The sequence below is a fragment of the Arachis hypogaea genome, chromosome 13 (assembly GCF_003086295.3).
Source record: "Arachis hypogaea cultivar Tifrunner chromosome 13, arahy.Tifrunner.gnm2.J5K5, whole genome shotgun sequence".
Lineage (NCBI taxonomy): Eukaryota > Viridiplantae > Streptophyta > Magnoliopsida > Fabales > Fabaceae > Arachis > Arachis hypogaea.
Window position 1 is genome coordinate 1964010 of NC_092048.1, and position 72089 is coordinate 2036098.

At 33.3% G+C, this 72089-nt stretch overlaps 5 protein-coding genes across 8 annotated transcripts in view; 2 read left to right on the forward strand and 3 right to left on the reverse strand.

The window, feature by feature from the left end:
• The first annotated feature begins 849 nt into the window (after positions 1 to 849).
• LOC112736346 (zinc finger CCCH domain-containing protein 43) lies at positions 850 to 4380 on the forward strand. Its single transcript, XM_025785750.3, has 6 exons — positions 850 to 1806; positions 2278 to 2346; positions 2533 to 2652; positions 2746 to 3027; positions 3265 to 3534; positions 3981 to 4380. The coding sequence occupies exons 1-6, from the start codon at positions 1153 to 1155 to the stop codon at positions 4185 to 4187; spliced, it is 1602 nt and encodes a 533-aa protein (XP_025641535.1). The 5' UTR covers positions 850 to 1152; the 3' UTR covers positions 4188 to 4380.
• Positions 4381 to 4634: 254 nt separating this feature from the next.
• Positions 4635 to 38114, reverse strand: LOC112736345 (callose synthase 10). Its single transcript, XM_025785749.3, has 51 exons — positions 37468 to 38114; positions 35971 to 36068; positions 35670 to 35833; positions 34493 to 34616; positions 34070 to 34180; positions 33758 to 33883; positions 33045 to 33134; positions 32147 to 32244; positions 31947 to 32064; positions 30698 to 30826; positions 29829 to 29905; positions 29683 to 29761; positions 28751 to 28843; positions 28513 to 28615; positions 28305 to 28428; positions 26656 to 26845; positions 26506 to 26558; positions 26262 to 26322; positions 25715 to 25796; positions 25002 to 25051; positions 23910 to 23996; positions 23328 to 23413; positions 22674 to 22701; positions 22330 to 22427; positions 19574 to 19655; positions 18966 to 19129; positions 17786 to 17906; positions 16266 to 16360; positions 16078 to 16168; positions 15845 to 16005; positions 15639 to 15748; positions 14706 to 14840; positions 14496 to 14564; positions 14231 to 14402; positions 13432 to 13546; positions 12629 to 12748; positions 11676 to 11791; positions 11492 to 11575; positions 9953 to 10065; positions 9332 to 9384; positions 9063 to 9239; positions 8916 to 8963; positions 7971 to 8129; positions 7756 to 7869; positions 7552 to 7640; positions 7306 to 7464; positions 6899 to 7001; positions 6031 to 6150; positions 5778 to 5828; positions 5498 to 5680; positions 4635 to 5131 (listed from the first exon to the last, which is right to left on the reverse strand). Exons 1-51 carry the CDS (start codon positions 37673 to 37675, stop codon positions 4895 to 4897), a joined length of 5718 nt encoding a protein of 1905 aa, XP_025641534.1. The 5' UTR covers positions 37676 to 38114; the 3' UTR covers positions 4635 to 4894.
• A 13491-nt stretch (positions 38115 to 51605) lies between these two features.
• LOC112736347 (uncharacterized) lies at positions 51606 to 56798 on the forward strand. The gene is made up of 9 exons (XM_025785752.3): positions 51606 to 51740; positions 51842 to 51999; positions 53890 to 54673; positions 54786 to 54902; positions 55128 to 55244; positions 55346 to 55432; positions 55609 to 55713; positions 55803 to 55945; positions 56408 to 56798. The coding sequence occupies exons 2-9, from the start codon at positions 51862 to 51864 to the stop codon at positions 56669 to 56671; spliced, it is 1755 nt and encodes a 584-aa protein (XP_025641537.1). The 5' UTR covers positions 51606 to 51740; positions 51842 to 51861; the 3' UTR covers positions 56672 to 56798.
• A 380-nt stretch (positions 56799 to 57178) lies between these two features.
• Positions 57179 to 60220, reverse strand: LOC112736349 (adenine/guanine permease AZG2). Its single transcript, XM_025785753.3, has 2 exons — positions 58618 to 60220; positions 57179 to 57815 (listed from the first exon to the last, which is right to left on the reverse strand). Exons 1-2 carry the CDS (start codon positions 59852 to 59854, stop codon positions 57409 to 57411), a joined length of 1644 nt encoding a protein of 547 aa, XP_025641538.1. The 5' UTR covers positions 59855 to 60220; the 3' UTR covers positions 57179 to 57408.
• A 4734-nt stretch (positions 60221 to 64954) lies between these two features.
• The window catches only part of LOC112736350 (uncharacterized), a 9661-nt gene continuing 2526 nt past the window's right edge, over positions 64955 to 72089 (reverse strand). The window contains exons 9-21 of one of the 4 annotated variants that reach the window (XM_072210986.1): positions 71967 to 72047; positions 71666 to 71782; positions 70634 to 70739; positions 70316 to 70379; positions 70033 to 70075; positions 69715 to 69927; positions 69470 to 69631; positions 68969 to 69103; positions 68452 to 68595; positions 67662 to 67748; positions 66516 to 66584; positions 66299 to 66411; positions 64955 to 65326 (exon numbers count right to left, since the gene is read on the reverse strand). In XM_072210986.1, coding sequence (XP_072067087.1) covers positions 66313 to 66411; positions 66516 to 66584; positions 67662 to 67748; positions 68452 to 68595; positions 68969 to 69103; positions 69470 to 69631; positions 69715 to 69927; positions 70033 to 70075; positions 70316 to 70379; positions 70634 to 70739; positions 71666 to 71782; positions 71967 to 72047 — 1320 coding nt within the window. In that variant the 3' untranslated portion in view covers positions 64955 to 65326; positions 66299 to 66312. Of the gene's footprint in view, positions 65327 to 66069; positions 66412 to 66515; positions 66585 to 67661; positions 67749 to 68451; positions 68596 to 68968; positions 69104 to 69469; positions 69632 to 69714; positions 69940 to 70032; positions 70076 to 70315; positions 70380 to 70633; positions 70740 to 71665; positions 71783 to 71966; positions 72048 to 72089 lie in introns of those variants that run through there. The other 3 variants (XM_025785754.3, XM_029291356.2, XM_029291355.2) reach the window with 3 other exon arrangements.

Consider the following 72089-nt stretch of genomic DNA (forward strand, 5'->3'; position numbering starts at 1 on the left):
TGTCTTTATAACCAGAAAATGTTTTTTTCTTTTAGTTCATATATCATATTTCAACGGTTTTTATATGATCTTATTTTATTCTTGCATCTAATAGAATATTAAATGGACGAAAATATTTTAGCCATGACTTACCACCTATAAAAGAATATGAAAATAAAAAGCATTGATGAACCTCTTCTTATATAACACTTAAATTCTTATTTTATTTTCATTTCATTAAATTAAAGAATACAATTGTCCAAAAAAGCGACCGACAAATCAGAAGAGGAGATCTCTCAATACCACTTAAAGTGAAGGAAATTACTTGAAATAAGAAGAAAATATGCAATTCCACTAAGAATGACGGCAGGGAAAATAGGAAGTGCTAAACTATTATTTTATTCATTCTCTAACAAAATTTTTTTTGGAGAAAAAAAATTAATAATTAAATGTATAATTGAATGATATGCTGACACATAAGATTAAAGAACAAATATTTTAATAGGACCTTTACAAAAAGAATGGATACTTTAATAAACCTAATAAATTATTTTTTATATACTTAAAAAAACGTTTAATAAATATTATTTTATTTATCCCTAACAAATTTTTATTTGGTAGAAAAATATTAATATTTAAATACACAATTAAATGAGATATTGACACAAAATTAAAGAAAATTAATATTCAAATTAACAAATAATAACTCCTTTTTTTGTTGTCCAAATAACAACTCCTTTGGAATTGTAGATTTATAGTATGATTTAAGTCTATTTAATAAGGTTTTTAATTGTAGTAAGAAAAATTTATTACGCCATGGATAATTATCAGCTCATTTTGGTTCTAACTTCTAAGTGTCCAATGGTAGCCGTCTACGGTTAACAGCAACCTTTGATCGTATAACAATACGTACTTCCATTTAAAGGTACATACTTAAATACACCTCACAAAACACAATGCAAAAAGTACACTGCGGAAAGTAACACCCCTTTGCGTTTTTGAGTTCACACTTGTTCTGGTCTTCTTCTGATTTTTCCCAAAATAAAAAAAAATCCAACCTTTATTTTTATTTTACTTTTGGGAGGTTTTCTCTCACCGTCTTGTTCCTGTTTCAATAATCTTTCAAACAATCTCCATTTTTAGGGTTTTTGCTTGAAATGTTGAGGAACAAAAATGGAACCTTCTGAATCAGAATCAGTTGGTTCCTCCACCACAACCACCACCAAAGACCCACAATTGGGTTCTCAGAATGAACCTTCTTCTCCTTTTCCCAATCATCATCACGATCCTCAACAATCAGAGCCAGATCTCAGTGAAAATTTGGGGTTGCAGGATGAAACTCGCGATGAACTTGGTGCAGAGTTCCACAAGAAGTTGGATTTGAAGGATGAGGATGAAAGGGTAGCTGAAAATGAGAAGAAAGATTCGGACTTTGTAGCTGGTAGTGGAGAATATGGTGGTGAGGAATTGGGTGGTGAAGGTGGTTGTGCCCCGGAAACAGGTGAAGCACAAGGGAGTGATGATAATGATGGTTGGGATGATGATGAGGGTTATGGCTGGAATGAGAATGTGAAAGAGAGTGAGGTTGATAAGGTAAGTGGAGATTTTGATGTTGATGTTGATGGTGATGGTAATGGTGATGATGAAGTTGAAGTTGAAGGTGATGAAGAAGTGGAGAAGAAGAAAGATAGAAGCAGCGGTAGAGTTCAGCAGCAATATCCACTGAGGCCTGATGCTGAAGATTGTGCTTTCTATCTTAAAACTGGAAATTGCAAATTTGGATTCAATTGCAAGTTTAATCACCCACTTGGTAGGAGGAAGAGCCAGGTATTAATTATTCTTCTGTTCCTATTATCAATCTAGCACAGTGGTCTGGATTGCATGTTTGAAAACTAGGGTTGAAATTCACTTATGAATATTTATCAATTGCCCAAGATTTTTTTTCCTTGTATTTTAGCCTTATATATTATATCAATGGAATGAGTAGATTGAGATAAAGGGCATTTATGGTTAGCTGAATAATGTAGTATGTTTGACTTGAAGCACTGGTACCCTTATCATGATTTATACCAAATATTAAAACTTTAGAAGTTTCAAAGAGATTGCTTGGTCATATGCTTTTTAGTGTCCATCTTGAAAATGTTACTTTTTACATGTAATATTGCTTAAAATTTTGGTTTTTGATTGGCTCATTATGCTCAAGGACGTGGTAAATTTGTAACATTGTATGACTAATAACATTAAAAACTGCATTTTGTGGTAATAATTTATGTGTTGATTTTTTTTCATTGACTAAAGGCTGTTAAAGAGAAGGTTGGGGGAGAAAGAGAAGAACCGGCTGAAAAATCGGGCCAGATAGAATGCAAGGTTACTTTCAAAACTATGGTGTTGCAGCTTGCAAACTTCAGATTTACGATTGCATTTCTATTGTGTTAACTTCTATTTTAATGACAATGAAACATAGTTTCTTTTTTATATAAAATAAAATCGCATATCATTAAAGCATATGATATTATTTATTATCTTTATAGCTTTATTTGCATGTTATGGCAGTATTATTTAAGGTCGGGAGGATGTAAGTTTGGAAAAGCTTGTAAATTTAACCACACAAGAGGAAAGCCTTCAGCTGCGCCACTTTTGGAGCTTAACTTTCTTGGCCTGCCTATACGATTGGTATAATTTAGTTTCGTCCACTTGTAGTGATATTTATTTTTTTGGGATTTATACTCTCCTTTGTTTCTTTATTCCTAAACACCTCAATGACAGGGAGAGAAACAATGTCCCTATTACATGCGCACAGGCTCCTGTAAGTTTGGAGCAAATTGCAAGTTTAATCATCCTGATCCTACTTCTGGTGGTAGAGTTGGGGATTCTGTTTCAGGATTTGGTAACGGTAATTATGTCCCTCTACAAGGCGCATCACAACCACCATCTGGTCCCTCGTGGTCATCTTCAAAAACATTAAATGATACTACTCCTTTTGTGCCAATGATGCTTTCGCCTAGTCAAGCGGTTTCTCCCCGAAGTCCTGAATGGAACGGATACCAGGTAAACTGCATATATTTGGGATCAAAGCTAACAACCTTCGGCAAGAGCCAATCTACTACATTATTACTATTACACGAGTTTGCCAAATTTCTGCTTTTTAATTTTAATGTTCTCTGTTTTAATATCATTTATGTTACAACATATTTAGTCCGGTTTCACATTTAATAAAGAAAAGGCAGTAATATTATATATAGTATTATGTTTCCAAGAAATTTGACCAGATTATGGTTTGTAAAGGCACCTGTCTATCTATCCGAGAGGGGTATGCACCAACCGCCGGCATATGTCATGAACAACCCAACAATCGAAACACCTATGTACATGCACCAACCAAAGCAGACGCCAATTGAAGAGTTTCCAGAAAGGCCTGGTGAACCCGAATGCAGCTACTTCTTAAAAACTGGGGATTGCAAGTTCAAATCCAATTGTAAATTCCATCATCCAAAGAATCGGGTTGCAAGAATACCTCCGTGCAACCTCAGTGACAAGGGCCTGCCTCTCAGACCTGTAAGCTTACAATAAAACGTGCCCCTTAAATTTATTTTAAAAATTTTGATTTATCAGGACTTTTTATGAAATAAGAAAGGTTATATGAAAATAGTGAATGTTATACAAGAAAAATAGTTAAAATAATCTTTTACATGGTTGAAGAAAAATAAATAAATTTGGTAAAAGGCAAAGATCAAAAGAGTACAAACAGCAAAAGTGATTTTATAGGTCATAGTGGCAAGTATAGTGTGTTGATTTTGAACAAGGAACGTGTTGATTACAGCATACAAACATAACCACTATAATAACAAGCACTTCATGCTAATAAAATGCTAAAGGTAAAATATGCATGTGCACGTGAAATATTTGTTACTTCCGCTGGTAGACGAAAATATGCATGTAAAATATGCTGAATTACTAGTTTACCTTATCATCCATAATTATGCTAATTATGAAAATTTCAGGACCAGAATGTATGCTCCCATTACAGCCGCTACGGGATTTGCAAATTTGGACCAGCTTGTAAGTTTGACCACCCGGTAATAAACCCATCTCCCCCAAGTAGTCCTGGACTTGATCAGCAAACTTCTTATGCAGACACGCCTAATGAGATGACTACGATGGAGGGAAATGGAGATGCCAATGATGAGGCAATTCGGCAGCCTGTTTAGGACTTACTTTGTCAAAGATCTTTTTGCTTTGAATATATGCATATTTTGTAATTTTCCTTGAATATTTATTGAACTCACCGGTTATGCTTGCATCAGCCACAAGCTTTGCTGATGATAGCTATATATATATGTCGAATAGAATCCTTTGTTGACATTAACTAACAGTGTCAGTAAATTATCTTTGTTCTGACAATCTGGTGTGTTGTGAAATGTGGCCCCTTTTTTATATTATCTCGTTGTTGGCTTGTTCAACCAAGATTGTGCCTTACCAAGGTCTTTATCTTCCAACGCATTTTTCCTTCTTTTACAAACGCCTCATTTTTACTTTCTTAGAATTCCTACAAATCTTGTTAAGCACTTAAGCTAGACAATTTTTCAGTTTCTCGTCCCTAAGCAAGAAACTGGAAAGCATAAACATCAGCATGGCAAGTGGCAACAACGTAAAAAGAGTGGTTAAACTATGGGAGATTATATTTAATTTCGTACTTACAGACTAATCAATACAATATGCTAATATTGGTGGGAACTGAACTGCAGACTATGCAAAACTAAATAACTAATAATACAAAGAGAAACCCACCAAGAATGATCATACATTCTCACACTAAATGTGGAACCAAGTCCACACTGCACTGCAAAATAATATACATGTGAACTATAAAATCCTCCGCAGAGGTTCACAAGCAATAAAAGATGAGTAGAGAGAGTTAAGCCTCAACATTAGCTTTGTTTCCAGCAAGGATAAGTGAGATTTCGAGACCACGACTGAAGGCTTGATTGAAGAGAAGGCGAGACTGGAAAGTCGAAATGAATGGGAACCATGATAGAAGCGCAATTGGCACAAAGATGATCATTCCCATTCCAGCATCATACATTCTTGCAAACTCGCGCACAGAATCCCACAATCCTAGACTCCAAACTATCCTCCTCCAAGTAATTGCCAACTGCAAAGAGCAGAATGGAAAATCTTATAAATGTTGCAGCAGAGAGAATAAGCTTTAAAACACAAATATCAACAGGCACTAACAATTGTAAATATACTCCTTCCATCAATAATTATCAGTGAAAAAAAATGGTACATTAAAAACTAAATGGATGGAGAAAACAATAGGCCAACTGATCCCTTGTGCATGCATTAAGTGCAAAGGTAAAATGTATAGTAGTTATTGTTATGTATAATTGGAGATTAAATCATTATGTTTTTGTCCCCACCCTCCTCGATTTAGATGCTGTGTATAATTCGAGATAAAGAATCAGTTACTATCCACGTTGGCATGTGAATATTCATACATAAATAAATCCGAACTTACAGATAGCATTGCCCATCCAGTCGGGATAAATGCTAGGATGCTTGCGAAAAGGTCAGGTATTGTCAGATTTGTAAAGGCAACAACAAGACACACGGCTGCAACAAGGCCAATAGCTGCAACTCCCTGAGAAAAACGCATTACCAGCTGAAAATCTGCAGATTTCTTCGGGCTGTAGGTAAAGATCTGCAAAGCAATGAGGTATCAGAATCCTAGGAAGAGGGGTAGGCCAGAAAGGTTCAAGGGAAAATATAACCAATACAACTAAAAAATTAGTTCAAACCTTAAATATCAAGACAACTACGACCAAGACAACCCATGAGAATCCATATACCTACAAAATAGCAAATTATCAGAACCAAGAAATAAGAGACTTGTATTTGCTTCAGATTCAAAAGATACAGGCTAAAATACTCTATGTAAATTTTATAGGAACACTAAAGTGATTTTCTATTTGATAATTGCCGGGACTAACGATGGTATAGGCTATATGGCTACATGAAAAGTTAAATTCAGAGTAAGGAAAAGGATCTTACTGCAAGTGATGTATCTTTTCCAGTAAGATGTAGCTTATATACAACTCCATATTGAAACACGAAGAACCTCAAACTCAAAATTGTCTCCAAGATCCGACCTCTCATTGTTTGGATATGCATCTACAGCAAGAGCAACTCATTAAAAACCAACAGAAAAGGCATCAGCTCAATGACTACTATTTCATGCAATGTCCACAGTCTTACTCAAATCCTGAGAGCCTACGATTCTGTAACATTTATAATTCAATTGTCTGATTACAATTAGTAAAACTGAATAAACTTCACAAGGTCCTCACATGGCACCCTCCATCAATACTTGCTCTATGCAGCAGAATCGAATGACATGGCTCAGAAGAAACTTCAGAAGATTTAAATCATTCAACCTAACTTTTTAATGCCATGGGCTTTCACGTGCTTGTTCCACTTACATGCTACCTAATCAAATAATATGCCCATCTATTCAGAAGCTTAGTTGGAACAGATGGGAAAATCTTTATGGAGGTAACTTGGATCATATTTGAAATATAGGGACTTCCTTTTGTGTTTGACCCCATGTTTCGTTAGAGAAAACCTCCCTAACATGTGTAACATGGGGTTGAGAGATTCTGTGTAATAAGGCGGATACTAATCTTCCCCCATTACCACAGACCTATCCTTAATAAGGTTGATTGAACGTGGCCATGTCTTTTCTTTCTTTTGTTTTTTATTTTTTGTTTTTATTTTTATTTTTTATTTTTTGAAGAGAAATTCCATTATAAATTAATAGAGCAAGACAGAATCAACCCTATTTCAAACCATAAATCATAAAAACAGTCAAGTGACTATTATTTTGGGATAAAAGAACAATCAAGTAACTATTAATACCAACCTGCTCTTCATCCCACCAAGACTCCCAACTGTTATCTCCCTTCACTCCTACTCCTCCTCTGTAAAGAAGCCAACTTGTCCAATCATCAAAATCTTCCACAGTCCTACATAAGCTACTAAGTTAGAAAGGTACAGAATAGCTCATATAATTCATGTAACGATATCATCATATTTAAAAATTAGCAATCTTGAAACCAAACATCATCCAAATTAGAAGCAAGAAAAGAGTAAATAGCCATTTTAGTCCTCCAAAGATACAAGTGTAGTCAGTTTAGCCCTTCAAAAATAAATATGAAAAACTGGTTGTCCAATATTAACTTCTGTATGTTTAAAGGACAAGAAATGACATGTAATATCAAGTATACAAATCGAAACTGAAAGCAGTAAATTTAACAGCAGGAAACTTACTTTTGCCACTCAAAGCCAGATGGGTTGAAAATATAAGGAGCAAAAAGCCAGGATATGACAAGGAACCAACTGCTTAGAGTTATCAAAATATATGTAACAGCACCTCCCTGTGCATACGCATATGCGATGTAAACTATAAGTAGTAGTGCTATTTCCAGCCTGTTGCATCACAGGGAAAATAAATAAATAAAACATTGCAATGAATTTCCAACAACAACGACAACAATAATAATAAAGAGTACTCACGCTTTGACGAAGTGGCTCCTAGAATATAGTCTGTAATTTTCAGCAAACTTTATGTGACGGACAACAAACCCTCTGCCAGTTGCCCGATACTACAATAAAAGGTCAAATTCAATCACGTCTGAGTTACACTGAATAACTATATATGTTCTGACTTCACATAGAGAGGGAAGAAAAACAAACAAATAAAAAAATACAGCAACTTACTTTCGCACCCCCATGGAGAATTGTACGCCCAAAATAATGAGTTCTAGTTCCTAATGAGAATGTAAAGAACACAGAACATAGCTGAAGTTGCATTGTGATGAAACTAAAAATAGCCTGCAATCATTTCCATGGCATATAACATTTTGGTTAAACACCAACAAATTATTTTAGGTTGATATGCTGTAAAAGAAAGATAAACAATTGTAGGGCCAAACCTTCAGCAATCCTAATTCAAGTATAAACCCCATTATCATTGGCACTGCAGTGAAAACACCAATCTGTACCAAAAATTGTGCATTGAGAGCTGCATCAAGTGCTGTGTTACCCAAAATCCTTGCTTCCCTCGAGATGTGTTCATCAAGACCGGAGAATGCCTACAAATGGTTGTAACATCAGAGAAGAAGACCAAGCTCATAATAGTTCAAAAGAGTGATAACTGTGAGGAATGAGAGTGATAATTTCCTATGAATGCTTATTTTCGATACAACTAGTTACTATCTATGCCAAGTTTCAATTTATTCAATGTTTCTTTCCAACAGAGAGTAAGAGAAATAGTTTTCTTCATAGGAAGATAAGTGCATTAATGAGAAAGAAAAAGAGTACAATGACAGAGCATTATGTATTCAAGGACTTTAACCTTAAATATAGCTGCCATATACAAGGCAGTTCGAATGATCATTGTTGCTACTCAAAAGTTTTTTGTTTTTAAGCTGTGGTGGATGAGTGGCCAAACTAAAATAGACAGGATAAACTAGGCGGCGTATTATACATTTTATTATGCTTTTTGAATGGTGGGAAGCAGTTCTATTGTTAGAGATATAACTATTCATATACCTCTTACTATTGGTTTAAGCTTTTGGGAGTATTTTCATGACATCTATTGACAATTTAACATCCCTTCAGAATTGAAAATCCAGTTCATGACATTGAGATCATCATGGTACTTAGGTAAAAACAAATGAAACCACCACCAGGTCAAGTAGGTGGAGTCCATTATATGCATGAAATGATGCTATAATGTCTTTCTTAAACGTCGTTTATTTATTGAGAAGAAGAACAAAAGTACCAGAACAAAAAAACTAATTACAAATAACTAGGAATGGTTTCATACAAAATTTTAGTAATAAGAAAGAAAAATTTAAGTAATCCCCTTAGTTTACCAGGTATGCTCTTCCATACAAAAATATATATACAGTGAGAACGGTCATCTGCAACAAAAAATTGGGAAAACATCAGTAAGAAAACTTTGACAAACAAACATCAAAGGATTTTTGAGGGGGAAAGTTATATAGGCTTAAGGACTATACCATAGTGCAAACATAAAAACCAACAGTTGTGTAAAAGAAGGAAAGCATTCTGAAAAAATCAAAAAGTTGTCCAAGTCTGTAAACATCCCTGCTAAGCACTTGCTCTCCATTACCACCAGCCACTTTCCCTTCAAAGAGGGCAATCTGGTTCAACCCAACATCCCTTCCTTTTCCAACCTACAGAAAAAGCAATAATCAGCAAATTAGAAAGACATTTTTTTTTGTGCAGTTGAAAGCATATTGCATCGTAGTATAATAGTATATCCAACCTGAATGTATTCATGATGTGTTATATTTCCCAACCGCAGGGTCGAGTTGAAACCTGCAGCATTATTGTGTAGGTTATTTGATTTATGATAGAGAACAAATGTATTTATGCAAGGTTTAACTAATCTATAACCCCCTATTGTATGACACCCTATTATTATTTTTGTGTAAAAAAAGTCAAGTTCTTATAGAAAGATAAAGATACAAAATCGCATGTGTGAGAGGAAGGGGAAGAGAGCCAAAAATTAAATTAAAAATAAAAATTCAAGCACTTAACGATCCCATTAATTTTTCCAGGGTATCCATGGATAATGGTGAAAATTCGAAACACACACCCAAACAGACATCAATCATCATAGGTTAAAGCCAAAGCCATAAAATGATTATCTTATCATTGTTGTTATTATCACTTCTGATTATTGCTACCACTAGGTATGTTTGGGAAATAATAGTTACAGAAATATATACAGGGAAAGAATAGACACAACGATAGATGGCTAAAGAATTTTTCTTGTTTTACTCGTTAATATCACAACACCTGATATCAGAAAGACATGACCCATATAAACCCAGAAAATCTAGGGCTGGGCACAAAAAGAACAAGAATTATGGATGGTTATTACCTGAGTATATGTCTTCGCTAATATTAATAACACGGGATGCTTTACTAATGCCTCCTCGAGTTATGTGAAATATCCTATCAAATACATCAGGATGTCCATAATGCATGCGAACTCTGCATATTTTTCATTTAACCAACAAAATTGAGAAAGTCTGTAAGATATAGGCCATGCTAAAATGATATGAAAGGTCTAAATTAGCATTGATTGACAAACATAAAATTGAAAAAATGCCACCAAGGGTTTGTCTATGAGTTCAAATAGGAGAGTTCTTTGTATTTGATAAAAGACTAATTTCATTAAGATGAGGAAAAGGATAATACAAGATTGATGCAAAAGGGTTCCCCTATAAAAAAAGGTTTGAGGGGTTTCATTAGCCATCCAAGAGCCTCCATAACATCTAGATTCTAAATATATTTGACTAAAATAATTAATTATATAAAAATATAACTAAGAAATATAGAAATAAACAATTGATTATTACTAACAAGTGTGAAAATGTAAAAGTAACTAATAGCCACTCTCATTTCCTTTTCTTGCTATACTCCCAAACAGCAAAGCCAAACCTCCTAAACACTCTCCTTCCTCTCGCTTTCTTTTCCTTCTTAAGTCTTAACTCCCAAATTAACATGGCCAACCAAAACTGTAACTATTTAGGCACATAAAAAATGAAATGGGTTGTCAAGTGGGCCCTAAAAGACAAATTTAAATTTTTGGTTCTTTATCATCATTCACATAACTGGGTCAAAATGGAAATATTTAATGGAAGGATCTAACTTTTTTTTGTTTCATTTCTTTCCATTTTGCAAAATAAGATGAGGAAAAAAGATCAGGATTCTTATGTAGTATTTCAAAAGGAGTAACTTTAGACAAACCCATTTGGAAGTCCAAAGCTGCCTCTAAAGTCAAATAGTTCATATGGACACTTGTGCTTAACAGGATTAACACCAATGACTTGCTGCAGGTTTGAAGGCCACATAGCTGTCTTGCATTGCCCAATAGCTGTTTTCTGATGGAACAATTTGTTTAGCATCTTCCATGAATGTTGGGTGTGCCCTGTAACCCTTGTTGACTAGGTTTGTTGGGTTTGGTAGTAGAAAAGAGGAAAAATTTTTGTGGCAATGTGCAATTTTTGCCACTATTTGGAAAATTTGATTGGACAATAGTGCACGCACCATCAATGACAGATTTTCTGACAAACGTGTTTTATGGGAGAGAATTATATGCCTAGCATCTGGTTAGTGTAATGCTCTGATCTTTACAAGGGACTTTTCCTCTTGGCCATGTTGAGAGGTTGGAAAGTTATGATTTATAGATAAATATTTTGTTTTTTGCTTTTGCTTTTGTATTGGGCTCCCTTATCAGTTATCCCCTAATTTGTATTATCCTTCTCCCCGTCTTAATGAAATTCTTCTTTTATCAATTTTTTTTTTCTAAAGAAGTAAATGCATCAAATTTTGAAGCATATAAGGAGACTAGAGTAAGAATAATAGACAAACATTGAAAGTAACTAAGATAATAAGCAAAACAAAAACAACTTACTTCAGAGGAGTAGCTAAAACACGCTGGCCTAAGGTTACAAAACTAGTTTCTTGATTTGACATGAACCAAGCCAAGGATGAAACACTGCACCAGAGTAAAATGTGATAAATTTGAGTTATTGAGAGCAGAGAAAACACAATCGTGTCAATTTGTTGATCAAATTTCTACTAAAATCAAGACAAACCTTCCAGTAAAAACATGCTCCCGCACACCAAGAATAGTTGGAGGGCGAAGGCCATGATTCGCATGAAATTCCTCAAGGAGGTTCCTCATTTTCATTGCTTCCTCAAGATAATTGTCCTGTCCAACAGAAGAATTCAAGTTAATTTATATAAACTTTCTTCAGCCAAACATTCACTCTCACACATGGTGGACAGGGTCCAAAACACCAAAAACTGGGAATTTAGACACTGAAGAACAACGGATCATATAAAAGTGCAAGATTGGTAGGCACGCAAAAGATACAAAAATCATTGCATGTAAAAGTTAGGGGTGAAGTTTATATAACAGCATGAAACTCGGCTAAATGCATAGGGCTATACATAATCACATGTCTCCCATTTGATGAATAATTCTTACAAGCATACAGCATCAGCACAATACAAGGTCAACAACACATGTCAGGACACAGACAAATGAACATGCATCATCATGTTAGGAATAAGTAAATTTCACATATAAGTAAAAGGCAACAATCTCAAAGCGGCTAAAAAACAACTTTTGTATGAAATAAACTTAAAGTGGAAGATACAGTAAAAGACAATTTCATTAGTCGATGGTTGTTGGCATATAATGAATCAAAATCTGGTTCAAGTTCAGCACTTCCATTCAACAAAAATAACTAGACCCTATATAACCAAATATGGGTTCATGATTTTCAATGGATGCCCCAGTTATCTCTCCACCCCCCCCCCCCAAAAAAAAAAAAAAAAAAAACTGAAATAGGAAAGGGAAAAGATGCAAAATGCATGGGCAAAGGAAAAGATATCAACGAAATTTAAAAAAAAAAAAAAAAGAAAAAAAGAAAAAAAAAAGGAAAAAGAAAGAGCCGAGAAAAGCTAAAAAATAAAAAGCATCACTTCCAACAGAAAAGTGTACTATGAAAGAACCAATAACCGATTGTGGCAATGTCGTCACCTGATTCATGTCAATAGTTTGAACAGCATCACCGCGAGTGAAAATTATAGCATGGTTTTGGTTTTCGGGCTTTCCTTCACCTAGCTTTGGATCCCCGGGAAGTTTGATAGAATATATCTCCTACAGAACAGAAGAAAATTCAGAAACCATCAAGACAGACTTTAATTTAAGAAAAACAAACACAATAAAACAAGGAACATGATGTCCTAAAAGGATAAAACCATATAGGTTATAAGCTGTCAGAGCTCAGAACGAAGATTTCAATTTATTTTTTATATAAAGAGAAATTTATCAATGGGAAACAAAAAGAGTGTAAAAATAAAAGAAAACCCATCTTCAGGAGAAAAAATGAAAAGGAATTATGCAAGTCCTTCAAACAGTGATACTTATCCAAAGCATGATGTGCTGTCATCATATCTTTTAAAGAAATATATCTAAAAAGACCATCAGCAGAAAATTGTGGCTTGGTAAGAAATTACAAATATAGCCTACCCTTATCAACCACAATGAGAAGACTTAATCATCTTCAATGCACAATAGCAGTCATCAGTAACATCACTCTGTTAATCTTGAGTTGGATGAAACATGATAAGATTTAGAATATTGTCCAAGACAACGGTAAAAAGAAGCAAAAATGTCAAACATGTTTGACCGATATATTCATACCAATTCACTTCACATTAAGAAAAAGGCAATTCATAAACATCAAAAGCCATTGAAATACAAATAACATGTTTTAAGCACTTCTACACATTAAGGCAAACTGTTGGTAGAAAAATAACTTCTTTAGAAGCTTAATCCACCTGATCTTTTCCATTTATATCAGCTTTAACAAGCTTTGAATAAAACACTTTTGTTGTCTTTCCCTCAGTTGTACTTTCATCAGCATGGATAAAAGCAACTCGCAGTGCCTCATTCCTGAAAGAAAACACAGAAAGCCTTTATTTTTATGCAGATAAAACATTGAAATAATAGTTTAAAAAGAAATTCATCTGTAGTTATGTACAGAGTCTTCACCACTAAGAAAAGGTATAACAACATAAAACATTTGTGACCGAAAATTCTCCTGAAGACATCAGAGTCAGGAATATCTCCTAAAATAGACCACCACCGAGATTAACCAAACAAAATAATGACTTACCCACTCCAATGTGATCTCTACCACATCTAATAATACAAAAAAAAATAATCCTAGGATTAGTTTCGTATCACTAATATTCAATTATCATTTCCTTATTTGATTAGGAATAGGGTTTTCCAATTATTATAAAAACGATTAGTTTCTTGCCCTCTTGTAACATACCACAACATAGTCATATCATATCACTATTTTTATCTTATCTTATAGCCTTTCTCTTATCTCTTTGTCCTTACATATCCAAAATCCATAATCTAAACAACACAAATACACTAAAAGAAACTAAGTCAACCACTAAGTAATAACATAAAAGCCCTCAAAGTTTAAAAGAGGAGTCATGCCTCACTATCACAACTACTACACTACTTTACCTACATGTGTCTACATAAATTTCATTACCTTATATAGTCATAATCTTAGCATGAAAATAGCACGTGAGAAGATGTAAGGATTCAATTCCATACCTCTGTAATAGCAAAGCAATATCAGCAGCTTCTGGTGCCTTTCGCTGTTTCTGTTGTCCATATATTTGGCATGATACAACATAAGTAAACTTCAAATCAGCTTGTGCTCGTGATTCACGTGACAGTTCATATCCTTGACTTGTGATGAAGCTATTTGGAGAATAATTGTCCACTAATAACACAACAGATGTTAGCAACTACTTGCATGATGCATCACTAGAGAGGATAAAAAAAAATTGCAACAGGATTGTTCTCGTATAGTTACCTCCTAGTGATCTGCTCTCCAGAAAGCTCTGCAACATTAATGCTCTTCTATAATACATCATTCCACGAACTGCAAACCAAAGGGGTAGGTGATTGTAGAAAAGAGGTCGGGTTTAAGTAAGAAATATTACTATAAAAAATGTATTTCCTAGTCCCCACAACTAATTTCCAAGAACAAATGAGGAAAAAAGATAAATGGAACACTTGTAACCTGTCCTAGCTAGAGTCTGCCCACGATAAGATGCCCAGAAACGGAGCTCCAAAGTGTCACTGCTATTTTTTTGAAGTTCATCATCTCCAGTGGATGCTCCCCGACCAATTCTTTCAAGAAAGTTATCCCACTCATCTGCAATTGAAAAAGTTTTCAAAAACAATTCTAAATCCACTAAGGACAACAACCAAGTCAAATAAATAAATAAATAAAACCAATTTAAAAATGGGGTACAGCCTAAACCCTAGTCCTTCAATCGCAAATAATGCTTTATTTCAATACCAACTATCTATAAGATTCTCTCTATTTTGTTGCTTTGCTCAATTCTCTTATGCATTTATTTATATGATGCCATTGTGTCCTATTATAAAGACCCATCAATTTTTTACAACTAACTATTCTATAATCCTTCATCAAATCTACTCCCCTTAGTGGGGCTTCAACAAGCATCTTCTCATGTTGCAAAACTTTGGGCAAGATTGGACCATTCCCCAAGTGCTACTCTACTTTTTCTCTAATAATTTCCCATAATTTTTTCTATGTGATGGACCTAAAGGTCACAGGTTCTAGCCAGAAGCACCCACTGATGTGATTACGAGGTTAGGCTGCCTACATTACACCTGCGGCCTTTCCCGGACTCTGCATTAATGTGGGATGCTTGTGCACCAGGCTCCCCTTTTTTTCTCTGGACACAAGATACTTAAAATTTAGTATCATCACTCACCTCAAACCTCTAATGTATAATAAGGCATCCCCAAGTAAACTTACAGTACTTGATAGACACTCAAAAGATAAATTATTTTTCCACTACATGTCAACCTTCCAAACAAAGTGTTAAAACAGATAGCCATAATATGTGCAAACCAAATATGAGTTGAACAGAAAACATGTGTTATCCTTTGCTTTTGGGGAGAGTGTGCCTAAAGACATTACCTGGAAATATCTTTTGAAGGTAGAAAAGAATAGATATCCCATCTTCATTCTCCTTTTGCAATTCGGAAGTACTGTATAGCACAGTTTCACTATAGTATGGGGTGAAAACACTACAACCAGCCAGACAAAAAAAAGAAGAATGTTAATAATGTGGTATAAAAGAATAAAAACTCTGCAGCCAATAATCTGTATAGCTATGTACATACCAGAATGGCAACGTTTCACTAACAGGCTTTGCTGAAGGCATCTTCATAAATAAAGAATTTGTGAAAAACTGTAATCTTCTTCTGGCTTCAAGATTCTTTGGAACATTAGCTGCAGAGTCCTTTACGGTAAGAAGGAGATGCAACCTCTTCACCAGCTCTTTCTGCAACAAGTGCATAAACATATTGCTAGATATGAACTATCAACAGAATTTGTGAAAATATAAGGTACTTACAATTTCTGGATCATCAGGCCATCGTATCCTAGAAAAAAGGCGTCCCTCATCTCTAGCTCTAGCTACAATATTCCAAGTATCCAGAGCCTCCCTGAAAAATTATAACATGAATATTGCAAATTATGTGAAATGAAGAAACCAGTCTTCTTCTCAAAACATAAAGAAATCATACTAATGCAACCGTATACCTTAAATCTGAAGAAACCAGGTCATGAGTAACAACATCATAGACTTCATACACAGCCTTAGCAGCACCTTTTGCAAGTTCCGGGTCATTTCGAATCTGATAAAGAAATCATTTCACATAATTACACACAAAATATACCAATCACCAATATATAGTAGGATGGGAGATAGAGACATAACCCAAGAGATATTTCCCTCGGTTCCACAATTCAGGTGTTTACGTTTTCACTATATATATATATATATAGAGAGAGAGAGAGAGAGAGAGAGAGAGAGATTTGTCTGACTTATAATTGTGATTGATTAACTTCTCACTTCTCAATGTTCTGATTCATCAGTTTATATACAATCTAAGGTTAGCTTGTGAGGGAAGCTACAACAAGGGATAATTCAGAGGATTCACTAGTAAGTTAGTAACAAGGGATGTAGTAGCTGGCAGAGGCGGTTAGCCGGTTAGATTAGTCCTAGTACTTCCTTTCTAGTTTAGAGCAGCTGAGAGCTTCCCTAACTTATTCAATTACAAGTTACATTTCTAGGTCCCAAATCAAGTTAACAGAGGTGAAAACAGCACTTGATAAGAATGTCAGCTTGTCCAAACACAGTAAAATTGTGCGAGTAAAAAATGCTAACAAATTCTTGGTTCTTCTCTTATAAAAATTATCTGGTCCAAGACACCAAAAGAAGGATCCTCATCAAGCTTTATGCCATAAAATACAAGAAGATTCATTATTTGTTTGACGCAATAACCATAAGGAAATCCTAGTAAAAAAATTTGCAAAAATTCAACAAATGTGTTTGTTTACCCAATATGAAAAATACTACTGTGTAACAATGTCTATGCAATTGACCAATTATTTTTTCAAAAATTAATAGATAAAATTATAATAAGTTGATGATATATGGCCCATTTGGTTAAGATTATTTGAAAAGAACATTTTGATAAAAAGATGCAGAAGCAAAAAACTATTTCAGGTTTCAATGCAAATGTGAAAGTCCATTTCTCTCAAAATCATTGACAAATTTAGCAGTAATTGTTCTAATTTTTCATGCCACACTTCATCTCTCCGCTGCTGCTTTTTGCTTACAACCATCAGCAAAAGAAACAAACCCCACACTTGCTTATAAAAAAAAAATGCAGAAAATCTTACAATTTTACACTGCAATTATTTTTCCATAAAATGAAACAAAAAAATCAATGTAATGTCTATAAAGCCACATTTGATAACTTGAACAAGATACAAGTAGTGTTATAGAGAGACACAAAAAGGTTTTTGAAACTAAATAGAAGTACATTAATGTGTCTTGGCCATCTGTGCACAAATTTTGTCCTTCAAAATGTGAAGAAGAAGAAGATGATGATATAAATTTTGTCTTTCAATAACTGTATTTGTATTCTATCTCAGCTACCAAGTACAATTTAATCTCCCAAAGTCACATCCAAAGGTACTCATAATGGAGAAAATATAATATGCTATATAACTGTAAAACACTAAATAAGGGACCACAAAAATAAAAGAATTACCAGGAGTCCAGTTAATGCTGTAAATCTTGATAAAGCAAGTGGTAGCTTCTTCAGAGACAAGGTTATAACAAGTGAACCTTCTGATATACTGGCATTGATCTCACGAAATATTCTTTCGACCCTGTCAAAGAGAATATTTAGAAAGAATATGTCTGAATCAAACAAAAAAGTATCACTAACTGGTGCAGCAACTAGGAAGCTATAAATTGTCATTTGGAATTTTTTTCCCCTCAAAACAGTTACAATGTTCCAGTAAATCCATAAAAAACCAGGTATCAGAAAATGACACATAACAAGAAAAATGCTAGCCAGGAAAATATGTTAAGATATGTATACCACCATTAGTCAGAGATATAACAAAACCCATTCATGCAATTCACATAATAGTTTGAACTTTGGTAAAAGTTGACTCTTGATATATACTACATGACTACTATAATAAAAAAGGCAAAGCATTATAACATCTCATTTGGGCACAATTTTTTTCCCAGTTGTATCCTTACTACAATATATCTCCAAATTAATACCCACTAATCCTATCCCATATAGCCCTACATTCAATAGCAGTTATTTATTTTTGTAACTTTTAACTCATTCTCACTTCCCAAAATCGCTAGCAGTATTCTAACCAAATACACACACACATACACACACACAAAATAAAGCCTCTTTCGCTTGTACATCAAAAAGGTAAAACACAATAGATCTGTGCATATAAAGGCTTGAACCAACATTCTCCTTACAAATTATGAAAAACAGGGTCATGGACTCATGCTTCAAAGCCCAAAGTGCTCTAGCCTAACAGTGGCTGTCACAGAAAAATAATAGATATTCATTTACTATCTCCTAACAAAATGAACATTGGAGAGAGTGCCTGACAGAGAAATAGCCAAAAGACTTGTATGTAAGAAGCACTTGAGTTACATTCAAAATATATCATCGAATACCATTGAAAGGTGCATGTTCAGCACAGTAAAATTTTATTCCCTTCAACTTCACAATGTATACCCAAATATATTTTCAAGTTTAGAAAACTCTTTGAGGAATTAAAACATCAAATTTAAACTCCCACCACATGGAACTTCCCTTTGTACACAGATAACCGAATGTGTCACTCAAAAATGTAATGTAATGTAAAAGCAAATGAAACACCGAAAAGCAGTGAAACGTAAATTCATACCAAAGTCTTCCTTCATGATCAACTATTATTGAATACAAAATTTTTTCAATGCTGTAATAGCACTCCTGCACTGCATAAGCCATATATTCATCCTTACATATCCTGCCCCACAGATCTGTCTGTGTATCTTTGCAATCCAAAGCCAAATCAATCGCCATCAGGATCTGAACAAAATATATTAGTTAAAAGCGCCCCACTACGTGGCCAACAATTTTTTGGTTAACTTGTAGCCGGCTCTCACATGATTGCTTAAAAAATAAGTGAAAGAAAAACAAAAACAAGAACAAAGTAAATTACATATTAACTAAAATAAGTTTGTTAGTAACATGTTGGTTAAAAAAACATCGGTCATCTAGACTATCCCTTTCTGGTTTCTGTGTATGCAAAATAAAACTAGTTCATGAGTGCATGATTCAAACATGTCTGTATACAAAAGCTTGACAAACTTGAGTGCAGCCGTATAAAAATACAGTATTGTCTAAGTATTGGCAAAAATAGCTTGCCTCCTAAAATTTCTATAGTTAAAATTAAGAATTGGAACCCTAACAAATACAGAATGCCTATCAGAATCCTGTTCTAAATCATTCATATTGCATATCAAGTTCTACCTTACTGCTTAGAAGAAACAAAGGCCATTGAACTAATCTCAGACTTCCAGTGTTGCTAGGAATAGAAAGTAGGTCCATTTCCCTGTAACAATTGACATTAAACAGATAAGCAACCTATAAAAATGCACCACGGGTGTCATAAAAAATTGAAACCAAGAAGCAAGGCAAAGAATAATGCTTTTATTACCATTTGTGCCTAAACAAAAATATTGTAAACAAGAGAAAAAGAAACAACAATGATGAGAAGGATGAATTTCCCTAAAGAAGAAAAACAAAGCCCTATCCACTAGGTGCGGTCGACTATATAGATCAAATGACATCATTGTGCATTGTCATATATCATGTCTGCAACAAAGTCATTTATACTTAAATCTCTCTTGTCTACCTTATTCAAAATCCTTTTAGTTCCTCATCTCCTCCTAACCACTAGTCTATTTTCTATGTGTTCAGCCCTCCTGAATGGATTCTAACTCGATCTTCTCCTGACATGGCCATATATCCAAACAGCTTGAGACAAGACTCCACAATCTTTCTAACACTAGGCGCTCCGACTTTGTCTCTCAAGTCCCCATTCCTTATTGTATATTGGTATATGACCACCCATCCATCTTCTTCTTCTCCAAAACTCTCCATAAGACCTGCATTGGTAACCTATCATAGGCCTTTTTGAAGCCAATGAAGACCAAATACAAATCCTTCTTGTTGCTCTGGTACCCCTACTTAATTATCCTTAGCAAATATATGACCTCCATAGTAGATCTACCCAACATAAAACCAAATTGATTCTTTGAAAACTAGTCTTTTGTCTCAACCACCTCTCTATCACCCTCTCCCATAACTTCAAGATGACTCATGAGCTTGATTCCTATGTAGTTTCTACAATTTTGTAAATCTCCCTAGTTTTCGTAGATAGGAACTAAGGGTGTTCTTCCTCCATTCGTTTGATTCAAGAGCTTGGTCAACCAATAGACGCCTCTTTCTTTCCTAACTCGTTCCAAACTTCAATAAGTATATTGTCTGGACCTACTGCTCTACCATTCTTTATCCGTTATATAGCCTCCTCATCTCCATACTCTCGAATTCTTCGGTAGTAGTTAAAGTTTTGGTCCTCGTGTTATGTGTGGATGTTGTGTGTGGTCTACCCAATCAAGAAAGAGTCTCATGTCCCCCATTAAAGAATTTGTGGAAGTGGTTCTTCCATCTCTCACTAATGCTTTCATTTGTGAGCAAAACCATACCCTCTTAGTCATTTATGCACATAACTTAGTCCAAATCACTTGTCTTTCTTTCACGGCCCTATGCTATCTTGTAAATGTCTTTTTCCTCTTCTTTTGTACTCAAAGACTATTAAAGATTCTCTTATGCTCTCGTTTAGCACCATTTTGTCTCGTTTTTGGTTGTCTTACACTATTCCCATTTTTTTTTTTTGCATTCCAACACAAAGGCCACTCTTTATAGGAGTCTATTATTACTTTCACCTTCTCTTACCTACTTGTGTGCCACCAACACGATTCTTTATCTTTTGATCCGATACCTCTTGTTTCTCCAAAGGTTTCTTTATTACTTTTCCAATTACTCATGCCATCTCACCCCACATCTCCTTTGCATTTCCATCACACCTTGATTTTTCTTCTGCCCAACTTTGGAAGTCTCTTTCCTTCTCATATTTCATCTACCACCACCTGATCTTTGGTTTCTTTTCTTGATAATATCTCATCATTCGCTGGACTCAATGACTCATAACAAGCCCTTATGGTACGATTTTCTTAGTAAGAAGAAATTGAATTCAGAACATGTCACCCCACTCTTATACGATGTTTGTGTCACTTCTTAAAGCAAGTGTTTGGTATAGAAACTTGAAAGTTGAAGAGTCTAAGATGATTTCTACCGTGTGTTACTCCAAAACCATGGCCCACATGGATCCCTTCGTATTTGTTCTCATCCTTCCCAGCAAGCCTATTTAAATGTCTTCCTAAGAAAATCTTATCTCCCACCAGGATGTCATGGACTAAATCTTCTAAATCTTCTCAAAATTTTGCCTTGATCGAAACTGACTTGCAGGAAAAAAATGCTTACCAGATAAAAAGCATCTCTTTTACCACCAATTTTAGTGCAATGATGCAATCCCCACCCTTTTAGCGCCTAACACGACCTTCTTCCACTATTTATCAATGATAATGTCTATCATATTCCTATTTTTCACCCTTCCTCTATTAGCAAAGTTTAAATCCTGAGGTCTCTTAACTTCTTTGCCTCCGCCCCCACCAACTTGGTTTCTTGTGACATAATGCTAATCTTTCTCCTTGTCATATTGTCCACGACTTCAATTGATTTCTCTGTAAGTATGTCTACATTCCATGTCCCAAATCGCAGCTTATCACTCCCTTTGCCTATGTGAAGTAGCTTATCTAGCATTGGAGTTATTCCGAATTTGATCCATGGCCTTGTGATTCAACAAAGTCATACCATTGTTGTCAGAGGTCTAATATATCCCTCCTCTTTTCTCTTGGCTTCACTGGCCACGTAAAAATTATGCAATAAACTCAATATAGGAAAAGTTTCCCCAAAAACTGAAACAGAGCTTGCAAGTTTCATCACATAAGCATTTGCTATTGTTGTTAAGCCATAGTCTCCTTTGACTCTCACAATAGAAGAAAAATGAGAACAAAATTGATTGAGAGGGACCATTGCAAAGTCTCTCTACACAAGGGCTTACTATGCATGCATTGCAAAGCAACATATTTCATGTAACTAACCTATTGCTAATAAAATCTTCCTCACGCAAGCTTATAATTATCTCATTCCAAACAGGAGCAAACATAGCAGCATTCAATTTGTTTGTATCCTGAGAATCCTGCAAGAAATACAGGTACAACAATAAGATAAACATCATTATTAACTTAAGCCAGTATGTAGAACAACTAAAATCTTAAATTATACGCTACCAAAGAAACCCCAATACCCTCCAAGACCATAATAACTACAACATTTTATACTGAAGAGGCTCTCAAAAAGGTAGTTAACACTGAATAAAAGAACTAGTTATTGAAGGCATCCATATTTGAACCAATCCCTCCCTTAACAAAGGGGAAAAGATCACCTGGGATGATTGTCCACTGATGGGCAACCTGAAAAAATAAATAAATAAAAATAAAATTATGTAGAAGAAATTTTACTAAAAAACAGCAACACAATTAAAAGCAAAGAAGCTAATAACCAGCCTCAGCAAAGACCAATGATGGAAACAAACAAATTTACAGAAGGAGTGCCTACAGTGAACAGTGGAAAAAATTTTTAAAAAAAAAAAAGAAAGAAAAGAAAAAGGAGAAACAAAAATCAAATTCACCTGCCACCAACTTAAAAGATGTCACACCTGATCTAAGTCACCATGTCATCATAGAATCTCAGAACTTTATATATATATATATAAAGAGAGAGAGAGAGAGAGAGAGAGAGAGAGAGAGAGAGAGAGAGAGAGAGAGAGAGAGTGTGGAATCTATCGTTTCAGTTACTCATTAGAGCACTGTTGTGATAACTGTAATTTAGTTGTGGATGTCCTATCCTAGCTGGCACTTCTCTAAAGCCAAGCTACTGCTCTCTTAAGCTAATCCCCAACACACTCTATATAAATAAATGTGTAGAGACTAGTATCAATGAAGATTACTACTAGATAAATATATAGACATCAGATCAATTAAAACATCAAATTTTAAACCTTATTACCAAAAAAAAGCTTGTAGGTAACATAATCAACCTTTTTGCTTGTGGAGAGGCCAAATTTTTTACAAATGCCCCAGGAAAACTCTCAAAACGCTTATGCAACATTTGAATTGAACGTATCTGCATCAAACCATAAGAAAAGGAACAATAATTAATAGTAAGATGAGACAGACAATTAAGAAAACAAAAGAAGCAAGGAGTAAATGTTCATTTGGGGAGAAAATTTGACATTGTTGAAAGAAGTTTGTCAAGAAAGGGAATGCATCAAGATTAGGATACCAATAGACCAGCAGCAATGACACCCATAATAGAGTTAATCAACTCGCACCCTTTCAAAACACATTCAATGGGAACTACTTATTACAAGAAAAGAACTAAAAACATTCTTTTGTCACTTGTTTTTTTTTTTTTTTTACTTTATTATAATCCTCTATGTCAGCTGAACTTCTATCAGCCTTTATCTGTTCAACGCTAAATAAGTCCTTACATATACATCTAGGAATAAGTAAACACAAACACCTTTTTACTGAATAAATATTACTAATCAATTTGGAAAAAAGGAAAAGAAACAATATCTAAATCCCAAAGTGTTACTTTGGAGCTCATACAGTTATACCTCACCAAGCCGAGCCCGTGCACCAATTACACCACCAACAATTGCTGACATGAGGGTGTACCAAATATGAATATCCATGAGATAAATCTGCAGACCACAGATAAAGCATGAATGAGCAAGGTAGTATTTTTCTTTTCTGTTTTCTGATAAAAAGGTAAGGTAGTACACTGCCCTCGTATCTAACTAAAGATAGACAGGACAACTCGGACCTTAGCACTGCCTTCCACAGCAAGTTACTGTTTTCTTGTAAATAAGCACAGATCAGTGCCAAACTCATTCATAATGAATATTACACATACACATTTCTGGAGCTTTCTCATTAAGTCTCTGAATTCTCTCTTATCACAAAACTCTATTATTCTAACGCGAAAAGTGAAAATGGAAAGTGTAAGATAAACAATTGGAGGAATAATCTTTGTCAAAGTATGCTAACATTCTTCAAAACCTTCATCTGTCTACCTTGGAATATGTAGACTACTGGAAAACATGAATACAAGTAGATGTACAACTATAAGGCAAACATCAAACATAAGAATAATAGATCTTATTGTTATGCTGAACCTCACCCAAAAGTTTCAATCGAAAAAGGGAAGGTAAAAGTTGAAAAGCAATAGATCTTGATGAAAGGATGACATGCTATAACACAACTTAATACTAGCTAAGCACCGTCTTATTCTATGCTAAATATCTAAGTGATGTACTAGTAGTATGGTACAACCAGCAAAAGCCCATTCTAATAAAACTCTAACACAATACCACTAATATCCTATCAAGTATTGTGGCGAATAAAAAATTAATGAGATAACCAAAATTTACGACAGACAGACCACACACATATTTTTTCTGCCACTTCCAGAGTTGATTTTCTATTCTTACCTGATCTATCCATTACTTAACTTTCAACTGCATATAATTTTGTGTGTGTCTGTGTACACACCCGCACTTTCATGTATTTTTTTTAATATTTCACAAAACTCCTAGGTAAGTTTACATAAATTCAACAAAAGGTCTATGGGAAACAAAACACAACATCACATGATTAACAAAGTCTACTTAGATTATTGAGAACAAAGTTAATTGAAGGAAACTCACAGCCACAACAGGAGCCCACAAGCTAACTATAGTCAACACATTGTTATTGTCTGCAAAATTCACATGCACAGATCAGTGACAAACACAACTATCTTATATTTATATGTAAAATATAAAAGAACAAAGAAAGACACTCATATCCAAATAAACACTTCATTAGCAAAATGTTACCTAAATGACCATTTATGGAAGTAATAATACAAATTATTTATGTAATGTCCAATTCCACCAATTTCTGTCTAATCTATAATGAGAACTGGCTTTCGACACCATGCCAGCGTTAATGTAATATAAAATGCATCTCTTCCATCTCATTGAAGCTACAACCACCCAAAAAAAAAACACTCATTTTCTATTGTTGCATTTGGTTGTTGAGACAAGACAAATGAAAAGACAAAGAGGCACCAAAATGTATTTGGAGCTGTACTCATGCATACAATACAAATTGTCCCAAGACACAAATTTCATGTATTTCCTGTCCATCGAAAAAAAAAAACGGAAGGAGATAGAGGGGACAAATAATTTGTCCCAGGACACAAATTTCATGTAATTCTTGTCCTTCTAAGTTTTCTATCTGTTACTGTATATGTATCCTGTCTCAAATATCAAATGCAGCCTATCAGAAGAAGAATTCTCTCATTTAAAAAAAAAAAAAGAATCCTTGAACGAGACTGTGATCCGTTGAAAATGTAAGAATAACAACAGGAACTCACTTTTTGAGATTAAATCATGCCAAGAGTAATCATTAATGCGAAGACGTCGAATGATCCTGGTAGGACTGACAAGGGGTCGAATCTGCAATATTAGATATATATTACAGCAAGTTTTATACTACAATAAGTTTTAGTAAATTGCAAACATAAAATCTCTCAACATTGCATCTGGTTTACTATATAATTTCTTCTTCCTTTTTTTTTTTTGGAATATCAAATTAAGTATAGGCAATTATTGAATAAACAGCATTCAAATGTACAAACATTATGGAAAAAAGATATTCTATTTAAGAAAGAGATGAATGCACAAAAGCATTGGGACCTCCTTGCATCTTTTTAAAAATAAAATAAGCGGACATACACAAACATCAATAGAAGTCTGGATTAGATTATTTTGTATTTAAAATGGGTTATAATAAAAATCTTTCTCACAGAGTCAATTGAAAAAGGGTTTTCCCTATACTTTTATCAAATTATAGTTAGTTTAGCTATCTGTTATCTGTCTTAAAAAAAATGATAAATAAATATATAAAACGTAATGACTTGCTTGTAGAAAGTATGCAAAGGTAAACTTGCAGCCAAATATCACCAGCCAGAAGATCACATATCTGCAGGGTAGGAAACAAACGACATGGTAAGTAAATATGAATATTAGAAGTATAACACAACCTTAATAAAAACATGTTGACAAGCACTTGGCAAAAGTGTAAAACACTCTTGCTAAAAGTATTAATGTTACAGAACCAGAGGTAACTGAAATTTTTTCATAACTAGTTCAGAATACAACCTACCTACAATAATCACTCATCTTCTCATAAAGACCACGCCCAACAAAGTATCTTTCCTGCATTAGTCATTGGAAAAGCCAAAACACCAGTCAGAACACAGAGAGAAGTACATTGAGGAAATTTACTTGTCAAACCTAACTAAAAATTACTCACTTGATAAATCCACTTAAAAAACTGAAAGAAGGACTGATCAGACATATCTGATAATGTGTGACAGGCTGGAAATTTGAGCAACAGTGCTAGGAATAGACGTAGACCAGCATAAACACCTAGTACAAGAATGTATATCCGGAAATAAAATGAATTGTCTGCGTTACGACTATTCCTTTCCTGCAAAACCTTCCTGCAATTGAATCATAATAATGGTCAGAAGTTTCACGATAAAGAAGGTTTGATGATGTGGCCCTACAATGCATTTACAGCAAACAAATTCTTGGCAGTAATGATGTCTTCCAATGTACCTAACAACCAAGGAAAAAATCACTAGAAAAGAGGCTTTAAACTTTCCTATTTATAACTGTCCAGAAGCTGATACTGTGTTTATCATTGATTACACACTGATATCCACAGTATCGCAAATATTTTGGATTGAAGTATTAGAAGTTCAACAACCATCAAGGATAAGGACACTGATGTTTCTAAATGTGAAGCGTCTCACACCACCCAAGCTAGCTTTTGCGGTTAAGTCCTATCAATTTTAAAGATGGTATCAAGGTCTATCCAATCCAATGTTGTTGGGTCAGCCACCCATAAATGTTCACGCTCCAGATGATCATTCTTGGCCGTCAGGAGGTGTATTACAAGTCCATTTTTTTGTATTGCAGTTGACCACTGATATTACTTGATTACTAATTCTATCATTATTCATCAACAATTTGGTCAGTATTTCAAATTGTTTTGGTGTCTTGAACGCTTAAGTTACAATAAGAGTGAAGTACTGGGGTGATTTGTGGACAATAAATACAGATCAAATGAGCCAAGGATACGGATGTAAATTCTAAACATTTTCATAAAATAGCAAATGGAGAAAGAGAAAAAGCTTTGTTAAGTAGTTAGAGGTCGGGGTTTGTTGTTGACGCCATGGAAATGGCTATATAGGCTGGACTAAGGTGAAGAGTAAAAGAATATCTTGTTTTTAAGTTTGACTTTGAGAAAGCTTATTCTAAGGTCAGTTGGAGACTTTTTAATAAAGTGATGCAAAGGAAAGGTTTTTGTTCTTGGGGGGTAAGTTGGATTACAGGATCTCATACAAGTTCTGTCTCAATTACTGTAACCAGAGCGCCAAAGTCATGGTTTTGTGGTGAAAGGAGCTTCAGACAAGGTTTGTCCGCTTTTTTGTGCACTTTAGTAGTGGACACTCTTAGTTGGAGTCTGAAGGATTAGTGAAGGTGTCAAAATGGGTTCTGAAGGGACTATGATATCCGATATACAATTTGTCAATGACACCATCTTGTTGTTGGAAAATGATAGCGCGTTTCAAATGCTCTCTCTATTTTTCGGATATGTCCAAGAGTGGTTTAGCTGGGATTAATACAACACGTCATGACCTTTCTGTTTTAGCATCTATGGCTTGGTGTCATATTTTGATAGTGGCCTCTTGTTTTGTTTGGTGGCAATCGTAGATCCATTTCCTTTTGGGATCATGTTGTTAAGAAGATTTCTTAACATCTACCAATTTGGAAAGGAGCCTATTTTTCTCTAGGTGGTCGTATCACTCATTCAAGCATGCCTCTCCGGTATTCCTCTATTTCTTATCATTGCTAATTAAATGAAAACGTCGCTAAAGGAAACATGAAACTCACAAGTAAAGATATGTTATGGCCGTGGAAGTCAAGCCACCCCAGAAAAACCTTATGATTAGCCTTGAGACAGCCATTCCCCTTGCGGTGCTGTATGCCCCAAATGTAAGCAACACATCCAGGATGCCTATTCATCATTATACATGTACTGAGAACTACATGCCATTCAAATGAGAAATAACTTCACAAGAACATAACACTAAAGGCTTACTCTTGACAAAATTCATAATTGCAAATGACGGCCCAATACTAAGTACTGTTTTAAGAGTATCCAGATCGAGATCTCCATCCTTGAAAGCAATTATTGTCAATGCCTGCATGCAATATGAGTTGGGAAAACATTATGTTTAGATAATTTGTTGGTAACCAGCATCTAAATGCCAGAGTAAATGAGTAACAATGACAGAAAGAATGAGATTTTATAGGAAAGGTTGACAGAAAATGGAAACCTGCAACATTAATGCCAAGAAGATCCAAAGCCGATGGAAACTTCGAAACAAGTGCAGAAACGTTCTATGCTCTACAAAACTGCTTTTGCCAGTCTGTTGATTACATGTTTAACGTACGAGCAACAGACTTAATCAGATAATCAATGTGATATAGAATACAAAAACATCCCAACCCATATAGTCATTCAAACTAGTCATAACTCATAAGCAATTACATCAATGTCTCCAAGCCAAACAATGTCCACAGGAACATACTCTACAAGATCATACTAACAAAAACTTTATAATATGTTGGTGTACACAAAATAATTTCTATAATATTCTTAAGTTAGTAAGCTGCTGATTCAGACCAAGGCTAAGTTAGTTGATGACAGCTGTATTAGCTGATCATTGTTCTGTCCAGGCTCAATGAAGCTGATGTATTTTGAACCAGATCTCTGTTGTTTCAAAAACACTTGCACTCATTAGATCTTGATAAGGCTTCCACAAACCACCATTATTACAAAAGCCAGCCACAAGACAAATCACAAGATATAAACATTTACCAGCCACAAGTGTGTGTGTGTGTGTGTTGGGGGGGGGGGGGGGGGGGGGTACATGACACCAACAAAAAAGTTAAGTGCAACTACCATTAACTAGCAAAGCAAACACTAAATGCACTATGTAAACTAGCACATAAATTGAAAGAACATTCTAAAGTTACAATAAAGAAAGTAGGAGAAAATCAATTAGAAAAACAGCAAGAGAAAAATAAATATCATCTCTAACAGAAATGAAGTTCAAGAAAAATCATCAATGATAAATAAATTCCGAACGTTGTACAGATTGAAAAACCAAGAAAGATACACACATCGTACTTCTGACAAAGCTCAGCAAGAATAAATACCTACATAACTTTTAAAGGATGAGTAATACAAAGATCCAAAACTAACCCTTCTGCGGCCTTTAGGTCTCCTTAAGAATGGGGAATCTTTCTTCATTGGCCAGCCCAATTCAAAACAAGCACGAGACCTACACATTACTGAAATTAGAAGGCAATTCTACATCCAAAATGTTTTGAGGCGTCAGTGTTGCTGACCAAAAGTATTCGTTGAAGTCATCATAATTCCTCCATGCCGAGTGTGCAGCTTTCCCATTGTTGTTTCGATCAGCTTCCTGCATTTTTTTTTTTGGCAGAGGTGAGACTGGGTATGAAAAATAATTATGTATGTCGAATTATTAATAGAAAAAAGAAATTTTATTCAAATATCAAAGGATATAGAAAAGAGGATAAGCCCTCATCAGAAGGTCCCATTTCATCTCCGAAGCCTTGGATCAAAGAAAGTCTCATAATCTTATCAATAATTTAGCCAGTAGGCAAAAACCCCAAGAGAATATGAAAGAAACATAAGAAAGAGTGGAATACTAGAGAGACAAGCTTTAATGAGGATGATTTCACCACGCCTAACGAAAAGTAGGCCCTTTTCTAGCTTCCAAAATACTTAGAAATCTTTTCCACAATAGGATCTCAAAATGAAGACACAAGTAGACGTATCTGTGACACCGGAGCCAAATCAGAATCAGAAGCTTCATTGATTTCATTTAACAAATTGGCTATCATTTATACTACTTAAGAACTGCTAAAGCCTGACCTAATAAAACTTCTAAGAAGCTCAACAATAAGAATCGTTATCCTACCATTTCAAATGCTTTTCTAGCAAATCATTGGACTTTGCAATGGCTAATTACCTAGATGTTAATGTAGGTGAGGAATTTTAGCACACAAGATGTATGTGCACAAAAAGGTGACCATTGATATGATTTCTTTAACAAAATGGAAATCAGCAAATTCAAAATAAATATGAAACTAATTAGAAGGATACTTATAGATGAAAATGCTTAAATTCATAGAACTACATTAGAATAGAGAAGGATAACATAGCAAGAGCGGCAAATAATGCAACTGACCGCAGCCTGGATCTCGTATATGGGGCAAATTATTTGCTCAAGGAATTTCACAGAACCATCAGTGGCAGTACAGCTGGAAGCAGGATAGGCTTCTCCATGATCCAAAATAGCATCCAACTCTTTTGCCATCTAAGTAACAAATAACAGGAAAAAAGAAAATTAACCTTCTTCAAAAGTAATTTGAAATGTCTGAATGTAAAAGATACTTAAAAATAAATTATCTAACATTAGAAAGTGGGAATAAACCAATAACACTCCATGCAGTCGTTCCTTTCATCGATTAACCAAAAAAGAAAGCAGGAAAAACTTTAATGAAAACAGAGATACCAACAGCACTTATTTAAAGTTTTCCTGATCCAGACCTCTGAATTCAAAATATATAAACAACTCACTATAAATGATGCATGACTACCACCAGCATAAATTAAAAAGAATAAACTATGACCATGGCAACACCCATAAATTTCCACACCATTAGTGAATAGAAAATTTTGATTAAAGATAAAATCTGACAGAAACTAAGTTTTATATATAAAGAATAGCTTTCCAATCTCATAAGTCATAACATATCCAGGGAAAGTCCTATATACATATACACTAGATAAATGCCAGACGTCTGATCCAATCCCATGAAACTTGCTTGCTAGAAAATGTCATTGCAATGCAAGCATTTTGCACCAACCAAATAATCCAAACAATAAGTTATGCTTCATCATATGTACCTTAATTAGAAGCTAATATTTAGCAACACATCCTAGTTATCCAAAATTGATGTGAGTTGGAGGATATTAATTTCAATAAGAAAGAAAAAGAAGTCAAATATAACATACTAAGGTAAGTAAGGTTATAAAATTATTCACCTTTATGCCAATTCAAAAGAGGGTGCAACCAGTGACTAAAAACAACAATAATGTGTAATTGCATACAATTAATTTATTGATTAGTTTTGGAAAACTGTTTAAAATAATTATTTAATTTTAAGAAAGCAACCCAAAAAAAAAACTCCATCCAAAAGCTGTCATGAAAGCATTTTGGTTGGAGTTATATGAAGCAATGGTCCCCAAAACAATAAAGGAGGAAGTACCAACCCTGAAAGCATGGAATCATATGCACAAGAAAAGATCAACTATAAAAAGTGGTTTTCTAAAATTTATTTGCAGTAAATAATTCTAGCAGAGGCAACGAAGTACCAAATTAAAGAGCCACATAAAGAGTCACCAAAAAAAAAAAGAGCCACATAAAGACTTACATGGTGGAATATATAGCAAAGGCACTCAGGGAGAAAGCGAACATTTGCTGCTTCACCCCAAATAAGAAAATAAAGGGAAACCAAAAAAAGTTTCCTATCCCTGTTAATTGCCTCTAAACTGCAGGAAACAGAAGATCCAATCAAGCAAAGTACAACAAAGAAAAGCTATTCAAATCATGAGCTATAGCAGATGTGATGACCTATTCCAAGCAAGTCGCATTCGCAAGTATCTGCACCATCGAATATAATTATCTAGTACCTTCAAGAAGACTTCATTTATCGCTTTCTCATCTATTTTCTGTACATCCCACCAAACCAAGAACAGATAAGTAGAAATATAAATAAATATAATAAATCAAATACCAATGCACAACAAGAAATTGCCATACAACATACACCAATGGGCCATAACCATGTGCATGCACACTCTATAGTCTTCAAATGTAAGCATTAAAATATCTATTATAAACATACTTCAGACCTCACAATACAGGTACCATTCTTTCAACAGCATGGCAAATAGCACCAATCTTCAGTAAAATTCTCTAACGAATACAGAAGCGAAATATTAATAGTGGGAAAAATACAAATGCTTAAAGAGTAAGATGCCCTCTTGCACATATAAAACCACAGGCATATATGGAAAATATACAGTTCATCACATTTGTGTTTTGTAATTCAATAACCCACTTAAACACACCACTACAAACACAAACCACTTAACACAACACAACCTTCTCTTACCTAAGTTAAGCTTCTCTAAACCAAAAAAAATAAATACTTACAACTAGGTTATAAAGTTATATTTCTTCAAATTTCATCAAAACATTAATACAGTTGAATGAACTTATGCTCAAGAATATGGTCAATGATGAAAAATCCAGTTAAGATTATATAACGGTAAAAACTAATACAAACCTATCCTTAGAAAACTAGCTCCTTAACCACCAATAGAAACATAACATGTGCATCTTGTTAGCAATTTCATGTAGAAGTACTAAACCAACATTGAAGAAAAGCTAAAAGTATGGTAGCTAATGTGCATCAAAATATTGTGATTACAGCTAAGAATGGTAAGCAGCTCAAGAGAGTACTTACTGGATCAGTTCCGGTAGGCATGCCAAGTCGACATTGTGCATTTGCTATCATTAACACAACATTTTCACGCTGGTTCCTTACATTGTCTTTCTGTATATGTGACAATTATCATCAGTACATAAGAACATTTTTGGCCAAACAAAAATATCACACTCCAAGCTATTGCATAATTCAAAGTTAATCTTGTTCAGTCATCACTATAAGAAACTTGCAGCAAAATCCAATTTGCCAAGTCTAACATCTGTATATGACACGTTAACTATACAACCAGCAGAAAGGATGCAAAGAGAATTAAATACCGGGATATCAGATAGAGATATCTCTCTAAATAGAATAACGAACCCCATGATGGACCAGGTAGGTGCAAGACATCAAAACTTATCCCAAACAACCTGCTTATCTGAAAGCCATCCTGTCTTCCATAAAAAATACAACTTTTGCTCCAACTGAATCACACCAACATTGGCTAAAAGTCCCTCTATTGTTACTTATTCTAGTAAATGTTTATTAACATAATGCTAATTATTGGGAATCAATTTTGTAATCAATATATGTGTTACACTTTCATCATACGTATAGAGAGAGAGAGAGAGAGAGAGAGAGAGAGAGAGAGAGAGAGAGAGACTCCAGATCGAACCTATATAATGTGTCAATTACAACATTACGAACCACAATACACGGCAACAGAAGAGGAAATTGAATACATTACAAACCTGGAAACCAAAAACATACTCCAAAAGATCAAACATGTCTGCATCCCTCTGTCCAGATACTTTAAATCCAGAAGGAAGTCTAGGAAACTGCTCAGTATATCTAATTGAAGATATTGCACCTTTAACCTGATATTCAAAGCCAAACAAAACCTTACCAGTTATTGAAAAACTATCAAGCACAGGCTACAAATTTGAGAAAAATATATTACAGAATCATGCAAACAATAAGATGCAGGACAGCGGAAAAAATTCACCATAAAGGATTCTACCATTAGCAATAGTACCATAAGCCTTATGAAGATTTCACCTTACCTCTGGGAAGATTCTGATAGGATTGGTTAATGACGGTGCTTCCAAAGGAACAATATTATATGGCGTCAGCTCTCCAGTTAACGTCGTACTCGAAGATTTTATTTTTCTCAACTAAAAAACATTAAGGATTACAAAAGTTAAGCAGCATATTTAAAAATATTCTTATAAGACATTTGCAGAAATAGAATGCAAAGCAGCCAGATGAGAACTGGGACTCAAAAAATTTCCTTATCTCATGATTAACTGTTATCCCAAAAATAAAAGGAAAAATAGTAGCATATAATTATGAAAGTGAAATACCACTAGATTAATAATAAAAAATATAAGAAATTGGTAAAACAATTTGTTACAACAGAGAAATTATTATTTGGAAAAAAAAATTATCAAGTTAACATTCCTATTTTTTAAACACAAAAGCAGTACCTCCTCCTTAATGAGGCCTCCAACTCCACCGGGATCAGCATCGTCACTAAGTGATTCCATGACATCCACCAAGGCACGAAGTGTGGCAACAACCTTTTTCATTTCTGATGCCCTTAGCCTCAACCTAGAACAATAGAAAACAATTCACATGTGTAACCAGCAGATCACAGAGTAATCAAGATAAAGTGAACTTATTGTTTTAATAAAGAAAATGGGGCAAGTAATTGAGATGGCCCTTTTGCGTGCTTTACAAATTCAGCATCTTTCTAAGTCTCAGTAACAAGTATCGCATGGCCTCCATGCTATTCATAGAAGTCTTTTCTTGTTATTATGATTTGAGGAGAGAGAACAAGAGAGAGTGAAAGGAATGCAAGTATGTAACTGAATCTGTTATGGAGATTTAATTGAGAATAGTATGTTGTGCTTTATATACAATAGAATTGTAGCGTGTTGAGAAAGCTAGTCTAAGAGGGAATACTGTCTTTCTGTTTTATTAGTTATGACAGTTGTGAGGTAATTACAGCAGTCCTATCCTAGCTGGCTGGCCCAGTATTGTCTAAACTGTTCCGCTACTCTCATCGGCTCACTATATCACTTGCTAATCAAATTATCCAAAAAACAAACAACAAACAAAAAAGGAGAAAGGCTGTTCCAACATCAATTTCACTCACTCGGTTCACTCCCTTGTAAATCATGTGGAACATTAACATATTTAGGGAAATCAAATGGACAGCTTTGCAGCCATTTCAGTGGGTTCCACATTGTTTCTAGATGAAATCCTATCAGCTTGAGCAACAAATCAGGCAAGCGAGTGTTTCTAGACGTTAAATAGGCAACTGTAAAACGCTGTGGTTGATTCTTGGTGAATTAGTACACAGGATTCTTAGCTAAGTATTCCTCAGATTAGGAATTAACTGCTCCATTATACCATTTTGTACATAGCTAAAGATAAGTATTTCTAGAGAGTTTAGTTACACACAATGGTGATCAAAATTATAAATGATCCTTCACACCCTAGCCTCCCAGCACCCCATTCTGACACCAACCTTTAAGACACAGTTAAAATAACAAATTTTAGGCACAGAAAAAACAGTAATTTGTGTTCTCAGTGACAAAACAAGTAGTGGCCTAAACTACCACAAATCTGATTAGCAACAAAATTATATGTTAGGCATACTCATCCAGTGTAGAACTAAAAGTTCCCGATTCTTGTAATCTCTGCTCTTCCCGTTGGATGTCATCCACTCTATGTCGTTGCTTGTAGCGCTGATAGAACTCCCATAAGTTCTCAATGTCACGATTGCGGTCAATCCTGGCCCCATCCTTTTTAGCAAGTTTTTGCTAATAAATGTGGCAAATGAAAATAAAAAAATGAGCAGATAAGAACTACAGAATCACTTGAAAGGAACAAAAGAAAACAAGGAAAAAGAAACAAACAAAAGGTTTCCTGTTACACAACCATGATTTGCTACTAATACCTTAATAACAGACATTAAACCAGTCTTGAACTGAAGAACTCCCCTGCCATCACTGCTGGGATCAAGATTCTGAGCCATGGTATAAGCCTGCTCACACACTGAAGCCAAAAAAAAGAAGGGTGTCAGTTCTAGTAATTCTACCTTCAAAAGTAAATTTACTTTGTAATGTCCAACAAAAGTAATGTCCAAACATAATCATTTTCTTGAACTTACTTTTGACGTACTCAAAACAAAAATAACTTGATTCTTTTAAAAGTAATTATTTCAACTTACCCTAAAACAAGATTTTACCATTTTTTTTCTACAAGGCACCATAACAAAATGAGCTCTAATCAACCAGACAATTTATATTTGTATCATATATGATATTAAACAATAAACACAATATACACGACACTAAGCAATAACCACTAGAAACAAAGCAATGATTAGCTAGTACGAGAATACATAAAAGCCACATAACTAACAAGTTCTTAATTCCAACACACTCCTTTTAACCTATCCACCTTGCACAATTCCCTTATTTGTCACTTCTTCTCCCTCAATGACCTTTATTGGAAGTTCCATTTTATTCGAAACTTCAGTGATAGAGAGGTCAATGAATTAGAGTCCCTCTGTCCTTTTGCTTAATCATGTTCACCTATTCAAGTGTCCCTTATACTAGGATATGGAATCTTGACTGCTCTGATTTTCTTTTCTTGTAAATCTTGTTTCTAGTCCAGTAGTCCTTGACTTCCTCTTCTAACCCAGATATGTCTTTCTTGGCTAAAACTTCTTCTGAAATCTGAACCACCCTCTATGTTCAAAAATTTTGTTTGATCAGTCCTCCTTGATAGTATTAGCATTAATAATATGCTCTAGAAGCAGAAGCCTTCATGAATTTGCATTGTCCCATGGTGAGATCTCTTTGGAGTAGGCCTTTTGACATCAATGGATAATCATGGATTTGCCTTATTGACTTCTGTCAACTTTCTACCCTAAATTCAAAGGTCTTGGAATGCACAAAGAAGCAAGGATTTTACATTTTGTATTTGGTTGGAAGGAAAATCTGGGGTTCTTAACAAATCCTTTTCAACTATTAATTACATTTTACATAGGATACCTTTTTCTTACCACCTTTTGGTGCTCAGCACATGATCCAATTAAGGTGTTCCTTTACCTAACATTCAAAGGGATTGCAATCGTCTTTACTGATCCTGACCGTTATTTATTATTCGTATATTTTTCATCTCTGTGAGGATGACTCGTCCTCTTCTACCAAGCTTCATCCTAAACTAGCATCAGTCTAAGCTTCATCCTAGCTTTTATCCATCAAACTAAGCTCAATTTCCAAAACAAAACGCATGGCAACACAAATTTCACAAGGCTTTCTTCATCACTCAAACAAACCTATCTATCCAGATCTCGTATACATTTCCGTAAACAACATCCACTGCACAATCAAACACTAGATAAAAATAAACAAACAAATATAAAGCAAGCACCGTGTGCACTTACAGATCCTGGCGACGTTAGGATCCTCGGCTTGAATCTCATCGGCAGCTTGGAGGATAAGGTCAATGTTCGTGGTCTGAGCAAGCGACGGCGGAACCGCACCGGCGATGCCGCTAGCGGTTCTGCCGTGTCCAGGTCCAGCATTTCGCAGCTGCTCCCTGGTGAGCGTCGCTCGAACCAGCCTCTCCCAGTTCTCGCTAACCCTAGCCATGGTTGGCGGTTACGCCTTTTTCTTCGAGACTCTCCTTTTTCCACCGAGCTCAGTAAGGAACTCAGTTCTCACTCTGTAACTAACACGATTTGAAAGAGAAAGGGGGTTTAGATGAGAATAATTGAAATGGAAGAAAATGTTGGGGGTTTTGTTTATTGTTTTTGTGTAGCTTAACGAGTAAGGGTTGCGTTGTGTTTTGATTTTGCAAGAAAACGCGGATCAATGGAAAATGGGGCAAATGGCGACGTAATTGGACAATGAAAAAGAAAAGAAAAAAGTGTCGCTTTTTTTCTTCTGTTTGTTCTGTTTTCCTTTTTCAATGGGGTCTTCCTTTTCCTTTGCCTGAAGAAAAAAAAGTAATGCGTTTCAAATTTTCAATGGCTAAGTGTGTTTACTAGGAATGTAATCTGATCAATGGTGAAACTTTATCGTCGATGACATGTCAAAAACATGTTTGGAGAAAGAAAAATGTCAACGAATTTCAAATTAAAACCATTTCTATCATTATTCTAATAAATAAAAAAATAATAACATACTACACGTTAATTATCTATTCATATATTGATAATATACATATTAAAATATAAAAAATATATTAATAACGTAACTAATTTTGTATGTTCATACAAAATTCTGTAAAAAAAAAATTAGAATCGTGTGCTAATAATCATTATATTATTTTACAACAATAATATTATAGTATCAAAATACTAATGTAGTACGTTTTAGTGTCAATATATATATATATATAATATTCTAAAAAAATATATTTATTTTTAGAATTATACAAAAAATTATATTTAATGACTAAAATTCTATAAATAATTAATTATTCTAATAAATCTAATTTATATTTTTTTATTGTGTATCAACTTTAATTAATATAATTTGCAAATAATATATAGAATAATATTCTACAACGAAATTAATTACTCAACCAAATCCAATCAAGTTGATATAACCTAATTGACATCAACATGCAACTAAACACGCTAGTATATGTAATTAGCTTTTGACGGCTTCTTTCTTTGGGAACTTTATTTTTTTCTTCAAATTTCTCTTCTTCTTCTCACCCCCAATACCACTGCTTCTTCTTCTCTTCCTCTTTTTTCTTAATTTTTCTCTTTCATTATTGTCATTGTTACTACCACCTCCTCTTCCTCAGCTTCTCCCCTTTTTTTTTTAATTTGAATTTTTTCAATCTCCTCCTTTCTTTTCCTTCTCCTCTTCCATCATCATTAAACAAACTCTTTAATATGTTATTGTTATCATTGTCTTCTTCTTCTTATATGTATAACAATTCAAATTTAGAATGCACTGAAATTCTTTAATAATGACGACACATAAACAAACTCAGTTTAAAATAAGTTCAAACCAGAATGCACCGAAATTAAATCTAGAATGCAACAAAATTAAATCCAAAATGCACCAAAATTACTAAATGATAACTCAAAACTCTTCTTCCTCCTCCTCCTTCTTCATTATCATCATCATCATCTTCTTCTTCTTCTCCTCCTCCTCTTTTTTTCTCATCTTTCTCTTTCGTTGTTGTCGTTATCACCACCACCACCTCCATCTCTTCCTCTTCCTCTTTATTTTTTCATTTGAATTTCTTCAATTTTCTCATTCTTCCCCCCCCCCTCTTCTCCATCATCATTATTATCATCATCATTATCGTTATTGTCATTATCGTTATCTTCTTTTTATATGTATAATAGTTTAAATTTAGAACGCACCAAAAAATTTTTTAATGATGACGACACACAAACAAATTCAATTTAAAAACAAGTTAAGACCATAATGCACCGAAATTAAATCCAGAATGCATCAAACTCAAAACTCCTCCTCCTCCTACTTCTTCATCATTAGTATCACCTTCTTAATTTTTTTTTTCTTGTTCGTCATCTTTTTCTTATTTTACTTTCTCATTATTCTTCTAGTTTTACTCTCTTAACAAGAGTAAAAACTGAAAAATTAAACACACAAAAAAAAAAGAAACGCATAATACTACAAAATCACTGGAAAGAAAGGGAGGAAAAGAAAAAAAGAACGACGGGAACAATAAAAGAACGACAATGAGAAGGAAACATACAAATAGGAAGAAGAAACACAAAAAAAGGAGGAGAATGAAAGGAACACGGAAACTTTTATGTAGTTGGAGCGTGTATCTAAGCTCTCACTAAGAAAATTGATTTTTATCGAATTTAATTAGATTTAATTGACAAAAAGACTTGAATGTATAGTATAACTCTAACATATATACATTTCATTGTTTCATTTAATTAATCAAATATTTATTAAAAAATAAAATCTATAAATAATATCATTATATATTATATTATATTATAATAGATAGTATTTTGATGCAAAAAATGCTAGTTTGGAGCATTCTGGTAATATATGGAGACTTCTGTCTTCTCAAAATATTTTAAAAAGGTATTTTTTAGAGTTATAGAAAAATTGATATTTAATAACTATTTACATCTCATTATTTAAATTAATTAGTCAAATATTTATAAAAAAATAAAACTTAAAAATAATATCTTTATATTATTATATTATATTATTTATAGCATTAATATTTTGATGTCAAAAATATTTGACATGACACATCTAATGTGAGTATGTATTTTTTTTTCTTCTCATAATATTTTAGTCAAATATCTTTTTTAAAATTATATAAAAATTGATATCTAATAACTAAAATTCTATAAATTATCAATTATTTTAATAAATATAATTTATATTTTTTTATTATGTATCAACCTTAATTAATAAGATTTACAAATGATATATATATATATATATTATTTAAATAAATTAGTCAAATATTTATTAAAAAATAAAATCTATGAATAATAATATGCACGTCAAATACATGAATAATAATTATGTTGATTTTCATCATTGATAGCAACTAGCTAAAACTAGTTAAATATCTATAAAACTTCAGTTATTATTTGAAACTATATTTAAAAAAATTATGAAAATATTTACAATTATGAAAATATTTACAATTATAAAAATATGTATAGTTACTTTCTAAGTAATTAATTACATGCTGTAGGTGAATCGTCAAGTTTTATACATTTAATAATTGATAGAAATAATAAACATTTATTAATTTTTTGTGCATCATGTTTTAGCAAAAATAGACAATTAATATTTTTCGTGAATCAAGTTTTGGACATTTAATAGGAATAACAGATATCTAATAAAAATTATAGCAATAATATTTTAGAAAAGTATTATTGTGCCTAATCCTATGCACAATTCCTATTGTTATTTTTTGCAAGTTAAATTATTGTATGAATACATAACTCTTTTAATTAATTACGTAAAATTAATGATAAAAGATATTGTAAAAGTAAAAAATATATCAAAAGAATTGTATTCTAATTATTTCTTTTTTTTTTCTTTTTTTTTTATAAAAATTATTAGAAATTAAATTATTTATTCACTTGAATATATATTTATATTCATATATTCAAATGAATAAGAAAAATTCGTATATATAGAAAGAGCTTTCGTCGTTGGTGTTCTTTCCGATCTTTACGCATTTCACCGCTCCACCGGAAATTTCCTCTGCCCCTACCGTGCCAGTGTTATGAAATCACTTATTTCAAAAGTTTAAGCTGATGGGAGAAGACAATAGAGCTCTGATATCATGTTATGAAACTACTCATCTCAAAAACTTAGGCTGATGGGAGAAGGCAACATTAAGGTAGTGTTTGGTGGAGAGACAGAGACAGAAAGATTGAGACTGAGAGACAGAGACTAAGAAACAGAGATTGAAATAAATTTCAGTATTTTGTTTAGTGCAAAGTGAGAGACAGAAATTGAAACAAGAATGAAATTATAATTTAATTTGCACAAAAGATAAAATTGGAATTAATTAATTGGAATGAAGGTATTTTAAGTATAAAATGTTATTAAAGTTTCAGTTTTCATCTAAATTTTAGTCCTCTGTGTCTCTACTTTTTGGAGATATTGAAATACTGAAATTTAGGAGACAAAAACAAAAATTTTTGTACCAGTCTCTCAAACTAACAAATATGATACTGAGTCTCAGTCTTTCCATCTCTGTCTCAATACCTCAAAACAAATGTTACTAAGAGACAGAGACAGAGACAGGGATTGAAATAAATCTCATTATTCTGTTTGGTGCAAAATGGGATACAGGAATTGAAATAAGAATAAAACTCTAATTTAATTTGCATAAAGGGTAAAATTGGAATTAATTAATTAAAATGAAAGTATTTTAGGTATAAAATGTTATTAAAGTTTCAGTTTTCATCTTTAAAAATTTCAGTCCCCTGTGTCCCTACTTTTTGGAAGTACTGAAATACTGAAATTTTAGAGATAAAGACAGAAATTTTAGTATCAGTCTCTGAACTAACAAACACGATACTGAGTCTCAGTCTCTCAGTCTCTGTGTCAGTACCTCAAAACAAACGCTAGCTAATGGTTATATCTCTAACTTCTAACACCTAGTAAGTTGAATTGTTTAGTTATATACTTATATTTTAGACTCGAATAATTTATTTAGTATTTCAAATCATTGGAGTATTTTCTTTTCCCTTTGGCACTAATTTTTATTTATATATAAATTATTTGCAACAATAATTACAATTATTATAAAATTGAGTTTATACATTATAATTAATTTATCAAAATATTCAACAAAAAAGATTGTAAGATATTATTGGACTCAGCAAAAAGTTTTTTTTTTCTTTTAACAAAAAGATTGCTTTCTATTTCTAAAATCAATTATTAAATAGAATAAATTATAAATTTGCAATATTTTAATAAAAGAAATATATATATATATATATATATATATATATATATATATATATATATTATGAATACGTATGTGTATAATTGTTAATGATTAAAATGATCTATTTGTATTATACAACTTAAAATTTTGAAAGAGATTATTAGCAACATATTACTAAAAAGTGTTGATAAAAAAAAATTGATAACTTGGGATGATTTGATGTGACTCGTGTGAGTATTTGAATTGGGTTTTTACTATTTGAATTAATTAATAATTTTGTCTATAAAAAGAATATATTAAAAAAATGCAATCGAGATACTATGAAATTGAACCATGCGAATTGAGATTTTGAATAATAAATACTTAAATAGTACTGGAAGAAAAAATTGATGATATTTTAGAATTGTTCCTCATATTCATTTAAGTGAATAATAATAAATGGTTTGTCTTATTTAATGTACAGTATTCTCATTTTAGTCATTTCATCCATAATTACACCATTGCATTGTAACATGTTAATTTTTATTAGTCATATATGAATATAATAGAAAAAATTGTTAAAAATTATAAAAAAATAAAAATGTATTAAATATTAAAATATTAGATTTAAAATTAGGGAATTGTGTAACTATTTGGGAATTAGGATTGATATCACACCAATCAGAATCAATCAAATTAGTAAATAGAAAAGAAAAATCTGACTAATTTTTTTAGAAATAAAAAAATTAAGGTGTAATTCAGTATCATAGTTAATTACCGTGTTTTTTCTTGATATGAATTTAAAATTTTTTATTTTATTTTAAATAATAAATTGGACTCTATATTTAAAAAATTGAAAGATCATATTTATAGAGTCTACAAATCAAAAGGTCTAGTTGCAGTGAAATGATTTTTTTCCACTTTTCAAAATGCAAATCTAACTTTTAGATTTATATTTAAAAAAATTAAAAACCATAAATCTGACTTGACATAACAAAATAAAAATAAAAAACTATAAATTTAACCCTCAAATCCGCAACATCCATACAAAAAAACACACTAACTCTTTAGATATTGGGTAAAGCATAAATAGGTTCCTGAACTTTTAATTCGTGAATATTTTAACTCCCTTAAGACTGGAAAATACAAAACGATCCCTAACCTTTCAAAACGCCGTACAAACTGGTCCTTCCGTTCAATCTGCTTCGCAACACGTTGCGAATTCAGATTACTTGGCGCTTATGTGGCGTAGCAATGGGTACGTGTCTCCAGGATGGTGTGAACGGGGTTGACGTGGTCCACTGGAAAGGGTTATGGGACATTGTGGTCCTTGTGCACTAAGATGACGTCGTTTCGGAAAACGTTTTGCAATGGTTCTTATGAGATATGCCAATTATGCCCATATCAGTCACAGACAATTATAGAAAGCTCTAGCACTTATGTTTTTCCTCCAAAAAATACAATGCTTCGTCTCCGTATTGTCGTCGTTGCTGTTCCGTGAAACAGTTCCATTGAAGCTTTGTGGGTAGGGGTGGCAAACAGGCCTAAACCCGCGCGGGCCGGCCCGTATAACCTGCCAAAAAAGGCGGGTTGGGCTGGAAAATTGGGACCGCCAAAGAGCAAAATTCCGCCTAACTCGCACCGCTTCCCCGCTGGGTAGTTTTTTTTTTGTTTGTAAGGGAGTATTTTTGTAATTTTTTTGCTAAAATTCGATTTTCCCCAACCCAACTTACAAGAGTATAAAGATAAAAATTGAGTGTTTTGGATTATGTTTATGTTGTTTTGGAGACAATATTTATAACTATGTTTTGGATTATGTTTATTTTACTTTGGAGAGAATATTTATAATTATGTTTTGGATGAAAATTTGGTTTATAATTATGTTTATTAGATATTTTTAATTACAGAGACTTTAATATTTGTGAATATAAAAAATATAATTTTTTATGCCTTTAGAAATTATAAATTTATTAATATGGTTGTGAAATTATATATATTATTTAGTAGTTAATAATAAAAAAAAGAGGAGCTTTGACGGACTTAGCCCGCAGTTAGGCGGGGCGGGGTGGGAGTCTAGGCCCGCCTCACTAGGCGGGCTTCTGGCACGGCGAGCTTCCCCGCTTGCCACCCCTATCTGTGGGTCTACCTGCGTCTGTCGTGGAGAGTGGTAAGCACATTGTTGTTCAAATTTGTTCTGCTTATGCCCTTTATTTGCTGATAGGGACTGTAAGTGAGTGTAGTAGGTGATTAGTTGTGGGGTTAGTCATTTGTCAGGCATTGTTTAGTAAAGTTTTGGAGATTGATAATAAGGTTGGTTTTGCGTTGTGTTGTGAATTGAAAAATTTTACAGATGGTTGATGTATTTGGTGTTCCCGTGTTTCATCATGGGAGCTACTTTTCAGGGGCACCTACCAATGAGTTAGTCTATCTGCATGGTCAAGTTGAGAGGTTTCCTCCAATGGACTTGGATTTTGTCAATTTCATAGATCTGGTCACAATGTTCAAAGAACTGTGATATCAGTCGTATAAGGAGGCTTACTGGTATGATCCAAAAAGCAAAGATATGGAGTTAGGGTTGCATATACTGAGGGTTGATGCAGGGATCAACCAAATGCAACAGGCTAAGTTGAGAAATAAAGACACAGATGAGTTTTACAATTTTTTTTACCATTCTGTTGACCAACCTGAGATTGCAGATAGTTATTGTGAGAAAAATGATGAGGTTGAGGAAGAAGTCGATCCAAATGACTTGGAAAAGTTGAATGACTCATCCACTGATGATGATAGTGAGGAAGATGAGCTGTATAAACCACCACCTGCTGGTTATAAAAGTGGGAGTGAAAGTGGTGAAGATGACGAGGGCAGAAGGGTTAGAGCTGCCAGAGGGAAGAGAAAACAAGTGTCTCTATCGTCGAAGAAAAGGGTTGAATCCAAGGAGAAGCAAAAAAAAAAAAAAAAAAAACAAGCAACACATGAGTTTAAAAAAGGGTGGGCTCATTTGAAGAAGGTTCCTCAAGGTCTAATGGGCCTGCTAAACAGCTCAGCACAAGTAGGCCAGAAAGACAGCCCAATAGATCTAGGCCTGCTAGGGAGCCCAGCATGAGGCCAGCCATTACAGAGTATATATTAGTGATATAGACACAGAAGATGAGGACATTATGTTCGAGTATGAATCTGAGGAGCTGCATACCCCTGTCTCATCGGAGGATGAAGGGAACAAACCACACTGACCTGAGTTTGATGAATAGTATAACTTTGGAGAAGGTAGATTTGAGCTAGGCACAAGATTTGCTACAATAGAAAAGTTCAAGGAGGTTGTGAAGAATTCATTTATTGTTGAGGGGAGGGAGTTGTCTAAAATAAAAATGACAAAGAAAGGGTTAGAGTTGGCTGCAAGAGTGAGGACTATCCTTGGATTGCCCATCTCTCCTACAATAAACAGTTGCAGTGTTTCCAAGTGAAAACATATAGGAGTGAACATACGTATGCAAGAGATCTTGGAAGCAACGCAGCTGACCAATACTGGATCAGCAAAAAAGTGGAGAAAAGGATGACCACCCATCCCCACATGAACACACATGAGGCTATTGATTTCTTAAGAGAAAAGTTTAATCTAATTCTACACCCTAAAATGGTTTACGGAGCTGTGAAGGAAGTAAAAGACAGGATCATGGGTAATGAGATAGAACAGTATGGGAAGATGAGAGACTATCTAATGGAGATACATTGAAGCAATCCAAGGTCTACTGCCGTGCTATACGTTATTCTCCAATCACAAAAACCCCAAACATTCGACAAAATGTATATATGTTCGATGCCTGCAAGATGGGATTTAAGAGTGGATGCAGGCCTTTGATTCATTTGGATGGAGCATTTCTCAAGACCTATCATGGGGCCAATTACTGTCTGCTGTGGCACAGGACGCTAATAACCAGTTTTATGTGATTGCCTATGCTGTGACAATATCTGAATCAAAGGAGTCATGGAAGCAGTTTCTGACACTACTACAAGAGGACATTGGAGATCATAGTTGTTAGAATCGAACCGATAATCGAACTGGTCAGACTACTGGGTCACTGGGTCATTGGTTCAACCGGTGGGTCACGGGTTAAACCGGTTAACCCGGTCATACATAAGTAACATTGTAACAATATTCCCACACTAAGTAACAATATTCCCAATCCCCTTCCTCTTATTCTCTGACTAATAATATTCCCACACTAATATTCTTCTGTCTCCACAGTATCAAATCTGCAACTGCAATAAACAAAGCAATGGCATTGATTCAATAACATAGATTCAAAGTCAATGATGTCAATTCACTTTCTTTTCTTTTGGCTTTCTCACTTGAAAAGCAAATGATATCACCACACCCCCATAGTCCCACTATCAAAGAGTACTCAATGAACATAAACAACACCAAATTGTGATATTGAATTAGCATTTACCACATTCAAAGTTCACAAGATCTGTCCACGAAATTCAAATTTCAACTCTCAATGACCAATCTCCTTTAGATAATTTATATCACAAAGATTTGCATCACAAGCAAAATTAAAAGTTCAACAAAGGAAAGATCTAAACAAAACTAACCAGTCTTAGCTATAATGGGATAAAAAACAAGCTTAGCTTCAGTAAGATACTCCACAAGCAAATCAGTTTCTTTCTTCTCCTTGTTACCATCATCAAGCATAGTTCTAGCCTTATCAATTGCATAATTTACCAGCTCCTTATCCACAGGATAAAGCTTAGAAGTTAGAACCGATTAAGGCTTTCTCCATGTCATAAACATAATCTTCCAAAGCAAGTATTGAAAAAAATAAATCCACTAACTACTAAGAATAATGCACTAACTACTAAGAGTAATATACAATAGCAACCAACATATATAACACTATAACAGATAATCAACAATCTAACAACAATGGATAATCAACAAACTGAACAGAAATAAAAAAATAAAACAACAAACAAGAGAGATTAAACAGAAAAATATATGTGGAAGTATTCATGTTTTCATCTGCAATATATATAACAACAATATGTTACAAAAAATTGAACAATCAACAATCTAAATTCTAACAGAAATCAAACAGAAATCAAACAGAAACCAACATACATAATCAATATCATTAATCAATTAATTCTAACTATCAGTACTAAATTATTGAAAATTTAATATCCTTAATAACTTCAAAAAAATTAAAAATTAAAAATACATACCTGGAGGGATGGAGGGACGAGCAGAGAAGAGGGAGACCGAAGGTGACGACTGACGAGCAGGAGGCAGTAGGCGACGAGCAGTAGTAATAGCAGGAGTCGACTTGAATCTTCGATGGAGGTGCTTCTTGGCTGTGGTAAGTGGCGCACTGGTGTGGTTGCCTCCAGCGACGACGGTGAGCTAGGTGAGATGGCGCTGCCGCGCTGGCTGAATGGGTCTCTGTCTTTCTCACACTCTCTGTCTCAGAGACTCAGACTCTCTATCTCTCAGCTCTCATGGCCAAAAGGTTTGGGAAGGGAAACAGGGAAAGGGGATGATGGACGATGGAGGCTAGGGTTTCACTTTTAGTTTAGGTTTCAGTAGCTTTAGTTTTTTTAAAAAAAATTAGAAACGACGTCGTTTCAAGTGCATGGAAAAAAAAAATAAAAGAGTTCGAACCGGTCCGAGTTAAATGAAATTTGCCGGTTCACCGGTTCTTATGAAACCCGGCCGGTTCAAACTAAGTCATTCCGGTTTGATTCCTTGTCCGGTCAGAAAGCTTGCCCGAACCGATTCTACCACCGGTTCACCGGTTTTCCGATCCGACCGGACAGTTCGGTCCGATTCTGACAACACTGTTAGAGATGTGTAACAACATGGTTGGAATTTTATGTCTGACCAACAAAAGGTTAGTACATGATTTTCTCTACTTAATTTAAATACTTAAATTGTAATTTGATGAAAACCTTTCTCGAATCAATCTGTGTTAGTGTCTGATGCCTGCATTAAAAGAGATAATGCCGAATGCACATGTGTGGAATTGTGTCATGCACATGTGGAAGAATTTTATCAACCGTTTCAAAGACTTATACATTAGGAAAATTGTATGGGACTGTGCAAAATGTACGACTGTGTCTGAGTTCAAGGCAATAATGAAGAGGGTGAAGGAAGTTAATCAGGATGCCTGGTCATACCTGGTGAAATTTGACCATGTAACATGGGTAAGGGCCTACTTCAGTCATGGTCCAAAAGTGGATAACCTGACTAACAATATGTGCGAGTCTTTCAATTCCAAGATTTTCAAGTACAGGTACAAGCCTATACTCACAATGTGCGAGGAAGTGCACTGCTACCTAATGAGGCGTATGGTTCAGCACAAGAGACTAGTAGACTGCCATCACAGAAAGCTTGCACCGATTCAAGAGAAAAGATTGAAGTGGCTTGTCAAACCAAGTAACAAATGTACTGTAGAGTGGATTGGTGATAATGAGCGCAAGCAATTTGAGGTCATATACAAGGGATCTAAGTTGGATGTGGACCTGATCAAGCATACATGCACATGTAACAGATGACAACTAACCGGTCAGTGTAGACTTATCTTTACTTCAGTGAAAATTGCATTTCTCTACTTGTTTTTTGTTGTCTTTGCCTACCTGCTGGTATTATAATTACTAGAAATTGGATTTATCTAATTGTTATCCTTACTTGCATTGCTGTTACCAATATGTTGGATTTTCTGGAAAAGGAATGTCATGCACTTATGCGGTTGCAGCAATAAAAAAAGACATGATAACATGGAAGATTATGTGCATCCATGGTTATGCATGGAATCTCTGAAGAAGACTTACGAGCATTTCATCTAGCCTGTTACCAATGAAGAGTTCTGGATACGGACTGATCAGACTAGGCCTGTTGCACCTGTCATTAAGAGGCCAATCGATCGTCCAAAGGTCCATAATAGGCAGAAAGACCCAGCAAAAACTATTATCGAAGGTGAAAAATTGAAGAGGAGTTTCTATGTGACCTGCAACAAGTGTGGTCAAACAGGGCACAACTATAAGACTTGCAAGGTGCGCCATCAAACCCAAATTGAAAATCTAAGACTAGGAAACCAAAGAAGATGACCGATGACAACCTTTCACTTGTGGTTCTACCACTGTCACAATTAATACCTGAGGCAGAGGTACTTGGCTGGACGAAGGATCTTTATGTCCTCCCGATAAAATGTTGAAGGATTTAGTTGTCCATTTTAAAAGTGTTAAAAGACCTATTTGTATTTTTTTAATTTGCTTGATGACTTTAATGTCTTTCTTTCATTTATGACATGAACATAACATGGTGTTTCAGGGTGAAGAGCGAAATTCAGCTATTCCAATCAACCAGAACCATTCTGCAGCTCCCAACTCTAAATGTGGTCCAACAACAAGCTGCTCCAGAAGCTACATCTGTGCCTGTTTCTGCAGTTCCTGCAAGGCAAGGTCAGGTTCCATTCAAACCTCCAGCCAAAGTTCCAGCAAGGTCATCCAACAAAACCTTGAGACCAAAACAACCAATTAGAAGGAAGGATGTTGACAAACAACATGTTCAAGGATCACAGCAGCCAAGTGCAGCAGCAAGTGAAGGACCATCTGATGAGACTTTGGCTGCAGCAAGCGCTGGAACTAAAAGCATGTTTCGGTTCATCCCCACCCCAGGAGTCAACAATTCCAAGAAATGATGTTGCTATTTTAGGAAGTCAGTCGTAGCTGATGTAAAAATTTGACAAACTTATTTTCATGTGTTATGCATTCTAGTATCTTTTTGGCAAAATTATGATACTCAAGTTGTGACCTGTTATGAGACTGCTTATCACATTTTGTTAGGATTGTAATCCTTCAAACTTATCTTATGGTTCAATATTTAATGATCCAAATTATTTAATGAATTTTGCATACATAGACCATCAACACAATATTATATATAGTCATTTAAACACATGATGTTACAACGACAACATATTATCGTTCATCAAAGGATAAACATAACTATATTATGTCAGTTGTTCCTTACAACAGCGATGCTCAACATCTAATAACACCTAATAACAACAACAGTAGCACAAATTACTACCAAACATACAACAATAACCTACAGATTATATTTTTTTTCCTCTCTAGACAAGCAAGCTTTTTCTCCAACTTAACCAGCCTCTGTTCTACTTTATTCTTCCACAAGCACTACTCCAGGTCGTCAACTTCGTTGTCAGTAATTGACTTCTCTGTACCCCTAATTTTTGCAACATAATCATCAAGTCAGACAAAAAACTTGCAGTGGGATGGATTTTTCAACTGCAACATCAACCAAAAAATCAAAATTCAACTAAACACATGAACCAACTTCAAACTTCATAGAACCATGTTACCTTGAAGAAGGGGCACCCAAGAAAAATCGGTTGGGGTTAGTTGGCGTCCTAGACTTGTACAGTACAACATACATGCCACACTTGCACATCGGAGCAATACCGTCCTTCTCGTCTCCAACCTCCATGCAACGAATGTGAGACAGTAATCGAACTCGTTGGGTGCTCGAATAACCTCTTTCACTGGCCATAGACACCCTAGACGCAATAAACCCATAACTATACAAGTGCGATGGCATCCGGGACCAATTTGGAGAATTAGGGTACCTCCCAAAATGTCATCGTTTTTGGAGCAGAGTAGAAGGACCTTCTTGTCCTCCAAATGAATGTCAACATCTCATCCTACCCCGTAATGGATACATCACTCCGTTATCGCCATATGAATGCCACATCAACCTTGTCCGTTTGACATTAGAGAACAGATTGAACGGAAGGACCAATTTGTACAGCGTTTTGAGAGGTCAGGAATCGTTTTGTATTTTTCAATCTTGAGAGAGTTAAATGTCCACGAATTAAAATCTCAGAGACCTATTTGTCCTTTATCCTTAGATATTTAAAAACAGAAAAAAAGATAAATCAATCCCTACTTTTTAATTGACAGACATTTAAACCTTTGAAAATTTAAAAATACATTTAAATTTCTGACTCTAAATATATTAATCTTTAAATTTAATTTATTCTATTTTAAAAATCCTCTTACCTACTAAGTGACTTTTGATTTTTCAGTTGACAAGGATTTATTTGTCATTTTCTCTTAAAAACACCACCAAAATCTGTACTCGGAAAATGTGAAATGATCCATTCCCTCGAAAAGTTGCACTCCATCAAACGTCAAAAGATAGTGATTATGACTAAAACCGTACAGAGCAAGCAAGCTTCCCAAAACGGCAAAACCTTCTTAACCCATCACAATCCCTCATTTCTGGTAACGTTTCTTTCTCTTTTCACTTTCATCTCTTTGTGTTTTCAAAACCAGAGATTTTTATTTTGTTTTGTTTGATTTTACTTTTTATTTTGCATCTTCAGCTGAGAAAGAAAGGAAGAAGATGCGTCCCGAGGCACTAGTGTGTGAAGAATGCGCCAGCAGGTGTGTTTTGTTGCACGGAAACGAGAAGAAAAAATCGTCACTTTTTCCTCCTTCTTTCTTCAGGATCATGTTTGACAAGAACACTCCCACTATTATGGTATGATTCTTTCATCTTCCCCGCTAAAATGTTGTTATTATTGCACATTCTGCACCCTGTTCCTTCAAAATTGAAACTTTCTTGAGTGATGATTACTTATTTGTTTCACTGTTAATCCCTTTCCATATTCAAAATTCAAATGTATAGTATAGTTAGCTCAGTTTGTGCATGGCTTTTTTTGAGTGTGTTTATTTGGTTAAGATTGGACGCTATGTGAAAATAATCATGTTTATGCGAAGGAATAGTCATCTTTTATCAACATCTATGTTTTGAGTTCAAATCCCAATCCCTAACCTAGCTTTGGTTTGTGACTTTGTCCTTGTTTGTCCGTCATTATTTTGATAAAAAAAACTTTTTTCAATAAAAAAAAATCTTTTTTAGTAAAAGCACTAGAAAAAAAAATATTTTTTTTGAAAAGATGTAATTTACCTTTTTTTTTTAAAGATCTTTTTTCTTAAAAAAAATGATGTTTCTCAAGTAATAAATGAATAAAAAAAAGTACTTTTATATTGTTATATCCAAATATAATTGATAGATAAAAAGATCTTTTTGTATAAGATATTCAAACATAAAATTACTTTTACTTTTACATGAGATCTTCTAAAAAAAAGAAAAAAGATCTTTTTTTTTTTTTTAAAAAACTCATCCGAACAAGCCCTTTATTTTCTGTTTTTATTGTCAGGGTTTTCTATTTTCTAGATTTTGCAAAGGAAAAAGAGAAAACAGTGAACACAAATCCTGAAATTATGTTTTCTCCTTTTTCTTTATAAAATTCTAATATAATAAGGCCTTAATTTAACCCTTCATAATATAGTGCTTGCAAATAAAAAAAGCCAAATCAACTACTATCTATTTGTATATAAATACATATGTTGTTTATCTCATTTTTAATGTATATTTTGTATTTTAATATTTATTTTATACGATTGCCTAATTTGGTGGCCAGTTATTGTGTACAGGTAGCATGGCTACCCACAAATAAAAAATACATATTCAAACAATGATCACGATTTCGAAGTTTTTTCTCTTGATATTATTCAATTGCTTTATTAGTTCTCGAATTTGAAGCCTTTTTATTAGACAGATCCATTCGTTGTCATAATTTTTAATATTATTATTTTAACAATAATTTCTTTACATGTTTTACAACTTATATATTCCAATATTTTTATGTATAAATTGATAAAATAAATAAATAAACAACTAATGTTTGAATATGAGAAAATATAGCTTCAACAGCACCACTCTTTTTTTTGGCTCCACAAAATTGCTCTTCAAGCTTCACCACTGCTTGTCCAAACCAGTGACGGATGCTACCCTTATGGTGTTATGTTACAAGTGTGATTGTAAGTCCCATTGTTTGGATTAAGTGAAAGGATTTATATTTCGGAAAATCATGAATCCATTTAGTTAAGGTTTTGGGTCAAGAGACTGACAAATCCGTTTGGTATTCATCAAGTTGATTTTGATATAATAATTTCTTTTAATGTCTACATGTTTTGCTAAATACATTGCTACCAAAATGCAAAGTTACCTCTTCCCGTCACTGCTTGCACAAATTGCAAGAAACTTGAAACATAGTTTGACTTAATGAGGTTCTTAAGTACAACCTATAACAAATTAACAATACATGTTGCATTTCTATTTGAGTGTTTATACTACCTCTTTCTATATCTGCCAAAAAAAAGGGCCAGTTCTATGTATGTAACTTTTCTCCATGATTGGTATGCATTTGTTCATATTTTCTGTGTTGTAGCTCCTCGTTGACCTTTTGTTCCATCATTCATTTTCTTACTGCATTTATTTTTTCTTTCTTTGCTTGGATTTTTATTTATTTTAATCACTGGCTCTGATCTTGTGTATTGTTGGATCATCTTTTTCAAACTGCAGTATCTTCCTGACAAGTTTAAACCTGCTGTAGCTGCCTCCGTTAATAAGAAAATCATTCTTGCTGACAAAAGTGGGGAGAGATGGAAAGTAACTTTATCCAAAGCCGGTAGTCACTTGGTTTTCAAGGAAGGATGGAATAAGTTTTCGTCGGACCATGGACTTGAACGTGGAGATATTCTGGTATTCCATCATGTTACTGATGTGCACTTTTATGTTACAATCTATGATAAATATGCTTGTGAAAAGCTTTGTTTTTCGAATACGAGAAATAAGACAAAACGTAGAAGGGACAGTAGTGTCTCTCCAGTTAGAGATGTCATGTTGGCTACACCAGATCAAAATGCGTCGGTTGTTTCTGAGCCAGATGCTAAAAAGACAAATAGCCAGAACAAAGTGGTTGGTGTAGGAGGAACACCAAATAATGTAGAGAATATTTCAAAACATGATAAGAGCAATGGAAGTGTCAAATCTACGAGAATGACAGAAAACTATGACAACACTGCGAAAATTACAACCAGAGAATCAAGAGTTTCTCCTGTCAACTACAAATTGTGCATGAATCCAGTCGATGCAATTCTATGCGACAACTCTCCTTCATTTGAAGAGAGATTCAGAGGAGCTGCTGCATTTTTGTCAGAAGCTGAACTATCTGGAAAAAAGGATTCTATTAGAAATACTGACAGAAGCACATACGATAATACTTCTACTTGCAAACTTGGAGAAAGAAAAGAGAAGAATGTTTTGAAAAGGGAAGTTAGAGAGTTCCAATATGCTGAGGACTTAGGTACCTTATGAAACATATAGTAGCTTCCATTTACTTTCTAAAAACTTTAAATTTGTTAAGGGATCAAGTAAAGAGCTTTTTACGATTTTTCACTACATTGGCTTATTTTCAGAAGGTGATAATAAGGTGGCAATGTCCAAGAAAGAACATGGCTTTCATATTGATGGATGTCTCAACACCAAACCAATGTTAAATGCCACACCGAATATCTCAGATGCTATTCGACTCAGTATGTCATCTATGAAGCAATCAATTAATGATTTAGCTTCCTTTTTTATTTCTAGAAGCTTTGAATTTATTAAGGGATCAAGTGAAGAATAAACAATATATTTTTTTTTTCTTTTTTCCCCTTCCCATATATATGTTGGGATTCTAAGATTATTCCTTGCATTATGTGTAATGCTAACCTACATTTAGCTTTTTATGATTTTCAACTACATTGGCTTATTTTCAGAAAGTGATCCTATGGCAACATCCAAGGGAAAACATGGATTGCAAATTGATGGATGTCCCAATACCAAACATATTGTCAATAATGGCATACCAAGGGTCTCAAGTGCTACTCAAAACGGTTCGTCATCTCGGTGTTCTTTTCTATTTCTTAATTTGTTTTTCTCATTGGAGTCCTTTGATGTACCTGAAGCATTAAATCAATTTATATGACGAGTACAGGCAAAATCTTAAAAAAGATTAAGAGCGAGCAGGCAGACAGGAATCCCAGTGAGGAGTGCACTTTTAAGGACAAAGTGTGTGCAAAAGGTGTTTTCTTTTTGTCACTTCTGTTTGAAATTCGTTACTCACTCTTGATAGTGCTTGCAGCATGCTTTGGCATATGCTGCAATATACATGAACATATTCTCAATTGGTATCTGTTTTCCCAAAGAAGTTGCTTGATTTAGGCTAAAGCAATCAATGACTCATTATTCTAATTACAGGTGAAATGTCCAAAAGGATTAAAAAAGAGCCGCGTATGGATATGACTTACAACATGTCCAGATTCAAGGATGAATTCGAAGCCAGAGGTATTGAAGTTCCCAAAGGTATCTAAGCCCTTTTTTGAATCTTCTGTTTTTAAGTCCTTTTACTCACTTTAAATCTCAGTATTGGCAACTGCTTTTTGTGATTATAGGCTTTCCAAAGGTTATCAAGAAAGAGTTTGAGAAGAGTTCACACAAGACTGAACAAAATGATGATAACGATGATGACAGTGATAACGTTCAATTGGCAGAAGTTGTGCGCTGCGTGGTACCCGATCATAATGATAATTTTCTTGTATGATGTTTACAAACCCTTTTTAGCTCTATATTCTATAGTCTATATAAACCATATGATATAATGAATCCAAATTGATTTTACATTACAAAATAGGCATATGGATTTGAAACAGATAGTTTCTTGAGATAGGAAGTGACATGAGTTTCCTTGCTTGGAGGAATGCCAAATTTTGCTACTTTGTTTTAGCTGGTAACTTTCTACATAGAACACTTCTTAAAATCTTCAGAGGGTGACGTGTCATCCTGTAATTAGAGGTAGAGAGAACCTTAGAAAACTTTAGAGGATACTGTTAAAATATAACAGGTTTAATTTTGGATAGGACATGGTAGAATTGTTTGATCCATGTTGTTGACCCTATCTGAATTATTGTCTTCAAATGTCAACACTAAGTCAGTCTAAATTTTATCTCACAACATTTTTCGTATGTTTTTAATCATTTGAACATTACTTTCGATGCAGGAATTGCCTTCACACTTGCATCAGTGCCGGAACTATAAAAATAACAGGATGGTGGTGATCCTGCAAGATCCACAGAAGAGACTATGGCCGGTTCTTTACCATGATCTTCATGATAAAAAAATGCATGGTACAAAAGCCTTTTATCTGATAAAAGGATGGTCACAATTTTACAGAGCCAATAATATTCAACCAGGAGATTTGTGTACTTTTGAACTTAAGGAGGAGGATAAACACATCTTCAATGTAGATATAAACCACAATTAATGATGGTAGAAAAATATTACATGTATTTTGGTTATATGTCTTATGCTGTGATGGCTTTGTATTAATGAACTTTCTTCACTTGTGTTTTACTACTGGAGATGCAATTGCAAAGTTGATTTAGCTTAAAGTTTAGAACTTTTTTTTTACCCTTCCATATACTGAATTTATTTACTTTCTTGTATTATTAGGTAGTATATATGTGAAGCTTAGCTTATCTGAGTCATGCTCCTCAACCACTCATCCAATAGTGGAGAAAGGAAAATGAGTAAATTCCTTGTACCATAAATAAAGAAAATATATAAAACAACTCTTTTGGTGAATATCCCAATATTTAGGTGAAAAATAAAAGTTAATTACTCACTAGAAGATGTTTTTATGTAAATAATAGTTAAAGCTAAAATGGGAATATGTGTAATATTAAACAATTTTACAAAACATGTCAAATTATTTAATGATTTTCAATTATAATCTTTATGAAAAAGACATTTTCATGTGAGCGAGTTATTAAAAAAAATCCGCATACAATTGTTACTACTATTATCAAAACTTTGAGACTAAAAGTGTAACACATTCTAGTGATGCTTAAGTTTTCTTAACTAGTTATTTTTCTATATAAGCAGCTAAAATCTATAAACAAGGAGTCTAAAAGAAAAAAACCAAAAAACTTGTACTATAACTAATAATGAAGACATAAAGCTGACAACTTAAAATTACAAGTATACCCCCAACAAAACATGTCAAATAATTTCCACTGTTGAGTCAACAGCTGCTGTGGTAGTAGCAGACACTTGATTTTGTTCCTTGACCACCATTCTTCTCATGTTCCTAAACCACTTTATGGTGCTTGAAGCATAGTCAAAAAAGTTAAGAGCAATATGAAGACCAATCCCAGCAATGATCCCATTTGCTATGGAGTATGTTAGTGGCATTAGCAGCATTGTAGCAAAAGCAGGCACTGCCTCCTTCATGTTGTTCCAATCTATGTCCTTCACCACCTTCATCATCATCACTCCAACAAGCACCAATGAGGATCCTATGGCCCATGGAGGAACACTTGAGAATAATGGAGTGAAGAACAATGAGAAGAAGAAGAACATCCCAATGAACACAGCAGTTAGTCCTGTTCTGCCACCTTCCCTCAAACCTGTTGGAGTAAAGCAGTTAGGAAAACTCAAGGATTAAGTTAAAAAATAATAAGGTAAGTTGGAGCTATATTTTGACTTAAGTGTAAGAAATTTTTATTCTATATATAGTGATTGTTTGGGCGCCATTATTTTGATAAAAAAAAGATCTTTTTTCAATGAAAAAATATTTTTTTTTATTTTTTAGCGTGTTTGGCAAATTTCGAGTAGTAAAAGTAAAAGTACTAGAAAAATCAGAAAAAATATCTTTTTTTAGAAGCTGTAATTTATATCTTTTTTTAAAAGATCTTTTTTCCTTAAAAAAAGATGAAAAAAGATGTTTTTCATGTAATAAATAAACAAAAAAGTACTTTTATATTGTTATATCCAAACATAATTGATAAATAAAAAGATCTTTTTGCATGAAATACCCAAACATAAAATTACTTTTACTTTTGCATAAGATCTTTTAAAAAAAGATAACTAAAAAAAGATCTTTTTTTAGAAACTCACCCAAACAAGTCCATAGTCTTATGTGTTAATACAAAAATTAGTTTGATGATGATATTATTGATTATTTAGTAACTATCTTTTAGTTAACTATACTGACAATAAAAAATAATTAATTTATTCATTTGTTTTCTGATGGAAACATAAAATTTGGGTCTTTGATTCTTGCTACTACTAATGTCTACAGAAATAACTAATAACTATTTATACATTTTATCAAATATACTAATTATACCAAAGTAATAATTATTAGGGGACAAAAGATATATTCACTAAATCCAAATTTTCACAACTCATTCAAAATTTTATGCATACCTGCTGATGATTCCACAAATGTTGCTGTGGTTGTAACACCCAATGTGGACCCTACAATGGTTCCAGCAGCATCAACAATGTAAGCCATGTATTCACCTTCAAAGTTACCTTTTTCATCCACAAACTCACCAATCTCAGCCATTGTATAAACTGTTCCAGTGATTGCAAGCACATCAACATAGAACAATGTGGCCAATGCAACCCAAACCTCACTCCTATTGAAGTCACTAAAACTAAGAACACCAGCCGTTGACTCTATCTTATGAAAGTCAACAACTTTCTTGAAATAGTTATAGTTTGCATCACCAAGTGGTGTATCAGGGAAATAAGTAACTCCTGTGTGCCTAAACCAAGACACAAATGTTACAAAGAGAATACCATAAATCATGCTTCCTTTCACATTCTTCATGAGCCCATAGCTTGTTATGAGTAGGCCCAAAAGCCCAAGCCAGAATTTTGGGCTTTGCATTCTACCACCAAGGCAGGCCCCAGTTACTGGGTCAACAATCTTACAAGCAGTGATTGTAACCAAATTTGAAGGATCAGGTCCAATAAGCCCAAGCCCCTGGTTTGATTGAAGGCCCACAAATGCAATGAAAAGCCCAATACCAGCAGCACAAGCAAGCCTAATAGAATGAGGGATAAGTTTTGCAAGCTTACCCCTCAAACCAAGAGCAGAAACAAGAAGAAAGAGAACACCTTCAATACAGACCACAGCAAGTGCAGTTTGGTATGAGAGGGGCCCACCATTTCCATGGTAACCAACCAAATTAAATGCCAAATAAGCATTTGGCCCCATGCCCGGGGCCAAACCAAATGGCAAATTTGCCAGTAATCCCATGGCCACCGTTGAAATCATTGCTGAAACAACGGTGGCCACCACAAGATCACTTTTTGTCTTTGCAAGACAAGTTTCGTAGCCTGCGTTAGGTTTGACGACGCAGTCTGCACTCTTAGGTGGAGTGCAGTCTGCAGTCGAACAAGTGCCACCGGAGACTGCGATGATGGTAGCATTAACAGTGATGATGTAAGCCATGGTAAGAAAAGTTGCCATGGCTGCACGAAACTCTCTTGTGAAGCATGTTTTTCTTGCTTCTAACTTGAAGTACTTGCCAAGAAAACACTTTGAGAATGCCCTATTTAGGGCTTTCTCCATTTTGATGAATGAGCTTGTAAACTTTGAAACAAACCCATCACCACCACCACCACCTTCTTCCATTCTTGTTCCACTACCCATCAATCTCTCTCTTCTTCTCTTTCTAAGTTGTTTATGGTGCTCTCTCTAAGTTGATAATGAGTTATTTATATATGGAAAAGGAGTAATGGGGTGTCAAAGAGTATGATGAGTAGTGTATATAGAAAAGGAAGAGGGAGAAAGAATCATGAATAGGAGATTTCTTTTGTTATTTGGTGGGTGTGATGAGAAAGCTGAAATCATGCAGAAGAGAGTGAATATACCGATTGTAACGTGTGGAATTAATATAGCATAGGTGGGGGGTTGCCTATGCTATATCAAGTTATGAACCATGGACAATTAATGAAGGATAGTGGACTTTTTTGAAAGTGGGAAACATTCATCGTATGAACTATAATAAAAAATGACGTGTTCAATTCAATAAATTAGCATTAATTTTTAGCAGGCACGAACACTTACTAGAGCAAAATGGATCTTCTTCAGTTTTTTTAACATTTAGATAAAATTTAGTGTGATCTTTCACCTTTAATTCTATAAGTGGGACAAAAATTAAATAAAAGAGAGAGAATAATAAATGAATAACATAATTAAATATTACATACTATCCAATTTTTTTTCACTGGAGAGGATTCATTTTCCTTATTAAAGTTCCTGTGTTTGCATGTCAGATATTTTGAATAACATATTTATTGATATTCATCTTTCTTAATAAAAAATAAAAAATAATTTTTTTTCAAACATACTTAGACACACCTAAATATCATCACGTGTCAGTCTGTCTAACTTTATATTTTTAATATTATTTTTAAAATGAATTTAAAAATAATATATATTATTATTTATTAAAATAAAAAATATTTTAAATATTTTTATATAGTTTAAAAAAGATATTAAAATATTAAAAAAATTATTTTATATTTTAATACTAATAAAATATCAAAATCATTGTAATTTATCTAAAAAATATTTTATATTTTATATATATACAGTATCTCCGTGTCTTATAAGATTTTAAAATTCGTATGACTACGTATTCCGTATCATGTCGTATCCATGTTAGTGTCCGTATATCATAGTTTTTAGACAAAGACTCACTTATAATTATTTTTTCATAAAATAAATAATTAAATAATTTAATATATTTGACTAAATTATTATATTAATATAAAAACAATCATTTGTATTTTTTCTAATTATTAACTTAAAATATTTTCGTATGAAAAAAAATAAAAATATAGATATTCATTATATTAAGTAGATATTTTGTAAAGCACATATATATCGTCAACGGATCATTAATGAAAGCCATTAAATATTTAAATTATTTATAGTTATAGCCTTCATAAATTTGAAATAGAATCAATATAAGATCGTGTAATTAAAGAATTCTTAAATTGCGAAAGAAATAAATAATTTTTTATATTATAACACATAAATTTATTAAAGATTATTATTAATTAATTTTTACCTCGAACGTACCTTTACTCATCATTTGTATTAAATGCTTTACTATATTATTATTCAGAAATGTTTGGTCAAACAAAATTAGTCAAAAACAGCCATAATTTATCTTATTTAGCATTCATTAATTGTTGATTAATAAATGCTAAATAAGGTAAGTTTTAGCTGTTTTTTTTTGTCTTCCTAGTATTACCCATTATTATTATTATGAATAATATTTTTTATCTGATAAATTGTAATATAACTAGTCAATGTATGTGAATTTCGCGTGATCGTTTTTAATAATCGAACAATTTCACTACGTTACCAACAGTATTTTTATCAATTTCTGTCAATTTTTATTTATAACTGTGTTTAATGGAAGTGTCTTTACAATGTGGCTAATAAAAATATCTTTTTTATATTTATGTTTAATAGAAGTGTTTTTATAAATATGTTTTCTAGATATGTCTCTTTATACATGTGTTAAAATATAATAATTAATTATTATTGATAATAAGTTGGCAGATAATATGATGGTATACTTTTCCTAATTGAAAGACTTTCTTATCCTTAAAAAAACTGAATATATATTTTTATTTAATGTTCTATATATGATGCATTGCTTACCTGTCTGGTTATTTACACGATCTTTTTTCAGTTTAAAATATGCACATACATTATTGCATGCCAAAACTTTTTTTTCTTAGTATATTATCAACTAGTGCTTGCTTTTGCATTTTTATTAGCGAAGAAAATATGAGAAATTAAATAATTTATTTATGCTATGTGTTGGTATTAGTTTCTCACTTTCTCCATATTTAAATTCCTTGGTGGTCCATGTCCTTATCATGATTCTTTATGCATAATCACCTAACCATACGTATATCTTTCTTTTTTGACCCTACATGGTTGAGTTCTATTCCTTTCTACGCTTCAAATCAATGAATCTATACCACCTTTTTTTATTTTTTGGGAGTATTTTCTTTAGAGTTTCAATCTTTTTATTTACTTTGTTGGTTTCTTATTTTTGGCAGTAACGTGTAAATGTTTATATGTTACACCATGAGTTAGGCAAGAGGCATTTTATCTGTAAGTGATTTAATTCAACTAAACTACACAAGATCCTTAAAACGTGGATTTGTCCAACTAGGTTGTGTCACGTGTGGATTTATCGTTAATTTAGATTATTCTCTCATAAAAAGAAGAAAGAAAAAGGGTTCACATAATTCTATTTTAATATCTAAGTATTAATTACTTTAGTCTTTAAAGGTATGTTGGTAAGTTGTAAGAGATTTAAATCATTTAACCATTTGTCGAATGCTAAGCTTTGTTTTAATTTGTACGTATTTATGTTGTAAGGAGACTTTTAGGAACCAATACTTTTAGTGTAAAAAAAAATTGATTGATGTTAGTTTAAATGTAAGACAAAAATAAAAAGTATATTGGTCATTAACATTTTTCTATAATTAAGTCAAAAAGAATTCTTTTTACCTTACCTTAAATGTTATTAATATATTATCATTGTATAAAAATTGAAAAACGACAAATAAATAAAAGAGAACGATAAATAAGTCCCTGACTTTTTATCTCAAAAATAAACAAGTCATCAACTAATTGAAAATACAAAAAGTCCCTCATTTTTTAAAATGCGAGATATCTAAGTCTCTCCGAAAGACTTATTTATCCTTATATATTTTGGACAGAAAAACTTAAATGTACTACGTTTTAGAAAATGAAAAATATTTTTTTATTTTTAATTAGTCAAGAATTTATATGTCTTTAAATTAGAAAATTTGAGACCTATTTGTCTTTTTTCGTAATAAAAACACTTTTTTTTCTTTTTTTTTTTTTAGTCTTTTGCTAACGACTCGGTATGAATCTTTATTAAAGACAAATAGGTGAAGTACATGGTCGTCTCAAGTCCAAATTTAGTCAAATGTTTGGTATAAAATGTTACATAATTTAATAATCTAGTCCCACTAGATAAAAGAAAATGGAAATAAAATACTCGTGCTTCATTCTTTAATAGATTTGTTTTGAATTATGAACAAGCAAGACAAGTGAGTAGCTTGAAAAATCCAAATTCAAAATCTTCGAAAGATCAAATACTATTTTTGCAATCCAAACTTGGGAATCTTAGGAGCCTTATCTTGTGTGCATATATATAACATTAGCACCTTTATTCTTTAATAATTTATTTATTTTAAATTATATATTCGATTTCAAACTTTTGATGGTACTTTGAAAAGTAGTTACTATAATGTTTGAATCCATTTATTTATTTATCTAAATATATAAAAAAGGCAAAAAAATATTAAAAAACCTGAAACAACACATAATTAAACGTGCCCAAATAAGGAGAAATAATGTGCATTGATGAATAAGATTGATGTAATTAAATTAGAGGATAATACTAGAACTAGAAGTGAGTTAATTAAGAAGTTTGCATGATTAACATGCAATCATAAATTTAAATAAATGTTACTGGCACTACATTATTCAACTTCATTATTTTCATTACATTTTTCTTTCACTTACTTTTCTATTTTCTTTTCTTTATTACATTTTCTTTTTTATTTCTCCAAAAAAAAAAGTGAACATATATATAAAATATAGGAAAAATCTGAGGAACCAGGTAAAGAGGTATTTGCTTTTGAAAGCAATCGCGTATGATGTGTGTTTAGAAGCACAAATTAATTAAATTAAAGTGGTTAAGGAAGATGTTAATGCATGAAACCAAAAATAGAAATTAGAAACGTGTTCTTGAAGGATTAAAGGTACCATATACAACCACCACCACCACCAACAGTCCAACACCAACATAATCAAACATTGTTTGACTAACTAGAAGTAGATTTTGACTATGGTTGTTTTTAAAAAAATGCTTACGATTCATTGTATAAGATATCTTATTGAATCATTTCTTATTCACCCTCAGTTCTACTTGATTAATGTTATAATTTTTTTATACATTAGAAAGTCAATATGTTATAGATATGATAATATTTAGATACATTAATTTTTTTATTTATCAAAAAAAAATATAAAATGACAAATATTTGACAATTAATTTAAAATGGAGTCAATAAATAAAAAATGTTGACTTATTTAATGGGGTTCAAATTGGGTGATTAATTGACCACTCATTTATTTTGCAACATTTTAACTTATTTGTTATTTAGCCCCCAAAAAGATTGCTACTTACTTTAATAGTGCAATATGTTGTCTAATAGAACGTGATCTTTCTTTTCTTTTCTTTTCTTTTTTCTTTTGAAAATTAATAGAACATGGTCTTATAACTATACCCTATAGTTTTAATGGTATCGAGGCACTCTTCCATTTTAATCACCCAATTTGAATGTTATAATTCACATCTCTATTTCTCAATGGACCCAAGCTATTTAAATTTTGTGACTCATATGGTTACATAATCCCACAATTTTCACTTACAAATTAGAATTTCCAAATTTCTTGCTGAGATAATAGTTTATAATATTCCATCTTGTTTTGTACTTATGCAAAAATCATGTATATTAATCATGTTCTTTAGTTGGTTACCCTACTAAGTGGGAAGGAATAAACTAATAAAATTGGTATTTAAGAACATTTGTTCATTCAGGCGTCATTTTAAAAAATTAGCTTAAAAAAAATAAATAAATTGATTTATTTTACCAATAAAAAGATTTACAGAATCATATATAAGACAATACCTTCTTTTTCATTTTCCCATAATTGTTACAGGCTAGATGCCATTCTTAATTATGTATTTTAAGATCCCTCTGTTTCTTTTCTTTTTTATTTATTCTTTTAATTTTTTAAATCCATATTTTAATAGTGTAGGTTCAAAGTTATCCTTCTTTCTCGTTACTTGTGATTGTGAGAGAGATTCCACCACTATATCAGTACATAGAACTTAAAAGTGACAATAACTTTGAAGCTGAATTTTCCCTCTATTTTTTCTTTTTTTTCACAAACATAGCCACGCGTGAGAAAATACCTGTTTTGATTTTATCTGTGTGAACACAAATGCAGCTTTGATTCTCAAAGGCCTCATATAAAATTATATAATTCCTGCATGCGTGACATAAAATTATTTCATCAATACATAAATTAATTGCTACACTTTCATATATATAAAATCTTAGAGTAGGGACTGCGGTGGGTTCTTCTTTTGAGATACGGTATCTGTATCGGTATGCCAAAGGGAGCCTCTGAAAGAGACTCTGTTTAACAAAGAATTAAGAAATACAATCATGTAGCACAAAGTAAGGAGGACCTTGTTACTTGTTAGGCTCTTCTTTTAATGTGCTTCAGGTTTAGCTCCCATAATTAACTTGCCCATTCTAAGTGTTCATATATTTTGAAAAGAATAGTGTTATTTCAATATAATTGCTATCAAGTAAGATAAATAAAACTTGTCAAGTATTCAAAAAATACCGATGTTCTAATTATTTTAGCAGTTGATCTCAATCATAAAAAAATTTATATATAATTAAGATCAACAGATAAAAATACTAGAACACCGATATTCTTGAAATACTTAAAACTCTTAAGATAAGTTATCTGTTTTAATTGTACTATCAAGGAACATTTTTCAGTTGACAACTAGTATTAGGGTTTGTACATGTGTGTGACATACAATCATTAAGGTTTATTATACACATATGCTCACATTTATTATGCTACTTTTGAGTATCAACACTTTTTTTTTTCGAATTTTATCATTAGAACAATTCATAACTACTACTCAAGTTTCAGGACCAATAATGTTTTGATGATTAAAGACACAGAAATTGACAACAGCTAAAACCCAGTTTCAAGCTTAGAAATGTAAACATTATATAAAAGGGGAAACAAGCATAGTGAGTTTTTTACTTTTTTAAGGTAAAAACAACTAAGGATCAATTCAATTTTCCACTTTTGTATAGTGAATTCTTTACTACTACAACATCTTGAGAAAGACATGCCTCTTTAAAAATTTGCAAGAAATGAAAAATCAAACTAACTCAAAATTGCAAATTGCATTTTCTATAGCATCATAACCTTGTAATAAGTTATCAATTTCTGGTTTTCTTCTTGCCTCTCTTCTTTGCATTACTACTTGTTTCAGGCCCTTCAGCCTCTTCAGCTTTCTGCTCAGCTTCTAATAGAGCCAGCTGCAGTGTACAACGAAGAGAATTGAGTACCCAAAAGCGAAATGGTTTTTAGGTGTAAGAATATAATTCCTAGTCCTAAGTTTTAGTGTGCAACAAAATATTACCTCATCAAGAATTGGTTTTAGCTCTCTGTATCGAGCTTCAGCAAGATCAAAACCGTCCTTGCGAAGTTCCTATGACAGTAGAATTTCGTCACAAAGACATGAAGCACTAGTTAGTAACTCCATGAAATATATGAAAAAAAGAATGCAGGTAGGGGAAGGAACTTATAAACAAAATAATTTTATTCCCTCCACTATTTGATAATGGCATTGGCAAAACACCCGTTTGATTTGGAATGTGCTTGATGCGCAGAAATTGCGAAAATGCTCTTCACTTTTCATTATTATTATAAATAAATATATTTTTTATATAACACAACAACAATTTACTTTGAACATTATTAATTATTAAATCACTAAATACATATTTACTTTATTTTAATATAATATAATATATTAGCTACATTAACAATTAAAATTGCCCGAAAAAAATATTAAAAATTAATCGGGCTTAATTCTACTGTTCTCAGCTTGAATAGGTTATTTATTATTTTGATGTCTAAAGCTGGTTACTAAACCCTAAGTAATCAAATAGTTTTTTTAATCCACATCCACACAAACGGATTTCATGGTACTCACTACCAAGAATAGGGAATAAGGGGAATGAACCCAACAATTTACGGGAACCTCTTCGAAAAATATTAAGTTCCAGAATCCAGAATATTGCTCATTTTGAAAGAAACTCCCAATACTTCTACTCTATCCTATCAAATAGGCAGCTGAAATTTATCGCAGTTGAAAACAGAAAAAAAAAGGCAGCAACATATAACTGAGCACCATATATCATTTGCGACTACATTTGGGCAACATTTATTAAAATAATATACAATCAGGTCAACCAATCTACATACATCCAAAATAAGAAATCACAAAGAACAACAACAACAACAAAGTCTTATCCCACTAGATGTGATCGGCATAATAAGAAATAACAAACAATTCCAATGAGACATTAATTGCATTAATATCAAACCAACACTTTGCACTAGGCTGATATAAGAAAACATTCGAGATCAACACCAAATATACTTTGAAATGAAACATAAACAGAAATAGGGAAACCAGTAAAACTACTATAAATCAAATTATTTTTCAAGGAAAATTATCAAAATACTATAGTAAAGGAAAAAGAGAGAAGGGAGAACCTACCTTCCCAGTGTGCTGAGTATGTTCATGCGCTGCCATTTGCCAATACATATTTGTACGTCTGTAGAAGTCCCTCAACGATTCTCCTGGCTTTACATGCAACAAGAAACAATTAAAAATGCAGCATAAAAGTAGTAAAATTTGAAAGAAAAATTATTTATCTTCCTAACAATCTTTCTAACTTGTAAATGAAGGAAGAACTGAGTATCTTTTTAGGGTTTCAAAACGTTAAGAGTGTTATGAAATATTTAAATGTGGATGTCCTTATTGTTATCTGATTTTGGTTAGGAATTGATCAAATAGAATTAATTATAAATCAGTTATGAATATTTTATTTGATTTGGTTCATATATCTCATCTTTCACCTATAAATAGCCTTTTGGGTGCTCCACGTAACATATAATAAGAATAACATAAAAGAGTTATCTCATTCTGTGTATTTCTTCTCTTCTATTATGCTTGTTATATTTTTACAACAAAAAGTATCATTTACTTCATTTAGTAATTAAGAGAAATTTAGGAATACCACTTGGTAGCTCGAAAACAGTTGGTGTGAATAATATGAATTGTTCTGTATTCAATCAAAGAATGGCTTGCTTAAAATAAATGGAAGAAAATTTCTTATATAACAACATGCAAGTCACAATGGCTTCTAACTTAATTATGTGTGTTGTTAGTACCAAACACTTTTGTACCGTTTAGAATTTTCCTTTTAGGATTACTATATTATTACTCAATGTGAAATTCATATATTCGTTATCAACTGTTTAATCAATAAAAACCAATTAATTACCAATGGTGTTCTCTGTGAATCTGACAAGCCAAGGCTAGCTCTGATCTGCTCTATCCGTGACCTCCTCTCTTTCCTACGCAGATTCTTTCCGACTCCCTTGATTAAAGCAACAGCATCTCCCATCTGAACTGATGCATTCTGATTCTACTGACCAAAAAGTGAAGCCAAGTCAATAATACAGGAGGTTACAGTATAAACTATAAAGAGAAAAATACATAAAGAACAGAAAGATTTCAACAATAACAAAGTAAGTTTGAATAATGAAACTACAGTAAGAAGCAAAACTCCAAAAAGAGGATATGTTGTTGATCTTTTCTCAGTTTCTATTGTTTATACTGTTTTCTCCACCTTTTCTCTCTGCAGGGTTAAATTGTTTTTAGAAATTAATCGCCTTCCCTTCTGCAATTTATTATACATTCAAAATTTTTTTTATAATGAACCTGTATAAATACTACAGAGGAAAGTAATTCAATCTCCATTTTTATTCTTGATTGAATTACACAGTTTGAACGTGCACCTCTTCCTCCTCTTCTTCGTCATCTTCATTCTCATCGCTTCCGCTATCCCCATCAGATTCATCTTCACCATCCTCTTCCTCATCGTCTTCATCATCATCCTCCTCCGAGACTTCCACCCATTCAGATTCTGATGCCTGGGTTGTTAAAAAGCTAAGTCAGGCCACAGAAAATAAAGCAAAAAAAAAAAAAAAGCACATTCAAATAGAAAATTAGTCAATTACTATCATAAGACATTCTATATTAAATAAACTGCATTCATGAAAATCAAGAGTGATAGCATCATCAGGTTATATTTTAAGACAGAATTTTTTCAAATTTAATAAAAACTTATAAGCCACCCCAATTCACATTACATAGTAGACAAAGTTAAATAACAGTAAACAGTGCTAACAAGTCATAGTTTTGGGTATAGTTTGCACAGATACATATGCTCTTTATTTGCAGTGATGCATGGATGCATGTAATGGTAGGGAAAAAAGGGTTAAGAAAATGTAACAAACCGGTATTATGCACTTCCATTCATCAAGTTTGCTGAGGTTTAAACAGTACAAGTCATCAAGAGTAATTTCTTGATCTTTAATCTCCATCATGCCACCATATATATATAATGTATCTTTTCCAACTGCCATGCAGGAGTTAATACGTCCACAAGGCTTCACTACCTGCAGATTTCGGAGAAAAATCATTGACCAGTAACTGGGAAAAACTTAAGAAGTGCCACAATATACTAGTCCAAAATGACAACCTCAGGCAAGGAAGAACTCTGAACATCAGTCTTAGCACGGGATTCCTTAGACTTTCCTTCAGATTTGGCTAGTGGTTCACTATCAGCAATAGTCACGGTTGAAGCAATATTTTGAGATATATCATCAATCTCGCCTTCTTCATACTCTAAATCCTCAGTTTCTTCTGTCTTATTATCAACGTCACCAATACACTTTTGTTCATTCTTTTTTAACTGCAAAACCATCTTGTTAATAAACAATATAATATTACATAGAAAAAAGAGATCTAAAAACAAGAGTTTTTGAAATGTACGTGGAATAATTTACATGGGATCTACCTTATCTTTTGTTGACTTCTCCTTTCTCAACTCTATAGGATACCTGTTGCCAAAACAAGAGCAATAATAAGCTAATCAAGAGACATGAAAACCTAGTCTATCCTATCTAACAACTAATTATAGCATATTTTATTTTTATCCCTAACATGTGCATGCAGAAAATGCCAATTAGTGTAAATGCAAAATGATGAAAACTTAAAAATAATGGAAGAATTGAGTTTAAACGAGCAACTAGCAACTTCTGAAAATGATGTATTAAGCGCAGACACAATATAGGACTCACCAGCGATTGGTATCTAACTGGAAGCCATAAAGCTCATTCATGAACAAGCTCATCATCACATCACCTGCATAATTTTAGTGCAATTAGAAACCTGACCATACAGCAAGCATAAACAAAGAAACACTCCCCTTCCAAAAGAACCTAGGTGAACTGTCAGATACTCAGATGCCATTACTTGTTTACAAAGGTCACAAAAATGTTAAATGGGCCACATAGAGGACTATATAATCTCATCTGATGGCTCCTATTAACTTATAGTAAGACTATATGCAATCACAAAAGGCTAAAATTAATAATCATTAAAAAAAAGGAGCTCACCTTCTACTTCCATATCCACAACACCACCAAACAGAAGAGCCCTCCTCTTATGAACACACATGGAAAACCCAGCACGAGGCCCAGGAGGCATTCCACTTTTCTTAACCTATCATGAAAGCAAATGATGAAAAAATCAGTTACCTGAAGAGATAAATTTACATTATTTTTCTGGGTCCCTTTTGTGTGTATGAGGGAGAAGATAGAGAAGAAAAATATAAGAGAAAACACTATTAATTGAATACTGAGAATAAGTTTATGCTTCCGTTGAACAATGGCTATGATCATTTAAGTTTATTACAAATTTACAATGTGGGCACAACTATAAGCTACAAGAAAGCTCAAAATTTTCTAAGATGAAAACAGGACCAACCAATCCTTGTTTTATTAAGTGGAGTGAGCTATAAAAATTATGAATTATACAGAACTAGTCTCCTATCATAATTTCATTATCCATGTTTAAAGTTGAATGATTAAACTCTAAATCTTTCTTAATAATTCACTTTGCCTTCCATTTTTTGTCTCTCTCTACTTCTGGTGATTACAATATTGTCCATGTACTCTTCTCGCTTACTGATGCTTCTATATAATGGTCGTTTCCACACATGACCCAATGAGCAACTAACTAAAGTGAGATCCTATTATCCTTTTCACATATCTTCTAACCAACCTCCACTGGTGCATTAATTCCTAATTTTATCATGTGATGTCTAGCATATCAAGTCATCAGTTGCAATATTCTCACCTCCACAACATTAAGCTTATTTTATAGTTGCCTTTTGACTACTCAACATCAGTCACACACAACATCTTGTCATCTTCACAGTTATACAGTTGTACAGTAAAATTATCCCTTAAGAGCATCTGCCTCTACTTCTCCAACATTGTATGATGAATCAAAGATACTTAAACCATATTGCTCTTGATATGGATTGATATCTCATTTTCAAAACATATGGAAGATAGAGAGGGGAAAAGGATAAAAATTAGAACTACAAAAATTCATTTAATATTAAACTTCAAACTACTCACTACCTTGTTCCATTCCCAAGTCTTAGGATCAAGGGACCACATGTCTGAATGAACTATTCCTTTTTCAGATCCATTCTTATCAGAAGAAACTTCTTTCGAATAGCCACCATACAGAAATATCTGTAATATGGAAAGAACAATGTAAATAAGATAGTTTCTGAACTTAAAATTACTTCATAGACCCACCTTAGTGATTCACAATGACAATACAGCACATAGAGGAAAAATTGGCTATATAAGCATGCCTCCATGAAATTTAAAACATAAACTGGATCCATATAAGAAGGTCCAATAATTAACTCACATCATCTTGGTAAACAAATAATTGAAAGCCACTACGACCAGAAGGCCACATTGCTCCAGGCTTAGGCTTTATTTCTTGCCACTACAGGACAAATGATAACTCCATCAGTCCCAATTAATGAGT

Coding starts and splice junctions, on each gene's coding strand:
- LOC112736345 (XM_025785749.3), bottom strand. CDS start 37,675: ATGGCTAGGGTTAGCGAGAACTGGGAGAGGCTGGTTCGAGCGACGCTC. Junction 30,827..31,946: donor TTTGCTATATATTCCACCAT/GTAAGTCTTTAT, acceptor TTTGTTACTTAG/ATGGCAAAAGAGTTGGATGC. Junction 25,797..26,261: donor CCTTTGCATACTTTCTACAA/GCAAGTCATTAC, acceptor CTAATATTGCAG/ATTCGACCCCTTGTCAGTCC.
- LOC112736347 (XM_025785752.3), top strand. CDS start 51,862: ATGCGTCCCGAGGCACTAGTGTGTGAAGAATGCGCCAGCAGGTGTGTT. Junction 54,903..55,127: donor CTCAGATGCTATTCGACTCA/GTATGTCATCTA, acceptor GCTTATTTTCAG/AAAGTGATCCTATGGCAACA. Junction 55,946..56,407: donor ATCATAATGATAATTTTCTT/GTATGATGTTTA, acceptor CTTTCGATGCAG/GAATTGCCTTCACACTTGCA.
- LOC112736346 (XM_025785750.3), top strand. CDS start 1,153: ATGGAACCTTCTGAATCAGAATCAGTTGGTTCCTCCACCACAACCACC. Junction 2,347..2,532: donor CGGGCCAGATAGAATGCAAG/GTTACTTTCAAA, acceptor ATGTTATGGCAG/TATTATTTAAGGTCGGGAGG. Junction 2,653..2,745: donor TTGGCCTGCCTATACGATTG/GTATAATTTAGT, acceptor CCTCAATGACAG/GGAGAGAAACAATGTCCCTA.
- LOC112736349 (XM_025785753.3), bottom strand. CDS start 59,854: ATGGGTAGTGGAACAAGAATGGAAGAAGGTGGTGGTGGTGGTGATGGG. Junction 57,816..58,617: donor ATTTGTGGAATCATCAGCAG/GTATGCATAAAA, acceptor TTACTCCAACAG/GTTTGAGGGAAGGTGGCAGA.